The 72,089-nt window shown below is 35.5% G+C and overlaps 4 protein-coding genes across 4 annotated transcripts; all 4 read left to right on the top strand.

Moving 5' to 3' along the window:
* The first annotated feature begins 39,426 nt into the window (after positions 1-39,426).
* Positions 39,427-40,053, top strand: LOC132270552 (late embryogenesis abundant protein At1g64065-like). Its single transcript, XM_059771731.1, has one exon. It carries the CDS (start codon positions 39,427-39,429, stop codon positions 40,051-40,053), a length of 627 nt encoding a protein of 208 aa, XP_059627714.1.
* Positions 40,054-46,097: 6,044 nt separating this feature from the next.
* Positions 46,098-51,220, top strand: LOC132270551 (uncharacterized). Its single transcript, XM_059771730.1, has 5 exons — positions 46,098-46,160; positions 46,259-46,346; positions 46,437-46,567; positions 48,093-50,841; positions 50,892-51,220. The coding sequence occupies exons 1-5, from the start codon at positions 46,098-46,100 to the stop codon at positions 51,218-51,220; spliced, it is 3,360 nt and encodes a 1,119-aa protein (XP_059627713.1).
* A 3,760-nt stretch (positions 51,221-54,980) lies between these two features.
* On the top strand, positions 54,981-60,496 carry LOC132268244 (G-type lectin S-receptor-like serine/threonine-protein kinase At5g24080). The gene is made up of 5 exons (XM_059769068.1): positions 54,981-55,318; positions 57,224-58,590; positions 58,697-58,877; positions 59,343-59,796; positions 59,865-60,496. The coding sequence occupies exons 1-5, from the start codon at positions 55,065-55,067 to the stop codon at positions 60,201-60,203; spliced, it is 2,595 nt and encodes an 864-aa protein (XP_059625051.1). The 5' UTR covers positions 54,981-55,064; the 3' UTR covers positions 60,204-60,496.
* On the top strand, positions 60,469-61,035 carry LOC132270550 (receptor-like protein EIX2). The gene has a single exon (XM_059771729.1). The coding sequence runs from the start codon at positions 60,469-60,471 to the stop codon at positions 61,033-61,035; it is 567 nt and encodes a 188-aa protein (XP_059627712.1).
* The last annotated feature ends 11,054 nt before the right edge of the window (positions 61,036-72,089 follow it).

Genomic DNA, 72,089 nt, shown 5'->3' with positions numbered 1-72,089 from the left:
TTTGGCAGCAAGAAGTGAAGTTTCTGGGTCACATGGTGTGAGAGAATGGGATAGCGATAGATCCAGCAAAGGTCTCAGCAATATTAGAGTGGGGTCATCCTACTTCACCTTTGGAGATTTAGAGTTTTCTGGGATTAGCAGGATATTATCGTAGATTCATTCAAGAGTTCTCGAAGATAGAAGGACCACTCACTCATCTGACTAAGAAGGGTGTACCGTTCGTATGGGATGAACACTATCAGGAAGCTTTTGATAAGCTAAAGAACAAGTTGACCACTACATCTGTTCTGTTTACTCCACAGAGCAGGATAAAGTTTCTTGTTTACACATATGCTTCTTTGCAAGGTCTTGGGTGTGTTTTGATGCAGGATGAGCGACCAGTTTCGTATGGATCTCGCAAGCTTAAGCCACATGAGCTTAATTATTTAACACACGATTTGGAGTTAGTTGCTGTAGTCTTTGCCTTACGCATTTGGAGACATTATCTGTTAGGAGAGTCCTTCAGATTATTTAGTGATCACAAGAGTCTGCAGTATTTGTTCACTCAGAGGGAGCTGAATATGAGATAACATAGATGGTTAGAGTTTGTGAAAGACTACCATTTCTCTATATAGTACCATCCAGGGAAAGCTAATGTGGTGGAAGATGCACTCAGTCGTCGACCTTATGCGAGTCTTTCTGCATTATTTGCTACTTAGTGGGATGCTTTGAAGATAATTGATGAGTTGTTCGATGCTTTTATGGCGTGTATGGTAGTTACACCCTCTATCATTCACAAGGTACTCAAGGCACAACTCACAGATCAACAGTACATTGATAAAGTTGCAGAGTTAGCTTCTGGGGATGTTTCATTCTATTATGTTAGGACTGATGGAGGCTTGAGGTATAAGGGGCGTTTAGTGGTACCTTTTGCTGATGAATTGAGAAAGGATGTGATGAATGAGACTCACAAATCTGAGTTTTCTATCTATCCAGGAGGAGATAAGATGTATCAGGATATGAAGCGGCAGTTTTGGTGGGTAGGTATAAAGAAGGACATTGCTATCTTTGTCTCGAAGTGTAATACTTGCCAGATGGTCAAGATCGATCATTAGAGACCACCAGGTTCTTTATAGCCACTACCTAGACTAAAGTGGAAATGGGAGAGCATTTTTATAGATTTTGTGGAGGGTTTGCCAAATTCAATTAAGGATCACAATTCAATTTGGGTCATCGTTAATAGGTTGACTAAATCAGTTCATTTTTTGCCTATTCGCACTAATTTCACTTCAAAACGGTTGGGGAGACTTTACATTACAGAGATTGTGAAGTTAAATGGCATACTGTTATCTATTATATCGGATAGGGATTCGAGCTTTGTGTCCGGATTTTGGAAGAGTTTTCAGCAAGCTTTGGGTACAAAGTTGCATCTTACCACTGCTTATCATCCTTAGATTAATGGATAGACTATTATACCCATATACTTTAAGGGAATTATTTATTGAGATTTATTTATTTTTATTTTTAATTAAAATGATTTGTTTGATTTAATTGGAATTAATTGCGTTTATTTTATTTTAAATGATTTATTTTATTTAATTAAGTTTTTTTGATTAATTGTTTGATTTTAATTAAATTATATTTTCGTGATTATATTTGTTGAATTTATATGGTGTTTTGCTTTGTGGAATGGTAGATTGAATTGTTTATTTGATTTGTGTGTATTTAAGGTTGTGTGATTTTATTGTTAATTATTTGTAATTAAATGATTTAATTTAATTATTTTATTTTAATTGGATTGGGCTTAAGAAGAGTGGGACCAATGGATGTGGTCTTGGGCTTGAATGAAGCCTTGTTGGGTTAATTAATAAATGTCTATGATTATGAGATTATTTAAATGATTATTTTTGTATAATTATAAATATATATAATTATATATATATATATAAATATAATTAATTAATAATTATTATGGAAGGAAATATATATATATATATATATATACTTATTGATATATATATGTATATATGATTTAATTAATTAATGATTATTTATGGAGGGTATATATATATATATGTGTGTGTGTGTGTGTGTGTATAAAGATAATTATTATTTGTTTTATTTTGTAGTCATAATAGGAATAGGATTTGTGTATCAATGTGGTTTTATATACACATAAGATTACTTTATTAAAAAGGTTTTCACGTTCAAAAAATAAGAGAGGCTGAGAGAGAGAAAATGAGAAGGTTCACAAAGAGGATGCCGAATTAGAGAAAGAGGATGCCAGAATTGGAAGAGACAATCAAAGCTTAGGACGTCGGTTTCGTTTCGAAACCTTCACGCGAGTTCTTCTATATCTTTCCTCTTAGAACTCATAAGTATTTCACCTTGAGTATCAAGGCTTTAAATTAAATTTATTAATTAAATCAAGGTTAGATCTGAGGAATTAAAAAGAATGAAATATTATATTTTCTTCTTTTGGAATTTTGGTTTTTAATTATTATATATATGTGTTGCATATATTTAAAAAATCAATTTATTGGGCGATCTATCACCCAAGATGGTTAATTAGGGTTTCTAGAATTTCTAGGATTTTTTTGGAATTTTTTGGGATTTTTTGGAATTTTTCTAGAATTATTTTATATTTTCTAAATATTGATTTGGAATTGTTTTCTATATCTTTTAGGCAAAATATATTCTGTTATATATATATATATATATATATATATATATATATATATATCATAAGCTCTTATTTGATGCACCGATTACATTACAGAAGCCTCGTGTATATATATATATATACACGAGGCTTCTGTAATGTAATCGGTGCATCAAATAAGAGCTTATGATTCAGTGAGTCGCGGTGCATAACACTTTGCTACACATTAAATCAGGACCATAGGATGGTCCTGATGATATGCGGATGATCCAGTATGGTCATGTGCATGGAAAGTTAGTACACACGCTGATCTGGGCCATTAGATTAAGTTGATCTAAGTGGATTGATCTGGTGTGGCGGAGGTCCATGGACAATAGGTGCACAATAGATCTGGACCATAGATGCGGTCCAGTCAATGAAAAAGTAAACCTGGAAACCCAGCCAACCAGAGGAATCTACATCAGTCAGAAAGAAGTACTAGGCGCATGGCAACATGTGAGGCCACCTATTAGCTTGTGGAGGCGCGTGGAAGTGCGTGTAGTGGGTGTGAGAGTGTGTGGCGACGCGTGAGGGCGCGTGAGGTAGTGTTTGAGGTTCTAGGAAGTTGCTGTGGAGTTCGGTGATGTCCCATAATTGATTTCATGCTTGTTAATGTTGGAATCAATCATTAGAGGATGTATTTTAGGTGTTTGAGGGCTATAGGATGTCACTATGATATTTTAGTTGCGTTAGAAAACGCGACTACGAATTAAATTGTGTAACTGGGAGTTCATTACCTTGGATTAACAAGGGTAATGGTTAGATTGAGTATGCGGCTTATGAAATTAATTAATAAGTTTTAAATTAACTGTTAAATCATGTAATGTGGTATATCATGATTTCTAGTTAGTATAGTTGATTAAATCATAATAGATTGGTTGTTTAAATTAATTATATGCGTATAATATGCATGAGATGTCTATGTATGATTTAGGTCATCGTTAAGTTTAAAGTTGATACATGGTCAAATTGTAGGCATGGATGAGTTGCCAAAAGCTTATATATATTGCCTAAATATTTGTATGAATAAAATACATACATAGGAAGCAGGGATGAGTTGCTAATTTAAAAGTATAAATATATATACTTGAGGAGGTATGATTGAATTGCTAATATATAAATAAATCTATTTATAATGGCATGGTTGATTTGCCAAAGCATAATTAAATTGCTATATATATTAGATGATTAAGATTTCATCTATGGTTATTGTATGTATAAGTTGGAATATAATCAGATATTCGTATATTAAAATAATCTAGTGCTTAAAGGTTAGTTTATTATTTTATATATAGTAATAGAATAATATTGGCGGAGACATGAATGATTTGTCAAAGCATGTTATGAACCATGTGATTTAAATAATTACAATTATTATTAGGTATTAGATTGAATGTAATATTTCTTTAATTATATTTTATTATTTAAATGATTAATTAACTGTCTAGGACGGAATTAAGGTTAATGAACTTTTCTTTAAAAGAAATGGTAGATTGGTCTAGGTATGATTATTATTTCATCATTGTTAATGGTTCTAGAATTAATGAACCTAGTAATAGACGTGACTGTTGTATATTATATATAATTATTTATATATATGTGTATCATTGTATATTAAAGATAAAATTTTATTAGGATTTGTTTTGATCGGAGATGATTTATTTATTGGTTTTCAGAGGCTTGGTAAAGAGAGCTTGCTCGTGGGTTTGACCCACTTATTTTTTTATTTTTCAGGTTATTAGAGGTTCAAGTCTCAAAGTTGAGGATTCACAGTTAGAGGACTTATCCATTCTTTCTATTTTATTTCAAAGTAGGATATTATTACTCCATTTGAATGTAGTATTTGTTTTTGAATTTTGTAACGACCCAGACCCGAACCCAGGGGTCCGAGTCGTTTACCGGCTCCTTACCCGAACCCGAGATCATCTAAGGCATTACCATCCTTTCCTATAGTACATCATATCACTAACATTACAGAAAACTCACAAATACAGGTAGAATGGCAGAGACGTCTAAGTCCACGGATACAAGTCATACATCCATACTCCTTCAGTTTCCTGAAAATGTTAAGATAAGGGGTGAGCTCAACAGCTCAGTAGGTAATGCCTAAAACCCCAGTTTTGGACTCCCTTGAGCCAACAACCAAAGAATGGGAAAAAGATGTAGGGATCATACAAGGGAAATTATCAAAATCACAATCCACGTCATTCAATTTAAAATATTATCATTACATAATCAGTTATAATCATAGGTGTCAAAATGCCATGAAATGCAATGCATTGCGTAACTGTCCCGAGCTTGGTCTCAAACCAACCCCAAATCCCCACCTATGTTAATTGACTTTATCGAGTCGGGATTGACACTCTTAGTGTCAACTTTTTCACGCCCTATATCGGGCCGCACCCACTTTAGGTCACGTTAGCCGCTAACTGACTTTACCGAGCTGGGATTGACACTCTTAGTGTCAACTTTTTCACGCCTTACACCGGGCCCCGCCCACTCTATGTCAAGTTAGCCCCGTGCTCGCGATACCCAGTTCGTTTCTAAATCCTTTCTAACAATTCCCTTTCAATCACATTTCTTTACAAGAATCATTTCAACCTCACTTTTCCCAAACCATGCCCATGCCATGAATGGAATCATGCATGAATGAAATTGACAATATACATGCTTGCATTTTATTAACTTAATCATACATACTTATCATCGTCATCATGTATATATATATATAACCTCAAGAGAACAATTCAATGTAAGGTATGCTCATTAAACAACTTTGCAACTAAGTACATATATATACATAATTAACATCATTTAGATCATGTTTCGCTATATAACATGTAAACACATAATCAACAATTCAATCCCGATATACGTCATTTTAAGTACACTTAGCAAGAAATCAAATAATGAACTCAACTAAAGTCAAAACGTGATGGTTTAGACATCCCTACCTCAAAGTAGCCAAAATGCATCCCTGGCCGGAATCATACATACTCATCATCGTCATCATGTATATATATAACCTCAAGAGAACAATTCAATGTAAGGCATGCTCATTAAACAACTTTGCAACTAAGTACACATATATACACAATTAACATCATTTAGATCATGTTTCGCTATATAACATGTAAACACATAATCAAAAAATTCAATCCCGATATACGTCATTTTAAGTATGCTTAGCAAGAAATCAAATAATGAACTCAACTAAATTCAAAACATGATGGTTTAGACATCCCTACCTCAAAAGTAACCAAAATGCATCCCTGGCCAAAAAAGTCAACGCCGGTCAATGCGGTCAATGTCGGTCAACAAAAGTCAATGCCGGTCAACGCGGTCAATGCCGGTCAACAAAAGTCAACGCCGGTTAACGGCAGCGGAATGAAAAACTGTTACTTGGGAACGTAGCCAACGACGAGGAGATTCTACTGTTCCAAAGGATCGACTTCGAAATCCGACTCTAAGTGGCCCAAAACCCCCTTTGAATCCTTAAATCCAAAAACTTCAAAAATTCATAAAATTATCACCGCTCCTCAGAAAATTAAATTCTTTGACTATGTGATAAAAAACGACGAGAAGAACATTTTCTGTCAAGGAACTAAGATCAGAAACTGTGATACCCCTCGGATCCGAGACACGGGTTGATCAGGCCTAAGCCCAAACCCGAGGGAATATCAAACAATTAATATTTTAAAACGAACACATATGACAAAATGAAATAAGAATAAATATTAAAAGCTGAAAGAAACTAAAATAAAATCCTTTAAAGATAAATCTTTAAATCCCAATAATCCAAAACCTCCAATAGATTAAACAACTTAGGAATCCATCTCTAGTGGACCCCTAATAAAAATCTAAACTGAAATAAAACAACTGAAAGAACATCCTGATATAAGCTATGGAGAGAAGTCCTACGTCGTCGGTAGAATTAGTAAAAATCTCTACTCGGCACGAATACGTCTAAGTTTGGAATTGTCGTGTACTTGAAAAATAGAAGTGGGTCAGGCCCACGCGCAAGTTCTATACTACTACAATCCAAACAGAGGCCCGATACGCATGTACATCCTAAACAATTCAACAATAGCTAATAGTCCGTAAATATATATATAGTCACACTAAAAAACTCTCATTGGATTACAGGCCGGTCTCAACCTGAATAGAGGTAATATGCTAAAACGCACACGAAGTGGGCATGTGTACCTAAGCCTAAACAGGGTACACCTCCAACCATCGTATCCAGCTATGCATCCCGATGCATATACGCTCCCTAACTGTTGATCCTAAGACTCAAGCTCATATCGAGGTATCATAACAATATATTTAAAATCCATCCTGTATCCTAGTAGTGCCGCTCAACTAGTCGTTGCCATGACACTACGATCAATAGGACTTAACTTTTAGTTAATCCAATTCTTAATCCCGAGTAGGTAGGTCTTGGTATTTTGAAACCAAACCGTCCCTAGTATACCACCGTCCCATACCGGTGTATACTACCCAACCATCTAGCAGTTGATAACACAGACACTTAAAGTAAATATCAACTAAATCCTTACATCCGTCACTATCACTAACAGTCATCAGGTAAGCATCAATAAGCATAGTCAAACTATATACGTAAACATGCTTAGTTTAGGTTGTTCCATAAGATCTAAAATAATGATAAGATTAATTCAAAATATCATTCAACACTCAGCAGTTGATATTACAGACATTTAGAGTAAACATCAATGAAGTCCATACCTCCAACAGTTGATACTAATAGTAATAGTGCAAGTATCAAAACAGAATTACAGTATGTATATAGACATGCTTAATTTAGGTTGTTTCACAAAATCCAGTTAATGTTAAGTTTAAAACTTAATATCATTCAACACTAACACATCCTACACATGTATAATTCAGATACATGACCATAATATATGGTGAAACATGTTCTAATTCTATTGTTCATCTCAGAAAAATTACTAATGCAGAGAACTAAACACTGCAAGTATTTTAACGCTAAACAAAGTATAATTATCTGATCAAGTCCTCTACTGTCCAAGCTATTCTAAGTGAATAAATTAATGACCACTCCTTCTGGAACCTTAACCCAAACATGAACCTCTTCTAAACCTTCCACATTCAGTCCTAAACTCATCTAAAAAATTCCAAAACCATCCATTGCATGAAAAACTGACCGGAAAACATAATGAAAAGAAAAATTGGAGCAAGAGCCTGCTCCAACAAGTGTGGAGCTGGATCCTTTGCCCTTGGAGCCAACTCCCACACCTTAGGAGCCGCCTCCCAATCAAAGGGAGCCGGCTCTCTCCAAGGGAGAGCAGGCTCTCTCCCTCTCTGCTTCGTCTCCTCTTCTTCCGACGTCTTCTACACCTTCTGTACCCTACTGCTAGGGTTCCAGACACTGTAACCAAACCCCAGTGTGTTCCCAGTTCATGTTTAAGTTCAGTTTACATTACATACATAGCTTTAAACAGAGATTAATGCAAGCAAACATCATGTTTTAACAGTTTTACAAAGCATAAAAAATACTGTTATCTTTCAAGTTTCGCACAACAGAAAACATTTTTAATTGATTCAATCAATCCTAGAACTGTTTAAGAATGCAAAGAACATGAAACCGAAAGGAGAGAGTAAGGATAGAACTTGCCTTACACCGACGTCCGTCTCAATTCTCCAGCGAATCCATTGTTTGTTCTCTGTTCTCTCCCAGCTATCTCCAAAACTTCCTCAACCTTACTATGTCGTAATTGTATTCTAAAACCCTAGGTAGACAACTTAGGTGAATATTTATAGGCCACACTAATCCTAGGCTCTCTTAAACCCTAACTGGATTTACTCGGCCCATAGAGAAATCTAGGTTAATACCAATGTTGGCTCTAAACCTAATGTACAACTACATAACAGTCACGTTGAAAACATAATTACATTTAAGTAAAACAAATCCATTTAAACAATTCAATTAAATAGTTAAACCATTAAATTTAAGTAAATTAATTTAATTAAAACAACCAAATAATTAACTATAGTTAAATCAATTAAATTAGAACAATTAAATAAGTAAATTCAATTAAATCACAACCATGAAAACAATTAACTAATTAACCATAATTAAATTAAATCACAACCATGAAAATAATTAACTAATTAACCACAATTAAATCAATAAAATTAACACATATGCATGTCAACAATTAAAAATGCAACTCAAACAATAAAATAAATACCAGGACTATTCTTTTTAAAATTAAGGGTATTACAGAAACCCGACCAATTGGCCAAAAAATGGAGGAGAAAAATTGAAGCTCGAAGAAAAAGAAAAAGAATAAAAGAAAAAAAATAGAAGGAGAAAGTGAGCCTGATGAGAGAGAAAAAGAATGAGAACTTCATTATGCCAAAATGGCCTTGAGGCCATTAAGAGGAATGGTAAGGTGGGTCCCACAATGAAAGAAAAATCTTCTTTTAATAATATTATATATATACACACCAATCACTTACCAGCACACAATAATTATACATTTAAATAAATATGCACAATAAAATAATGTCTGAAATGCAATGGATCCGTGACACAACTCCTGTACACAACAACCCCGGTAGTGGGTCCCACCTAGGACCTCCCGATCCGAAAAACAGAAAAATGCCGGAATGACAACCAATACATTTCCAAGAGTTCTGGACTCAAGGAAATATCCCAATCAACACTTTGACATACCCAGCACACCCACGGTGTCTAGCACACAAAACAAGAAAAAATGAAAATACCCTCAAAAAATCAAAAAATTCCAAAAAAAAAATAGAAAATGACAAAAATTGGAAACATTACAAATTTTCCAGATGATAACTTTTGGTTAAGGGGTCCTTGAATTAAGGAATTCCCGAGTTATAACAGTTGGAGGATTATTAATTAATGAAATTATTATTTATTAATTTTCTTCAGCGTATTATTTATTATTTTATTTCATTTTGTAATCTGTACTTGTTTGAAATACTTTAATTATTTTAATAACCCCTGATTTTATACACGGAATTGATTAACCCGTGTTCCGAAATTAGGGGTATCACATAGATCAGGAGAGTTAATCAGATCGTGGAAGATATGCTTCGTCCTTGTGTCTTTGACTTTAAGGGCCATTGGGAGGATTATTTGCCACTTGTGGAGTTTGCATATAACAACAGCTTTCAGAAGACTATTGGTATGGCACCATTTGAAGCATTATATGGCCGCCCATGTCGATCTCTTGTTTGTTGGATAGAGGTTGGAGAGAGTAGATTTTTGGATCCTGAATTTATCATGGATACCTTTGAGAAGATCGTTCTTATTAAGGATCGTATGCACACTGCCCAGAGTAGACAAAAGAGTAATGTAGAACGTTGTACTTGTGCATTGGAGTTTCAGATTGGAGATCAGGTTTTGCTCAAAGTGTCTCCTATGAAGGGAGTAATGCACTTTAGAAAGAAAGGGAAATTATCGCCACATTTTGTCGGTCCTTTTATGATTACGGTTTGAGTTGGAGCTGTAACTTATCGATTAACACTTTCGGGCCATTTACATCATGTCCACAATGTGTTTCATGTTTCCATGTTGCGAAAATTCCTGTGAGATGAGGATCATTATCAGCATATTGATGTTGGTGAGATTGAGTTACAGCCAGATGCAACATATATGGAGCCACCGTGTCGTATTATAGATCATAAGGATTAGGTTCTTCACAAAAAGGTCATACCTTATGTGCATGTTAGTGGAATCATTATAATGAGGCTGAGTCTACTTGGGAACGGGAAGATGAAATCCATTCAAAGTTTCCAGACATTATGGAATAAGGTAAGGGCGAATTTCAAGGACGGAATTCCTTTTGTTAGGGGGGAAGAATGTAATACCCCTAATTTTTAAACGATTTAATTGGATTTATTTATTTATTTTTGTTGCATTTATTTGATTATGTGGCTAATTGTCTGTGTGTATTTTGATTTAAATGAGTATGTGTTTTAATTTTTTGTTTTTATTAAATTTAATTGTGTAAAATGGTTTGTTATTTTATGTGTAATTATTTGGAATTAATTGACAGGTTTAAACGTTGTATTTTATTTTTATTTATTTTATTTTATTTAAAATGATAGATTTGGATAGTAGTAATGAACCAACCAAATGGGTCACATGGACTACTTAGATATTAAGCCTAAATGGGTATGGATATGACCCATGGGTATTAATATATATATATATATATATATATATATATATATATATATATATATTAAATGTTTATATATATTTATGTATATACGTATATAGTTACTAGTATAATTACATTAATTATTATATTTTTCCTTTTATTTCTTTAAGTTAGAATTAGAATTGGGATATATTAGTATATATATATGTATGTATTGGGTCTGCCAAAAGGGTTACACCCTTGTTCATGCAGAGTAATGCAGAGAGAGTTTTAGAGAGAGAGAAAGGCGACGTAGAGAGGGAAAAAGTGAGATTTGGCCAAGAAAGTTAGGCCGAACCAAGGAGAAGGAAGGAGAGGTTGTGTATAGGGTTAAAACCAGACCTATAGAGGAGGACAACAGTAACTAGAGAGTGCTAGCATTGAGGTTTTGGCCAGGGAAGAAAATGTTTCAAGGTTTTCAATCCAAAATCTTAAGGCAAGTCTTTATTCTATCTCTTTCCCTTTGAATCTATAGTCTCTACATCTTATGCTAAATTTTAGGGACTAAAACAGAGAATTAAACGGATTTAATTTGAGGTTTTATGAATTGGGTAAACTGTTATACATATTATATATATATATATATATATGTTTATACTTGCTTGATTTCTGAAATTAATGCATGATTCTTTGTTTTAATTGTTGGGGCTTATGTATCTTTGTAATATATGACATTGATAATAATATGGGACTTAGATACAACGATTTCGGACTCTAACGGAGGAGTTGCAAGTCTGAAATAGAAGTTGCGAAGTAGCAGGCAGTAGGTTTTGGTCGACCAATATAGTGTATCAGCCGACTAACGTGGGTGTTTTAGCTGACCGAATAAGGGTATCGGTCGACCGAAACTTCCTGTTAAGGCAGCATATTTTTGTTTTCTGAATTTAATTGTTTATGATTTGTTTTAACATTGTAAGTGGTATTGACTTTTGTTTAAGTGGGTATTGGCTACTTGGATAACGTTGCATAGGTTACGTATTGGTAAAATTATATCATACATTATATTAATTTGTTGATATATATTTTAACCTAAAATTGATATAACCAATAGGATAATGATGTATTGGTTAGATGTTGGCTATATTTATATAACGTGTAATATGTTATTTGGATAATTAATATAACTACTTTTGGACACTAGGTTAGTGGTTAGTCGATTTTTCCACTTTAGTGGAGAATGGAGATAATGTTTAAATTGGTATATTAATAAATAAATAATTTAATTATTAAGTTGCAAATCATTTTGGGATAATGTTATATCTGTTTAATTAATTTCATATTATTAATTATTATTTAATTATATGAATTGATGTCCTTGTGATCAATAAACATGATCTATGGTTGTGGTATTTATTATATCACTGATTTATATATTGTGGATGAGATTAATGTTTGTATGGGATGTGATCATTGACATAGCTAATATGCTAGGCTTCTTGATATTGTAGCCATTGTTAGATATGGATTTGATATTGGATGAATAGGTGGGCTGACTTATAAGTCAAGACACACCATTGCTTAAAAGATCCACCTTATTATAAACTTCAAAAGTTAGTTTCTCAAGCAAAGGTTGAATGACCAATAACCCATTAAGATTATTACATGAGCACTCCACCTTAGCATTGGAGAATGAGAGATGTTGTAAAGAAATTGAAGTCAAACATATTCCTTTTTTAAAAAAATGCAATCACTAGATTTTGGATTGCCAACAATTTCCATAGCATCAATAACTACTACTACATATTGTACAACATCATCATTGACATGACGTGTTGTAGCAGTAAGATGAGAGACCAGATCATCCGTTTAGACTTTGGATGGAGTTTCCTCATTGTAAGGTAAAAGAAATTTGGATTTCAAAAGATGTTTTATCTCCAACCAAGATAATACCGGTGTTTTTCTTTGTTGTGCACAAGAAACTCGCAATTATTCCCACCAATTAAAAGTTATTCCTTCCAATTTGTATGCAACCAATGCCACCTTATTTTCCTCTTTAATATCCATGTAATCAAAGAACCTTTCAAAATCTTCTAGTCAATCCAGAAAACCTTCAACATGAAAAAGACCATCAAAATTTGGAGGAAAATTCCTAGGATTATAATCCACATGATTATAATATATTTGTGTGTCTTTATGGCCCCAAACACGTTTTCAGTGTAATGTTCATCATCATCATCACTGAATTCATCCTCGTAGGCTGGTTGCCTAAGTGGTGGGATGGGGTTGCGATTCTGAACAGGATGAACGCGATCTTCGTTAATGTTACGAAATCTGTTGTTATCGCGGTTATGCTCCAACTCAAACCTAAAAAGAATAACTTGAATAGAAGGAAATTCTTTAGATTTTCTAAAACATAACTGTGAAATAAAAATAAAAAATAGTTGTGATTCTAATAGTAAACTACTGGAAAAATGATTATACGACGATTGGTTGAAAATACAAATATACTGTAAATAATATTTAATAGTATACAGTATATATAATATTATAATGTGTGTGTGTATATTATATATCATGGGTAAATAAAAGACGTTGAGTAAGAAGAAGAGTACTAGATGCTATCATGGTGGAGGATATGCAGTTAAGAATGACAATGGAATATATATCATACGCGAGGAATGTATAAAATAGGTACATGTGCATTTTTGTCTCAAATATATATGGGAAAACTCAATGTTTAAATAACTGATTTTCATCTAACGTCCATCTGTTAAGTCACCCCCCTCGGATAGTTGAGGGTGGTTTTTTGGTAAAAAAATTTGAAAAGAGGGATTTAGTGCAAAATCCAAATAGAAAAGGGGGGCTTAATGCCGTTCACCCTTATTTTTATATCACCAAATAGAAAGCAAAGATTTTAATAATAGAAGCCGCATAAAAGGGTATGCTTACAAGGAAACATTGAAAATCAAAATAAATGACACTATGGACATAATCAACTTTACTTTTTTTCTAGAAGTTAAAGCAAACACACAATTAATCATACCAACAAAGTGTCCCTATTAGAACTCAAACTCACCTATTCTCCTTTGTAAAGGAGAGATCATACCATTTGGTCATGAGGCCTAGTGGTAATTTAGAATCAACTTGGTAAAGCAAGATAGATTATATCATTTTTCCTTTTCAGTGTAGATTAATAACCAATATAGTTTTTATTTTGAGGCCTTGTTAGGAAAAATAAATCCCTTCAACCCATTCAATGGTTAGCCGTTGTTGAAAGTTAAATTTTTCTTTCATCACACCCAACGAAAGTAGCATTATCATATTATCACAATCATATATGGATGAGATATTTCACTATTACGTATCAAATAAGTGAATATACAACCAAATATCAATACCCCATTCCTCACTCATCATCTCTTTTGAGGCTAAATCTCTACATTCAAAAATTACATATACTCTCCTCTTTCCTTACAAAACTCACTCTGAAGCCCCTTACATCTTTCCTATCTTCTCTCTTTCTAAACCTAGCTTATACACCCGGCCATTTCTATTTATAGAGTTTTCAAACTCAGTTCCTTGTTGAACAAAATTCCACAACTTGTCACAATGAGTTACCGTATCAATTACAACTCTACAATAGCAGGTACAACTTATTTTTCAAGTCTTCTTCTAACTTCCAAAAAAAAAAAAAAAAAAACTTTCTCCCTCACATATCACGTAAGTTCAACGGGTTCTAGTTTAAAGTTTAACCGATTGCACTTTAAAGTTCAACCAATTCCATTAAACTTTTTTAGAATGGTGTTCTTCATCCGGATTTGAGCCATAACTTTAACAATCTCCATGATGGCTTAAAATTCGGTCTTTACGTGTTCTTCCATTGCTCCACATTAAACAAAGATCTCTTCAAGCTCTACCTTAACTAAAGATTTCTCTATCTCAAACAAAACATCATGATGAGATTGAGAAACACTCTAACTGACCTATCCACTAAAAATAATAAATAAATTAATAAAATAAAAGACTGTCATTTTATTTGTTTGCCTAGTTAACATGGTCCATCTCTATTTTTATTTATTTATTTTTTTAATTTATGGTGTGTTTTTCTCGGTTCCCAGTCTTCACATATATATCCCATACACATTTGTAAGCCCAATAATTCAAAGATAATTCTGTGAAGAGTACATTAACGTAAAATAAGTCAAACTAAGAAAGGTCATAAAATATTGATGTTCATATCAACAGGTATAAGTGGAGACCATTTGATTTTTTATTTTTTTTTTGGGTAAATAAGTGGAGTCAGTATGGTTCCACTCCAAAAGAAAGGTAATAAAATATTGTTGTTCCTTTGCTTCAACTTTTGATAAAATAAAAAAATAATAATAAATGAATAAAATAGTGATGTTCGTTTATTAGACATCCACGCAATTCTAAAATACTACTCCTTTAAGAGAATGAGTTTTAATATTTTTTTATTGTATTGGTAATGAATGAATTATTAAATATGTCTATAATGAGTCTACTGAATGACTTATTTTTTTATAAGTTAAATAAAACAATGTTAAACTACCAATGGGTCAATGGCATAGCAGTATAAGCCTTTTACCTCCCAAAGGGAGGTCAGGGTTCACGTCTTAAAAGAGACAAGTGTGTGTGAGTACCAATTAGGAAAAAAAAAATAATGTTAAATTAATAATATTACAAAAAAAAAATAAAATAAATAAATAAATAAAAAATAGTACTTTAACTTTTTAAATAAGACATTTATTTTGAGACACCAAAAATAAAAAGTAAATATTTAATTGAGATAGAGGGAGTAATGTCTAGGCTGATAAGTGGGAAATTTAGAGGCGGTTAGACCCTTAGGCTGTTGGGAAACGTGCTAGTTTTAAAAACTTTTCGAGAAATTTTCATTCACAGATCTTGATTCATCACATAGAGACAAGTTTTATGCAAAAATAAAACATGATGTATCATTCAATTAATAGATTGAATACTTACATCAAATATTTAAGTAAACCTTAAATCTCTCCTCTAAAGTGAATGTTCTCACTTATTGGAGATCTCTTTGCTAGATGCCTTTTCCTTAGATCTCCATCTTCTTGGTAATGGTTTTGCCTTTAGGAATCACTCATAAGCCTCCATGAATGACCTTGGAAAAAAATTAGGCTTGTGGGAGCCTCCATTAGATGAGAAAGCAAACCCTAAAATCTAGAGAGAGAACAATATATTCCTTTTTCTTTTCTTCTAAAAATCACTCCTAAAATATACATGAACCCATGTATATATAGGCAACATAAAAATAAGAAAAGGAAATAATAAATCCTTCTCCATCTATAATTCACATATCTCAAATCTAATAGAATTCCAATATCAAGTTGGGTTATGAGTGAGAATCCAATTGGGCTTATTATTTTCTTGGCTACAATGAATTAATAATCGGCTCGGTCTATGGACCCAATTCAATTAATTCATTAATTAATTTCTACTCCATTAAAAGAAATTAATTGAACTCCAATTAAATAATAAATAATTTCTAAGTCAATGTTGCACTTTGACCCCTCTATGCATAATTAGTTATCGGATAAATAAAGCCATCAATCCGACTACTTAATTAATATATTTATTTTGGTACCATTGATTATTTCTGGCTCGATCATAATAAAACATTTGTTTGACAAAAATAATAATTTAAATAATTAAATATATAATAAATCATTTTGTCTAAAACCACAGGAAGGCCTTCGAATTTAATTTGTGATCAACCATAATCAATACAAAATAAATACAAGTAGCATTGATGCAAATATTGAAAATATAACCCTCTTACTATTAATTACATAATTACCCAAAGTGTCGGTCTAAGGATTTAGAAGATTCCGCCGAACAAATCAAAGTAATTATTAATTGAAAAAAGAGTCTATATTTCTCTCATGCTTAAGAGTCAAATGTCATGACGGTGATAGGGAGCAATTGCATACGACGGCTCTCGCAATATATCTCAACCTAACGTGGATCAAGTTCAAGTCTTAATTAATTATGAGTCCATCCATAATTACCGACTATGAACAATTTATGATTACTATTTATATTCATGTATTGATCGCCATCACATACATATATAAATATCTCTTGTAATCAAGTGGACACTATCAATTCCATAATAAATCAAACCATAATACATTGAATTCACCAATTGTATAAAGCATAAATATTTCAGATACATCAGCAACATATGTCACTTTAATCCAAATAAGAATTTGCTATGTCAGGGCATATAAATCCCAACAGCTCCCACTTGCCATCATAGCCAATTCGGATTGCATCTAACTCCAATGTTATTCAGGTGACGATCAAAACTATGAATCATAACACCTTTGTTTATGGATCAACAAAGTTGTGTTCCAACGCAATGTTATAGTTACGAGTGCATTTTCTTACCGGACAATATCATGTAGGACATGATATTTTCCTCTTAGTGTACCTTGTTCCTCTATGGAACCTTGGGTTATTGGTTTGGACTACTTCTACACTATTGTCGCAATATAACTCGATAGGCAGGCTAGTATGCTCCACAACCTCTAAACCAGTGAGATCAAACCAAAAGGCTTTCTTTGCTGCCTTTAAAGCTGCAATGTACTCCACCTTCAGGTTTAAGTTAGTAGTTGAAAACAGCTTAACAATCTACCAACTGATTTCCCTTTCATTGAGTAAATATACACTAAGTTATGAACCTTATAGTATCTACATCTTATTTAAAATCAGAATCAGCAAACCTGATTAGGACCATATCTTCACATCCGTAAATGAATATGAGATCATTGGTTCTCCTAAGGTACTTAATGATATTTTTCACAACAGACCAGTTATCAAGTCCGAGTTCGAACTGATATCTTCTGACTATCCCTACCATGTAGCGGATATCCTATTTGGTATAGGCCATGGCATATATGAGACTCCCATACGCCAAAGCATATAGTTCCAGTCTCAGTTACTTAATCTCCTCTGCTAGTCTTGGAAAACTACTTACTAGAGAGAGCAATCCATATCAATAAAGTGAGAACTTATTCTCTGAGTTTTTGCATACCAAACCTGGTCAAAACTTTATCAATGTAGGATTATTAATATAAGCATATTTTCCTTTTAACCTGATCTTGCATAAGCTTGATCCTAGGAATATAGTTTACATCTTGAAAATTATTCATTTCAAAATAATTGAACAACTACCTCTTTATTAATGACGAAGGTTCTACTTCATTATAAATGAGTAGGATGTCATCAATATATATATATATATAGAATTAGAAAAAATAATGACATTACCCTGTACACGCATGGTTCATTCACTAAGAAATCTTCTGGTATCCTTTTGTAGATTAATTTGCCTTCCATAGGTATCACCCTCCTAGAAAGTTCTACAAGATCCCAGATTTTATTAGAATATATAGATTCCAACTCTGATTTCATAGCAACTTGCCAAAATAATCTATATCCATATTGGTTTACACTTCCGTGTAGCTTACTGGGTCCAACTCATGTTTAATAGGGATGTCCGTAAAGGTCTTACCTAAAAACATGATTATGTCAGATTGGATGATAATCCTCCCACTATAATAATATACCAATGCAGGAATCTGTGTACTATATTATTCTTAATTTCTATAATAAGTGTGTTCACATGTGGTACATCTGCTACTCATACCATATTCTCTAACATTATGTTATTCGTAATATGATCCTCTTATAGATAAGCAGTGAGTGTAAGCAATCGACTTTTATCATTGAGATCATAAAATAATCTATCCTAGTGCCTTTAGAGCAACCATCAAATCAAGCATGCCTATGATCTACTTCCAACTTACTTGTCCAAATCAAGCGCACATGTGCAAGACTACCCCATATGTGCATGTGATTTAAACTAAGATTTAATCCAAAACACAGCTCAAACGATATCCTTGAGACAAACTAAAATGGAATGCAGTTCATAATGTGCATCGATATCGTTAAGGCTAAAGCCTAAAATGAAAGAGATAATAAAGCATAACTGATCATAGATCTAACCATGTTAAGTAGAATTCTGTTATTCCTATTTGTCACCCCAATTCATTGAGCGTCAATTGCGGAAAAACTGGTACACAACACCCTCATTGACCATATAGTCTTTGCAATATCCCAAGAAATACTTATATCCACGATCAGATCGAAGTGTTTTGATAAGTTTACCTAATCTGTGCTCCACATCAGTCTTGACACTTTCAGAATATACCAAAAGTTTAAGACTCATGTCGCATTAGGTAAATTTATCCAAAACATAAGTAATCTTGCTTGGATGTTCATAAGACCACACGTGTCTGTGTGTACCGACTCTAAGTGTTCTTTATGTCTATTTCATTTGGCTAATTAAAGCCCTTAGGGTTATCTATCATTCAATACATGATTCATAATTTGGTTTAGGCTCCCCTGCCTCACTACGTAATAAACCTTCTTTGACCAATCTTTGAAACTCATTTTGATTGATTACAACTCAAAAATAGACACTAAAAATACAATGAGTCAAGAATAACAAATTTTCTCTTAACATTCAATCTAGAAGATGCAATATTAGTTTCTACATCCTGCAAATATTAAGAGCTTGTGGTTATAGTATATTGACCATCTTTCAATGCACCAGAAGCAGTCGCACATCTAATCAATTTTATAAACCAGTTTTACAAAATAATAATGAAACAAGAATAAGATTGCGTCTAACATTTGTGCATAAAGATAGTTCTCTAATACTAATATTCTCACTGTCTAATTTCAGATGTAATACTCCCACTGACTTAACTACAACCTTGGTATCAGGTCAAAAGATAAATATATATCCATATCATCGAGGCTTCTATATTCCTGAAATCCTTGTAACGAATTACACACATGATTAGTGGCTCCAGAATCTATCCATCAGGAATTAATAGATACAACCACATAACAATGCTCAATGATTAAATATACATTTTCCTATACCACGCCATTGCTTAGATAGTTTGTCCTTTAGTGTCTTAGTTAGCCGTAAAAGAAACAGTTTCCTTCGCCCTTAACATACACTGCCTTATTCCCTTTAACCTTTTGGATACCCATGTTTTATGCTAGCCTAGTCCTATTATCATCCTTCTTATTTCCTTTGCCCTTCCACTTGGGCCTAGAATGTAACGACCCGAGTTTAGATTCAACCTGGTACTACAATGATGAACCGAAGATTGACCCGATAACGAGTCCAGATGCGGAAGCAAGAAACAAAATGATGTTTTTCTAAGGCACAAAACACCTTTAAGACCCTGGGATGACCCTCCATGAGGTCATGGAACTCAAAGAAACAAGGTGCGGAAGCAAATGACCGAAAGAATGACAATTTAAGCCCCCAGGGGCAAGGTAGTCATTTCTGAAAGTATGAATTCAGGTGTCACTGATCACACCACTAAAAGGGCAATGAAAAACTAATCAAGATGGACTCAAGAATCACATGATTCAGAGTCCAGACGAAGGAGAAACAACAAGATGAAGAGAAATGAACGAAACCCGTTAATCAAGGGCAAAGTAGTCAATTTGCAATTAAAAAGGGAGATTTGCCTCTAAACAAGTCAAATGAGGTCCACACAACCTAATCCAATCGTTTCACAACATTCTAAAAGGTTCTAAGAACTTTGGACAAGAATCCCACGAAATGCCCCTTCTCGGTTGAGGTAAAAACTGACACCCTCTCACTAAAACTTGACTAACTCTCACCACAATTGAATTTTGAATGCATGGTTGTGTCATTGGGAAGCTGACTTCAAGCTCATGAATTTAGGCTCAAGAATCACCCAATTTGGGTTAGAAACGAAGAAGTTATGGCCATTCGAAGTTGGAAGTTCAGTGCTGAAACTCAACAGAGGCTAGTTTCGGGATCTAGCCATTTCGGTTGACCGAAATAACCCATTGAACGATCGAAATGAAGAAAAATCATGCTGAAAATAAGTTTTTAAGGCTTGGTCGGTTCGGTAGACCGAAATGGACCATTAGTAGACCGAAATAGGTCCAAATAGCGAAGAAGGCTACTATAAATGATGGTTTTGAAGCTCAAATGAAAACCAAAAGGGCTTCGGCATTTTGGTCGACCGAAATGACTCGAGAAAGTGCAAATGAACCTGTTATGCACAAAAAGCTGAAAGCCTACTTGGAATTCCCATGACAAGTGCGTGATGATGTGAACATGTACGCAAGTGTAATATGGATATTTAAATATGTTACAATGGCCTATGGCCTCATTACACTCCGTTTACAAAATTTCACACGTCAAACCTCAAGGTTGGAAAAGTCTACATTTCAAAACAAAATTTGAAGTTGAAATACATACACTTGAACTTAAAGGTTTGTGGCCCTTGGCCTCATGTCATACATGTCAAATACATTAAAAAGAGTGTACTTATGTACACTTTACATACATAGAATAAAGAATACAAGTTTTGTCATCTGAAGCCACAAATCACCCAAGCAATGAAATCTTCAAGTCTTGAGTCCTGTACCTGAAATATGCCCCAGTAACGTAGGGGTGAGCAACATAAAGCTACTCGTAGGAGATGAGCATGCATCGACCTAGCATTTTACAATTTATATCACCTTAAGGTGATACATGTTAAAGGGCTCATACCACCTTGCGTCTATGTCAAGATGTGATTTAGGGAGCATCCTAAGCTACCTTAGAGTATAAACAACAAGAATCATGATATATACACACATATATGAAACCAGTCAAGGTTGGAATAATCCAAAGAACATGACAAAAGGACACTAGAATACAAGGATCACATTATGAATGCAATTTACATGGTTGGAACATACCAATTTACACAATGGGGATAATACACTAAATCTTGAACATGACATACTATCTATGCAGTAAAACAAGATTGGAGCATTTCATAAAACATGAAAGGATTCTTAAATCTTTAAGGTATGCAACACTTGACATTTAAGGAATGAAATCATAGATGAAGCATAAAATCTATGTAATGGACAAGAATGGGATATTCCATAAAACACGAATAGGAGAATACATGAAATCAAGAATGTAACGACCCGGTCATTCGCCTTCCTATCCTTTTTCCTGAAATTTTACAAATGAATTTTTTTCGTTTAATTTTCCTTTCTGAGCTCTGTTTCGTGTCGCTTAGTGTCATCTCGAGTGCTCGAAATTGGTTTCTGAGACTCTTTCATGTGAATTGACAACTTCCTTTGAGGACCGAGTCATTTTCGCATTTTTCGTTTTTGGACACTATGCGCTATTTCATCTTTTCCCTATTCTGTCATTTTCCCTATTCTGTCTTATCTCCGTTTGTCAGTTTTTGGCACAACCTCACTTCTCATGCTCGGAGTTGGTTTTTGACTTCACGTGCCTTCATCTTGAGTGGTTTCCACGAAATATGTATCTTTACTTTTGCAAGAAAGTACTCTAGTTGCTACTGGTGTCCATAGGGGCATGGATGCAAAGTTGTTTGAAATTATTTTCTTTTCTTGGGGTGTTTTTCGTAAATATCTTTTAAAAATATTTTATTTTAGGGGTTTTTAAAAAAATATTTTTGGAAGATATTTTCATTCTGGGCCATAAGTGCAGTTTTCACTTTTTAGAGGGGCCATTGTGCAATTAATGAAAGTTATTGCAAAATGTCTTGTTTTGAGCCTGGATCCTCATACGGGATTCATTTTCACATTTCGTCGAGTTTTGTACTCTTGGAATTTCCTCCTGGTCGATGTTTTCCAGTTCTAGGGTTTTTGGTCCTAGTTTTCGCCAAACTTGTTTTGGGTATAACTTTTTGTTCGGGACTCGGTTTTTGACGCTGTTTCTTCCGTTGTTCATATTTTATCATTTTGAATCTTTTTTGTTCACAAAGTTTTGCCATTTGAGCGCGTCTGCTCAAATTTTACTTTTTCGGACCCGGCGGGGCCCATTCGGGGCACTTTTTGAGATTTCTATAAAAGGGGGGTGACATATTTCATTTTTCATCTTCTCCCCTCGTCATGCATGACCTGGAGCTCCCATGGCAACCCAAGGGGTGCTGCCATCTTCTCTCTCCTCTTTTGGTTCACTTTTCCTTGATGGAAAGTCTTCGGCCTTAACGTTTGTTATTCCCCTCGCCATGCTCTACCTTTCCCCCTTATTAGAATTCAGTTTTAACCATTTCTTGAGTTTGGTTTTGAGGTCAAGTTATGATTTTGATGGGGCTTTCATGGGGGTTATGTTCACGACGTTGTCCCCGACAAAACCTAGTAGTTTCGTCGGATTCGGAGCCGTTCCATTTTGATGACATTTGAGATTTTCATCTCAAATTAAGGTAGGGGATGTTTTAGGTTTAAATTCTTGTTATATAGCATGCTTGTGATACTTATACTACTTGTTTGCATGATTAAATATAAAATCTAGAGATTTTATTATTTATTTTTCTTGTACGGGATCTAATTTTCCCGGTTGCTCATGACTTGGTTTAAATATGTAGCATGATTTTATATTGCCCCTTGATATGCTCATTGTCGTGTATTAAAATTGGAACATTTGAATAAGTATTAAAGATTTTATTTAATATTTATCTTAGGTGAAAGATTAATTTACACGGCCTTAACTAGCTTAAAATCAATATGTGTTAGCATATTAAATTAGGCCTTAGCATGCTCTCCAACATAGTTGAATTTGAAAGTGATTGGAGGTGTTTTGAAAATTAGTAATTATTAATTAGTTTGATTAATTAATTTGCCCCGAGTGCACTATTCACTCTATTTAAATTCCGACTTGATATTCTTGATTTACATGCCATATAGCTTCACATATATTTGATTTGGAATATTCGGTTAGGTTTTGAAACCTTTTATTTAATTAAATTCCATGTTTAAGATTTAATCCTCATGGTGATATACAACTTGGAATTGTATTGTGGCATGCTAGACAATTAAGCTTTGGTGTAGTTGTTCACATATATTAAATTGGGGTTAATTGCATAAGAATTGCAACTTTTAATTTATATTTAACTTTAGTGAAAGGTTAAGTCACATGGTCTTAAATTGAATGAAATAAACTTGTAATATGATATTACATTAGTCCTTGGCATATTCTCTAAGATATGTTAAATTGAGAGCATTTGGTTAAGTTTGAAAATCTAGAGATTTTAATTAAAAGAATTAATTAAAATCTATTTTGTGGTCCCAATAGCTTAATTAAGGTTTTAACTTGATATTTGTATTGGCCATGACTTGTTTACTAGTATATATTAAATTGGGACTATCTGAAATTGTTTTAGAACCTTGGGATTTAAATTAGCATGATTTAATTAAAGTTCTAGTTTGTTGTTCTAACAACCTAATTGAGTTTTAGAATGGATATAGGTGATGACCTTGCCATGCCCTTTAACATGTATTAAATTGAGGTTAATTGAAATTGAATCGGAATTTAGAGAATTTAATTGTGTTTATCTATTTAAATTCTATCAATTTGCTCCATGATCTAGTTGTGTTTTAGAAGTGTTTTCTATATTCAAATCATGGACTTGGACTTGTTGTATATTCATTTGGTTATGTTTTGAACATTGGATAACATAGTTGCTATGTTTGTATTCATGAGAATATTTTTTCCTTATTGAATATATTGTTGCCTTGTGTAATGATTTGCACACTTCATGTTTAACATCTTTCATGTATAGCGTGTAACGAATCGCACACTGAAGATTCGACATTCATCATATCATATTAGTTGTGGATTTAGAGCATGTATTGTATAGGTTTCCAAATTTGGTTGTGCTTAGTAGATAGTTGATTATCTTGCATATTCCCGTTGATATATGCGTTGTTGCACAACTTGTTGATTTTGGAAACTTGGGGATGTCGTTGTTTGACTATGGCTAGGACGTGGTTCTAGTACGGGGGATAGTCCCTCTATATATAGTCTAGTGCGCACGTAGGGAGGTTACCCATGGGCTAGTAACCCTAAAGTAACTATGTTGTCGGTCTGATCCGGCGTGACGTCCGAGTATCCACTTTGTTTGATTTCGCATTTCATTTTCAAGTTGATAACTAGATGATGTTGTAACTTGTTGTTTCTTATTTGTTGTTCCATTTTAAGTTACAGGATGTTAACTTTGCGAAATTATGCTTTATGCGTTGTGTTGGAAGTTCCAATGTTGGTTAAGTTGCATCGATATTGAAAATCGAGTTTTGACGTTCTAATAAAGCTTAGGATTGATCCTATTGATTCATTTATAACATAGACGTTAGGTGGCATGAACCACTACTGTTATTTTGTGCTTTAGATTCTAAGTTGATGGCTTTGAGAACTTAAACCTTGTTGCATTGTATAACATGCTCTTTTGTTGTTGAATTGCATGGATAATGTGATTTTTGTTAACTTGTATTCAAATATGCTTTTGTTATGTTGTATGAATTACTCTAGACCTAGTTCAATTGTATTGAAAATACAATTCATGTTAATATATGCTCAAGCATTATTCTTGTCGTGTTCTTTAGATTATCCCAACCATGATTCATTTCATACACGTATGTATATCATGATTCTTGTTGCTTAAACTCTAAGGTAGCTTAGGATGCTCCCCGAGTCTCACTTGGACATAGACGTTAGGTGGCATGAGCCCCTTTAACATGTTTCACCTTAAGGTGATAAATTTGTAAAATGCTAGGTCGATGCATGCTCGTCTCCTAGGAGTAGCTTTATGTTACTCACCCCTACGATACTGGGGCATATTTCAGGTACGAAGACTTGGTTCGTGAAGCCTAGCATTCCTTGGATGTCGAGTAGCTTTCAAGTTTCCATTTCACGCAAATGTTAGCATGAAATGTCATTTTGTAGACTTATATGTCAAAATTTGTATGTTTGATTCCATGTATGTAATGTGTACTTAAGTACACTCATTTCAATGTATTTGATATGTATGAGATGAGGTCGGAGGCCAATGATATGTATATTGTATTCTATGCAACTTTTTAACTTCATGAAATGTTATGAAAAACTTGAAAAATCGCAAGTCATTGCTTCACCACGGTTGCATCGGGTGTGGGAATTCCATTTTCATTCTTTTATAGGGTCTTATTAATCTTGTATGAAGTGTGGCCAAGGGCCAAACGGTCATTTGATCCCGTTTTGCATTTTTGGATTCCATGTTTTCCACTCCAAGTCCATTTTTGCCTTTTTGCCCGTTGGGGGGTCGAATTTTGTATCGGCTATATTTTTAAGTCATGGACCATTGTAGCACATCTAAATAGGTAAGTTATGTTTGCGTGCATGGTCGTTTCCGGGCAAAACCTTATCGTTTGTGTTTTGAGCCTCTTGTGAATTCATTTCGCATTTTTTTTTGCATATTCTGATCTAGGGGCATTATGGACCTTTCATATCAGTTTTATTTTCTTCTTTTGACATGGTTGAATAGAAAACATGATTTTAGGGGGGGTTTCTTCTTCGTGTTTTTCCAGAAAATGTCGTCTTGGTACTGGAAATCCCTTATGAAGTTTCAGCTTCCAGTTTTCGTTTAGCAGCTTTATGACCCTCTTGTTCAGTTCTGATCTAGGGGCATTTTCAGGATTTCACAGTGAGTTTTTTTTTATTCCGTCTGCTATATCGGGTAGAAAACTTGATTTAAGGGGGGGTTTCTTCTTCGTGTTTTTCCAGAAAAACTAGTCTTGACCTCCGTTTCAAGCCTCACTTCTGGGCAGATAAAAAAAAAAAAAAAAATGTAGCAGCAGCCAAGGGCTGCCACCAGCCATGTCCTTGGGCGCTGGCGTGCATGCCGGTGGGCTCACGCATGGGCGCCGTGTGCGCCATGGCCCCTCATCTGGCCGCCACGACGTCAATTATTCTTTTAGGCTTTTCTCCTTCGCCCGGATTCCGATTCAAGTGAATTTTTTTTTGAACTTGACTAATTTTTCGCTGTCTTTCCAACGGTGTGCTCGGTTGCACCCAATTCTTCCTGGATAATTACCAGTTTACCTTTTTTACTTTAAGTGCTCGTTTTTCTTCGTCATGCCGTTTCTCCTTCGTTCAGACTCCGAATCATGCGATTCTTGAGTCCATCTTGATTAGTTTTTTGTTGTCCTTCCAGCGGTGTTCTCGGTGGCACCCGAATCTATAGTTTTCAGAAATGACTATTTTGCCCCTGGGGCTTATTTGTCATATTTTCGATATTTTGTTTCCGCATCAGTTCTTATTGAGTTCCACGACCTCATGGAAGGTCACTTTGACTTCTTAGAGTCTTGTTTTCTGTTTTCGCTTCCGCATTCGGATCCGTTATCGGATCATCCTTACGGTTCATCACAGGATACGCTGGCCTAAAAACCAGGGTCGTCACAAAGAACAGGGCATAATATCTATGCAATTAAACAAGATTGGTGCATTCACAAAACACGACCAAGACAAGATGTGAAATCAACCAATGTGGAAACTCGGATATCGCCCGGATTAAAACCGTACTCTTAAGATCACTATAAGGCTACTAACCCATGGGTACCTTTCCCCTAGTGCGCACTATAGTGTAGGAGGACATTGCCCCGTACTAGGACCGAGTCCTAGTCATGTCAATTCTTGATTGATATCTCCAAGTCCCAAAATCAACAAGTTGAGCAAACCAAGATAGTATCAAAATACAAGAAATGCATTAACCACGTTTCATACACAACCAAGATTTTAGAACACATAAGTCATGCCCTAAGTACTCAACTACGATGGCATGTGAAATGTCAAAATGTCATGGTATGTATCTACATAGACTACACTAGGATTTAAGCACAGAGAATCCATTGATGAAGGTATACCACAAGTATAAGATACATGATTTAATTATTTCCTAAGCAACACGTGTAATTAAACCATTCCAAAACAAATGAGCATGTTCATTAAGTACATTAATAAAACCTAGATACAAGTGTTCATGATGCTTGAATAAAAGATTGAAGTTCATGAAATTCAAGTCAAATTCACAAGTTTAACAAGAATTCTATAACAAAGCAAGATGAACTCGATGGAAGCATAGAAAGGAATTTAATCTACTCAAGGGATTAAATTATTCATATTACAAGGCAAGTCAAGGGTCATGTCATGGACAAGTTCAATATCAAGTTACAAGTTCTTTTCATGCAAAACACAACCATGTGAGTTAAGTTCCATACAAAGGAATTGATTTGATATAAGTTTCAAAACTTATCCGTTTATTCTCGAATTGATACACGTGAAAGAACTTGTTAAGAAATCATGAATACAAGGTTAGAAACTTAATCTAGCTCATGGAACCATTGATTGGATTTTAATTAAAATCTCTAGATTTTAAAAGTCATCCAAGTGACCTCAATTAAATGTATGTTATACAACATGTCAAGACTTGTTTTAAAAACACGATAAAAGTGAATTACATGCAAGATACAACCATGAGTATTAAACTTTAATACTAGAAAAATAATAAATGATAGATTTCAAAACCTAATCAAATATTCTAGATCAAATATATGTGAAACTACATAGCATGCACATCATGAATACGAAGTCAGAATTTCAATGAAGTGAATAGTACATTCGGAATAAATTAATTAATCAATTAATTAAATATTCTCTAGATTTTAAAACATCTCCGATTACTTTCAAATTCACCTATGTTGAAGAGTATAATAAAACCTAACATAATATGCTAACACACATTGATTTCAAGCTAGTTAAGGCCATGTGAATTAATCTTTCATTCAAGATAAATATTAAATAAAATCTTTATTAATTGTTCAAATACCCTTAATTTAATATATTTCAATGACCATATTATGGAGTAATATAATACCATGCTACATGTTCAAAACAAGTATGAGCAACCGGGAAAATCAAATCCAATACAAGAAAATTAAATAATAAAATCTCTAGATTTCATATTTAAGCATGTAATCAAGTTGTATAAGCATCAATAACAAGAATTAAACTTAGAACATCCCCTACCTCAATTTGAGATGAAAACCTTAAAGGCCCACCGAAAAAAAAGTACTCCGAACCCGACGATACCGAAGGGTTTTGTCGGGGACAACACGATGAACAAGAAGCCGCAAGAAGCCCCATGAAAATCTCAACTTGACCTCAAACCCGAACTCAAGAAATCGTCAGAAATGAGTTCTAATAAGGGCATAAGGTAGAACACGTCGAGGGGAACAATAAACGTTAAGGCCGAATGATTTCTACCAACGAAAAGTGGACCAAAAGAAGAGAGAGAAGGTGGCAGCCATGGCTGCCATGGATTCCGGCCAGAAGAGAGGAGAGAGAGAGAGAGAAAAATCTGACTTTTTCTCTTAAGGCCTCTTATTTATAGAAAATCTCAAAAAGTGCCCCGAAAGGGTCCCGCCGGGTCTAGAAAAGTGGATTTTGAGCAGACGCGCTCAAACGGCAAAACTCCATGAACAAAAAATATTCCAAATGAGAAAATATGAATAACGGAAGAAACAGCGTCAAAAATTGAGTCCCGAGCAGAGAGATATGGCCCGAACAAGTTCGGCGCTAACTGGGGCCAGAAATCCCGAAACTGGGGAAAAACGATCAGAATGGAATTCTATGAGTACATGACTCAATGAAATATGAAAATGAATCCTGTATGAGGATCCAGGCACCAGACAAGGTATTTTGCAGTAACTTTCGTTAATTGCATAATGACCCTTACAAAAAAGGTTAATTGCAAAACTGCCCCTGAATGAAAATATCTTCCAAAAGATATTTTCTTAGATACCTCTGAAATAAAATATCAAAAGATATTTATGAAAAACACCCCAAGAAAAGAAAAGAATTCCAAAGAATTGTGCATCCATGCCCCTATGGACACTGGAGCAACTAGAGTACTTTCTTGAAAAAGTAAAGATACGTATTTCGTGGTAACCACGCAAGATCAAGATACATGAAGTTAAAAACTAACTCTGAGCATGGAAAGTGAGGTTGTGCCAAAAACTGACAAACGGGAATAAGACAGAATAGGGAAAAGGACGAAATAGTGCATAGTGTCGAAAAAACGAAAAATGTAGAAATGACTCGATCCTCAAAGGAAGTTGTCAATCCATGAAAAAGAGTCTCGGAAATCATTTTCAAGCACTCGAGATGACACTAAGCGACAAGAAACAGAGTTCAGAAAGGAAAATTAAACCTAAAAAAATTATCCGTAAAATTTTAGGAAAAAGAAAAGGAAAGGAAATTTCTGGGTCATTACATAGAAGAAGATGGTATAGACTAGGTTATATTGATAGGAACGCCCATACTTTTGATTATCTGTTAATCTGTTACCAATTTTATAAGAATATCAGCGAGTGTGAACTCAAACTTGTTCTTTATTTAGTTCACTCTAAAAGAGTCAAATGAGTTTGGTAATAAGCCAATAATCATGTAAACTTAAAACTTACCATCCAAGTTAGCCCTATTGACCTCCAGTTATTTTTTAAATAATAAACAATCATTTTTCAAAATTCGATCTTTTACTGGAGATTCTTAGGCTTTCTTAATAGTTTTTAAATCTGACATAGTACTTAGACATATGCTCTATCTAATCTCACCAAAATATCTCATTAACATATAATAAGATGCTTAAAGAAAATAAAATAATGTAAATGTTAGCTTTAGAGCGTATTCGAAATAAACTCTAGAATATTGCGCAAAGTCAAATCATTTGACTTATTTCACTTATTAAAAGCAGTAATGTTCTCTTGGGTATCTTAAAGTAAAATGATTAGGTTTAGGAGTAGAAAATACATTTTGTACCCTTACGTTATGAGTAAAATATCTAAGTTCCTTTTCCTGTCCGTATAAATGAGGTCCAAATACATTGAATATGTTAGCAAACAGATAAAATGGATTAGACATAATTAATCTGAATATAAATGCATTCATACAATATGTAAGGTGAATTATTAATATTATCATGCATATTTAAAATTAAAATGAGTTTGTTAACCACATAATATAATAAATCTCAAATAGAATAAGAGATTATTATCATTATTGGTGAACAATCCCTTTTAATTAATGCGGGTCCCTCAATTTCGTAGCATAATAAATCACACAATCAATACGTCAATAAATTATTCTGATAGAGGAGTTCATTATTATTATTGCTGAGATTCATTTGCTATTAGGCGAGCACTTCCATTAAAATAATATGTGGGTCCCTTAACCACTGAATGAAAAATCGAATAACCAATACGCCAATAACTTATTCGGTTGGTGAAGTTCATTATTGCTATTGGCGGGCAAATCCCATCATTTCTATATCTCTTAAGACAATGTCTTGTTTATTTATGAAATGATTTCCGATTATGTTTAGCCTTTCTAAAATCACCTAGTGTAGCTCACTCCGTTGGGGAGCTAACACTATTGATTTTAGATTGAGTGTATAACATTATTAATGCTCCAACGAAATATAAAACATTAAATATCTTGTCATTATAATCTAGACTCTTTAAATCATGCGTAGGACCTTATTTTTAAAGATCTAATTACAATGAACATTTAATATTTTTATTTTCATGAGGCAACTATTCTTGTAATATTAAGACTCTTTAAATCATTCGTAGGGCCTTATTTAAAAAAATCTAATTACAATGGTTTTAATAACGAAGGCCATGGGGTAATGTATAAAAATCCCCACTCCCACTCAATTTTTTAATCATTTATAATTAGGTTTTTTTTTTTTTTTTTTTTGCATATCCATGATATTATGCATGCAAAACGTCTTGATTTTAATCCAATTAAATTTAGAAAATAACTGGACTTTTAAATGATTCACTAATATTTAATTTGAGGCAAACTTTTAAATATAATTTTCAAAAATAATTTTTCGTTTCCCAATAAGTGCCCTCTAATTAATTAGTAATCAAATCCAATTAATTTTCATAATTCAATTAATATAAATCAAGTCATTTAGATAAAAATCATAGATCCAATGCATGAACAATAATAATTAGCAATTAATTATTCCATGCATCACATAAATAAATAAAAAACAGACAAAAGCAAATTAAATGGCTAATGGAATCAACTTTTAACATTTAAATACTATTCTAGTTGTACTGGTGACCACTAACGACTTGTATACACCTGTAGGGAGCTTGAACGCACTCGGAGAAGCAAAATAGCTCTTAGGATGCGACCGGAGGACCCTACACGCACTGGCACGCGCCTGGGGGGTGCAGCAGCGCATGGGCAAGTGCCCCTACGTGCCTCCATACGCTCGCACGAGCCTGGAAGGCCCTGCAGCGCATGGCACGCGCATGGATGCGCTTCCACGCACCTGCACGAGCGCGTGGAAGATTTTGGCTTGGCCTGGCGCGTGCTCCTCATGCACCAGCAGTAGCTGACCTGGCGCGTGAGGATCAAGCGCCAGTTGCATGAAACGGTGCGCTGCACCTGATTCCTCCCCCTGATCCAACCGTTGTGGATCCGTGTGCACGGTACTAAGGTGTACCGCACTGCACTGGATCCTCCTTGATCCCTCTGCCGCTGCAGTCGTTGCCGGCGGCGCTCCGGTTGCCAGAAAGTAGCCGAAAAATCGCCGAAAATAATAAAAATCCCAAAAAAATTAAATTTAGTCCCTAAAAATTCCAAAAAAAAATTCTGGAAAATTTCTAAAAAATCCGAAAAAATTGTTAAAGCCTAATTTAACCCTCTTGGACCTTCTTGAAGCTTCATAGCATCTTTTGATGAAGATTACATGACTTTAAATAAATTTACAATTTGAAATACAATGAAAAAAATTAAATTACATCATTGAACTTTCAAACGGCTAAATCAAAGCCTTAATTACATTCATCCAAAGATAAAATTACATTTATTTAATCAATAAGCTTCATCTATGGCCCAACCATACATCATCATTCATTCACAATTATACATATAACATCATGTATCAATATATATCAACATATTAAATCATATATCTACATACATCAATAAAAATATATATGAATATAATTTTGGATCCATGAATGATAATTTTCATAAAATCATGATCTCTAGTAATGAATCAAACCTGGCTCTGATACCACTGTTGGGAAACATCCTAGTTTTAAAAACTTTTCGAGGGATTTTCATTCACAGATCTTGATTCATCACATAGAGACAAGTGTTATGCAAAAAGAAAACATGATGTATCATTCAATTAATAGATTGAATACTCACATCAAATGTTTGAGTAAACCTTAAATCTCTCCTCTAAAGTGAATATTCTCACTTATTGTAAATCCCTTTGCTAGATGCCTTCTCCTTAGATCTCCATCTTCTTGGTAATGGTTTTGCCTTTAGGAATCATTCATAAGCCTCCATAAATGACCTTGGAAAAAACTAGGCTTGTGGGAGCCTCCATTAGATGAGAAAACAAACCCTAAAATCTAGAGAGAGAAAAATATATTCATTTATCTTTTCTTCTAAAAATCACTTCTAAATTATAGATGAACCCATGTATATATAGGCAACATAAAAATAAGAAAAGGAAACAATAAATCCTTCTCCGTCTTTAATTCACATATCTCAAATCTAATAAAATTCCAATATCAAGTTAGGCTACGAGTGAGAATCCAATTGTGCTTATTATTTTCTTGACTACAATGAATTAATAATCGGCCCAGTCTATGGACCCAATTTTATTAATTCATTAATTAATTTATGCTCCACTAAAAGAAATTAATTGAACTCCAATTAAATAATAAATAACCTCTAAGTCAATGTTGCACTTTGACCCCTCTATGCATAATTAGTTATCAGATAAATAAAGCCATCAATCCGACTACTTAATTAATATATTTATTTTGGTACCATTGATTATTTCTGGCTCGATCACAATAAAACATTTTTTTGACAAAAATAATAATTTAAATAAATAAATATATAATAAATCATTTTGTCTAAAACCACACGAAGGCCTTCGAATTTAATTTGTGATCAACCATAATCAATACAAAATAAATACAAGTAGCATTGATGCAAATATTAAAAATATAACCCTCTAACTATTAATTACATAATTAACCAAAATGCCGGTCTAAGGATTCCGAAGATTACGCTGAACAAATCAAAGTAATTACTAATTAATAAAAGAGTTTATATTTCTCTCATGCTTAAGAGTCAAATGCCTTGACGGTAATAGGGAGCAATTGCATACGACGACTTTCACAATATATCTCAACCTAACGCGGATCCAGTTCAAGTTTTAATTAATTATGAGTCCATCCATAATTACCGACTATGAACAATTTATGATTACTATTTATATTCATGTATTGATCGTTATCACATACATATATAAATATCTCTTGTAATTAAATGGACACTATCAATTCCATAATGAATCGAAACATAATACATTGAATTCATCAATTGTATAAAACATAAATATTTCAGATACGTCAGGAACATATGTCACTTTAATCCAAACATGAATTTGCGATGTCAGGGCATATAAATCCCAACAGCGACTTAGGCGGTTGCTAAGACCTCAATAGGAAGGCCTAATTTTATTTTATTTTTTTTTTATTTCTTCATATTATATCATTCCTATAATTTTAATTTCCTTCCTATTATCACTCCAGCCAATATAAAAGCCTAAAAATTTGTATTTCCTTATATTATAACTTTCAAAATTTTCTAGTTGTTCCTTCCTAAAAAAGTTATTTCTTTTCTTATTATTAAACTTTACCCAATAGAAAGGTGACTATATATATATATATATTAAAAGACCACTTTTATATTTTTCGGTAAAGGCTTTAAATTATAATGAACCATCCCGGCAAGAATGAATGGAAATAGAGTGCTTTAGTTTTAATCCCCAAAGTGAATTCTCCCACTTCGGTTTCTCATTTCGCCCCATCTCTCTCTGTAATGTGGCCTATCGGATAATAGCAAAAGTACTTGCCAACTGTTTAAAAAAGGTGCTCCATTTGGTTATTAGTGAGACGCATAGTGCATTTGTGTTGGGTAGACATATAATGGATAATATTTTGGTGGCCATGAATTATTGCATTACTTAAAAAATAAACGCAAGAGGGAAAAGGCTTTCTTAGCTTTGAAGTTAGACATCTCCAAAGCTTATGATCGGTTAGAATGGTCTTTTCTTTTTACTTGACTTACTCGTATGGGGCTCAATCCACATTGGGTAACTTTACTTTTAGCATGTGTAACTACCGTGTCATATTCTCTTGTTATTAATGGGAAACCTGTGGGTTTCTTTAAGCCATCACGTGGTTTACGACAGGATGACCCTTTGTCCCCTTACTTATTTATCTTGTGTGTAGAAAGTTTGTCGCGGGTGATTCAGAGAGAGTTAGAATTTCTCCTAGAGCACCATCTATTTCACATCTGTTTTTGTAGATGATTCTCTTATTTTCTGTCAAGCGTAATCTTCAGAAGTCCGATCACTCTCGCGAATCTTGCAGGCTTATAAAAGGGCCTCGGCCAGTTGATTAATTTCTCTAAGTCATCTATATTTTTTTCTCGGAATGCGCCTTGTTTGTTGAGGCAACAACTATGTCACCTGCTGGGTCTCACGGAAGAAGGAATATAAGCAAGGTATTTGGGTATGCCAACACTCATTGGTCGTTCAAAAAGTGAGGTTTTCCACTTTGTTGTTGAAAAGGTGCAGGATCGTTTGGCCTCTTGGAAATCTTCTATACTCTCTAAGGGAGGAAATGAGGTTCTTTTAAAGGCCGTTTTAAGTGCAATTCCGACTTATGTCAAGGCTTGTTTCCGGTTGCCTAAACTCCTCTATGATGAACTCATGAAACACTTTCGATCTTTTTGGTAGAGGAAGAAAAACCAGGGGAGGTCTATCCACTGGTCCAATTGGGATGACTTGTGCAAGAGTAAGAAAGAGGGAGGGCTGGGTTTTCGTGATATGGAAGCTTACAACCTCGCTTTGCTATCAAAGCACGCATGGAATTTTCAAGTTTTAAGACAAGGCTTAGCTTTTCAGATATATAAGGCCAAATATTTTCATAATTGCTCTTTTTTGGAAGCTGCCTTTGGTTGAAACCCGTCTTGGGCATGGCGTAGCATTTGGTTTACCCAACCAATTCTTAAGAAAGGTCTGAGATGGATTGTGGGTAATGGAAAATCTATTGATATCTGGACTGATTATTGGGTGCCAACCGTTGAGTCTCTGCCATCACTGGCGGAACGTTTCCCAGTTGAAAAGGTGTCGGATCTTATTGATGCTGAAAATCATTCTTGGAGGTCCTCATTCTTGTCCCAAATGTTTCCGAGTGAGATTGTTGCAGCTATTCAAAGTATTCCGATCAGCTTGTGGGGCAAGAAGGATAGGCAATGTTGGGGTTTTACGAAATCCACAGTTTTTTTGGTTAAGTCAGCTTACCATGTGACTTTCCAGTATTGTCAAAATCCGACACAAGTCCTCTACAGATCATCTTCTCCGATTCCACACAGTTGCTGGGGAAAAGTTTGGGGTTGTTTTGCCCCACCTAAGATTAAACATTTTTTGTTGCAGTGTGTTCATGGTGACCTTCCTACCAAAGTGGCAATAAAGAAACGATGTCTAAGTCTTGATGATGGATGCCCTTGCTGTAATGAGGCGTCTGAATCTGTCGAGCATCGTATTTTGGTATGTCCTTTCTCTTTGCAAGTATGGAAACTTTCTACTTTACGTTTTGATTTTGCATCCTAGCCAATATCAAATTTTGCGGCTTGGTAGGTATCAGTGAGTAAGAAAGGGGAGGATGTGGCATGCTTGGTGGCTTTTTATGCATGGACTATTTGGAAAGCCCGGAATAGTTTTGTGTTTGACAAGGTTATGCTTTGTCCAAATAAGGGTAGTAAGATGGTGAATGCAGCTTTTTGGGACTTTAAAGATGCTCATTCCGACATCCTGGATCAGCTTTTTTCTTCCTCTGCACGGAATGTGTCAAATTGTCGTTCCTAGAATCCCCCTCTTATGGGTATTATAAAGTGTAATATGGATGCCGCCTTCAGGAAAAACGAATGTTTAGCTGGTGGTGGGGTGGTTTTCCGTGACCATCATGGTGTAGTGAAGGAGGTAGTGGTTCTTAAAAACTTTCAGGCTTGCTCAACCCTCATAGCAGAGGCGTTTGTAGTACGGGCTGCTATTATTTGGGCTATGCGATTTCAATTTTGTAACCTTCTTTTTGAGAGTGATTCTGCAGTATTGTGTGCTGCAGTGCTCGGGGGTCAACTTTGTCCAGTTGAAATTGATGCCATTGCGTATGACATACATACTGCTTTGAAAGGTTTCCCTTTTGCTCATCTTGCTCATGTTCGTCAAGAAGCAAATGTTTTAGCTCATGAGGCTGCCAAGCTCTCCAAACCTCATTGATAAGCGCTGAATATTGCATATTCAAGCGCCCTTATTTGCATTAGTTAAATCCAATCGTTGATCATATTATACATATTAGCTTCATTTGCGTGTTTTTGTTCATTTTCAGGTTGGTGCCCCAAAGATAGTTAAAAGCGTTGCTTTGTTGAGTTTTTGAAGAATCAAAGCATGCCGTTGCCAGGGACCTTCACTTTGGCCAAGCCAGTGACCCATTAATCTCATGTTTTCCCTACAAAAAGCACTAAGGAGGATGCCTGCCAAAGCGGACCGAGCCCAAAAATAACCTAGCAGCAGTGAAGTTCGACTTTGTTCTTCATTTTTAACCAACCACACTTGAGAATTAGACTCCCATTAAAACATGACGTACTTAGATCTTTGAGTTAGCTTTCCAAATCATCAAACGGTTTGTCATTTGGAATTTGGAGCAGGGAGTTATGGCCTTTTACCAAAGGTACGCAGAGCTAAGAAACAACCGCAGGCGCCCGCAAGGAACCTGCGGGCGCCCGCCATTTTAGGCAGAATCTTCGAGCTTCCACGGGCGCTTGCCCTGCGCATGCAAGCACTCGCCACTTCGTAAACATGTGAGCATGGTCTGCATTGTTTCCTTTAAGGCTGTCCCTTTGACCCATTTTGTGTGGTGCTGCACTCTCCTAAGGATTATGGACCACAAAATTGGAGTGGTTAGGAGTCTATGGTGGCATATAGAAAGGCTAGGAGGGTCGTATTTTTGATATCTCATATTTTTGCAAGTTCTAGAGAGAAAAATATTGTGAGTTTTGAGGGCTAGGTGTCTTGTGGCCTTGAGGTGCAAAAATGGTGGGGATGATGATCTCTTTTCCTTCCTCCATTGCTCCTATGGGTAACTAACTCCCTTTCTAGGGATGTGATGAAGCCCTCCGTTGTAAGCATACCTTAGTTTCATTTAATTTTGGGAATGATTCATGTATATGGTAGTTTCATGATCTAGAGCACTTCATATTTTGTAATGGATCTTAATTTCTATAAATGATCATGTTGATTTTATTATCTTGTCTTAGATTTTATTGCCTTATGATTATATTGCTTTCATTTTCATAGTGACAATGGAAATGAGATTGTGAAAAGGTTATTGTTGGCATGTAGATGAGAAGCTTGTTAGTCTATGGCTTAGGGCTCTCCTTTGATGGACTTTTCTTGATTCTTATCTCCATGTGTACTACCATAGTGATTGAGGAGTTTGATAGTCCCCCCTAGCTTAGTGAGCATGTCATGGCTACACCCTAATTTAGGTAGTTCAAGCATGTGGAACTTTGAGGGATTATACTTAAGTCTTAATCCTATGAACTTCTTGAAGAAATGTAGCAATCTCATATTGCTACATATCATTGCCATGTACCGAAATTGTTTCCCAAGTTAATAACAAGTTAGCATCTTAATAGGGTAGGTAGTGGATTCATTTCCTTAGTCTTCTTTACATTATTTTCATCTCCTTGCAATTATTGTTTATGCACAATTCAATTCTAGTTTCAAGTGACAAACCAAACAAAACTCTATACACCTTTCATCAAACTAAAAGTGATTTTACAATGATTTGTGCTATTGCAAATGGTTGATTTATTATAGTTCGAATCTTAACCGATCACTCGTATGTTTGAGGATCAAGTTCTTCAGTTCTATCCATTCCAATTATTGGAGTGTGCTTTTCGAGATAGGTTATCTTTGTCTATATAGTTGGGTTGCTTGTTTGTAGTGTTTGCCTTAAAAAAAAATAAAAATAAAAAATAAAAAAGGAATTAACAGAATATATTGGCAGCATAGGGTCATGTACGGCACCGTGAAGCCTTGTTTTTCCTATGTGTCCTTATACAAGCAAGCATCTGATATATATTATTTAAACAGACATTTTATTTAAGAGTGTTTCGTACCAAAGAAAGTCAAACCATTTAGGCGCGTTTCTAGAAAGTCTACCCTTTAGCCATTGTTTATGAAGCTTCAAGGAATGTGTTCCATAATTTATTAACATCCATCACAAGCACATATATTTTCATTATAAATACAGATTGCCACAAGCCCTTTAATATTCACCAACAGATCTTAAAATTTGCAGCAAAGGTGTGTTCCATTTCACTGTCTCTTTTATTCATAGAGCCTGTGCTCATATTTCACTCTTGAATTATCCTTTTCTAGACAAGCCAATCTCTCTCTCTCTCTCTCTCTCAGGTCTCAACCAGCTTGTCAACCTTTATCAACAAGATTAATGGCAGAGAAGGAGCAGCAACCAGGGCATAACTCGGTAGCACCATATAGTTATGGCCGAGCAGACGAAGAGGCACAAACCAAAGAACTTAAACGCCAGAAACGCAAGAAACTTATTCTGTATATTGCTGCGTTCGCTGTATTCCAAACCATTGTTATAGTCATCTTTTCACTCACTGTCATGAAGGTCAAAACTCCCAAGTTCCGCATACGTGCTGCCTCATTTGAGACGTTTAGTGTCACGGCATCATCATTTGACATGAGAATGAATGCTCGACTTGGTGTCAAGAACACCAACTTCGGTCCCTACAAATTCGACAATGGTACCATTACCTTCTACTACAGGGGTGCAGAAATAGGGAATGCTTTTGTTCCTAAGTCAACCGCTAAATTTCAATCAACCAAGAGGTTCAATGTTACAATAAACCTATCATCAACCAATTTACCAACCAGTTCAGAATTAGGAAGTGATTTCAATTCTGGGATTTTGCCACTGAGCAGCACATCAAGATTGACCGGAAAGGTGGAGCTAATGCTGGTGATGAAGAAGAAGAAAGCTACCAATATGAATTGCACCATGGAAGTTAATATCGCGAGCCAGCAAATCCAGAATTTGAAATGCAAATGATACATATTTGTGTTAATCTGTTTAGTGTTTAATTCCTGAAAATTCTTTTGATTCTCTCATTCTTTTTCCTTTTTTTTTCGTCAATATATTTGAGTGTGCACTTAATATATATTTTTCTGTGTCATCCTTTTCTGCCTTTGTTTTTTTTGGTTGGTTCATAAGGTGTGTTTTTGGATACAAAATAATATAACAAGCACAAATGGCAATTCCATAACATCTTCTAGATGAAAGAGTTCCTAAATGGCCGCATATTACTTTCTTTAATGGTAGTTGAAATCTAGGAGGCAGGGACCCAAACAAATTTTTTTTTTTCCTAACCACATTTTTTTTCATAATAGCTTGCATATCATTAATTAATTAATCTTAATATAGAATTCGTCAAAGGTTTTGTTTTTATCCACCTCAACGTGGACGGAGCCAGCACCGGCCTCGGGCATGCTGGTCCATTAATTTTTTCTTTTAAATGTATAAAATTTATAAAACACGTGCCTCCTTGGGCCATGCTTACTCATTAAATTTTTTTATTTTCAATGTATATAATTTTCTTCAATTTTTTTTTTAATTCTCCTAAAAAAAATTGCATTTCCTTTCTTGAATTTATTTTATCACCATATTCATAACTCCGTCCCCGGATCCTAAGATTTTCGAACTTAGTAGTTGATCAATATTTGAATTTTGGAGATTTTGATTGGGTTGTACTGTACATTCTTTAAAAAATTGAAATACTTTCTTGCAAAAAAGATTTTCATCAAAGACCTTGGGCGACTGAAATATTTTCTTGGAATTGAGGTTGCACGTTCCCAGCGAGGCATTTTTTGTCCTAACGCAAATATACCCTGCAAAAAGAATTTTCCCATTTAACTGTCACCTTAACCTCTACAAAAATCTGCCCATACCTGCAACAAGAATTTCCTCATTTAACTGTCACCTTAACCTCTATAAAAATCTACCCATACCTGCAACAAGAATTTCTCCATTTAACTGTCACCTGAACTCTTTGAAATATTACTACTTCACCACATATATGCAATTCAACAAACTTGGAACTCCACTTCCATTTCATTAACACACATCTAACAACCTCTGTAAACCAAAAAGGCAATCTTGTCATTGTTGAATGTTGGCAAGCTTGTAGAAATCATCTGGTCTTGCGTTCCTGGGATCGTCCAACACATCCAAAATGAACTTCGAACGCAGGGGCTTAGGTTCTTCCTGTATCATATAAAAATATACAGGACCACAATAAATCTAGTACTATGTTATGTACTTTACACAGAATGGACCATGCAAAAAAAATAAATAAATTACCCAACTTACATTAAAGGTACTTGATAATTCACTGCCATTCCACAACTCCATGTACTTCATGATGAAGAATTTGCAAGCATGTCCAACATCCAATGTACCTCATGATGAAGAATCCGTAACTCCACAACTCCATGTAACTTATGTACCTTATGATAAAGAATCCGCAAGCATGTCTAACATTCAATGAATAAATTACACATATATTTAGTGGGTTATGTCTAACATCCAATGATAAAGAATCCACAAATTTTAAAATTTTTTGTCACATATTTCATTCAATAATTAAATTTAAATTTAAACTATACATACGCATCATTAATAAAGAAAAGAGAATATATAGAAGTGACTGTGAGGACAAGAAGAAGACGAAAGAAAAGAGACCAGATTTGTGATGAGTGATACACCACTGGTTTATTCTCTCTCTCTTCTTCTCCAAACTCATCCGGTAACTAGTTTATTCTCTCTCTCTCTTACTTTCTAATTGACATTAATATTTTTAGATTTGTGATGAGTGATACACCACTTCTTTTTTTCTTTTTTTTTAATTTTACTTATATTTATTATCATCATCATCTCAATGTGTATTTGTATTATAATTATTTTTTCAATAAATAAGATACACCACTTTTTGTGGACTGTTCAGCCTAAGGTGCAGGATTCTTCCATTTGGAAGCAAATTTTGGACACCAGAGAGTTTATTGAAGAAAATGCAGAATTTAGGGTTGGGAATAGGACCTCTTTTAACATGTTATATGATTCTTGGTGTGCAGGGTTGTCACTTGTTCAGAGATTTGGGATTGGTCTTTTTAAAAATTATGATAAGTTGGCTATGTTAAATACTATAATTGTGGATGGACAATGGTCCTTCCCTCCTTTCTTTCCAGTTGCTGCTGTAAATTTTATGGCCAATATAGTGGTGAAGTCTAGTAAAGATGATATTGTATGGACTCATGGCAGGTTTAGTTTGAAGAATGTTTAGAGAGTTTGTAGAGCTAGAGGGCAGACAATTATCTGGAAGGAGATTTGTTGGAAATTTTGCCGACCTAGAGTTGTTGTCTTGGTTGTTATTATTTTGCATAATAAGAACTTGTCCTATGTTAATTTACAAAGAAGAGGGTTTTCTGGGCGGCTATTTGTCACAATTGTTTTAAGGAGGAAGACTCAAATGACCATCTGTTTTGCAATTGTTCCTATGCTATAGAGGTATGGCAGCAAGTGCTAGATACGTTTCACATACCAGTTGTGAGGTTTCAAGGTACAAACCAGTCTGTGGAGTGGCTGCTACTACAGGTTCAGACTGACTGGCTTAAGTCCAAAATTCTAAAAGGGGTTTTTTGTGTGTTCATTTGGAAGATGTGGATGGAAAGAAATGTGTCTTTGCATGGTGGAATCAAGGAGCAGGCTTCATGTAACGACCCACTCCAGCACATGGTATGATATTGTTCGCTTTAGCCTGAGCCCACACGGTTTTGTTCTTGGGCTTTACCCCAAAAGGCTTTATACCAATTGGAGTGACACACCTACATATTATGAAATTCCTGAAATGTTGTACCTACATCACTCTTACTTCGAAGAAGAGATATCCAAGTCGTTCGAGTACATTCATCAATAAACGTAACAAAATAATGAGCATTAGAAAGTGAAGGAATTTTTTCAGGACCTAAACATCCAAGTGAATAACCGCAAAAGGTTCTGAGCTTTTATGCAAACTTGGTAAATAAGAATTACGATGGCTCTTTGCCAGTTCACAAATTTCATAATGAAAGTCTAAATCACTTAAACACGAAAACAAATGCGGTTGTAACTTCTTAAGATAACCAAAAGAATGATGCCCTAGCCTTCAGTGCCATAACCATACAATTACTCAAGCTTTATCTTCACTACCTGTTTGATTCGCTTGACTAAACTTTGACGCCCCCACCCCCTTTTCCATCAACTCCAAATAATAAAGTTTGCCCCGTCTAATACCATAACCAAGAATTTTTCGGGTTAGAATGTCCTAAAAAACACAAAAGGAATACCAAAAAGTTACAGTGCACTCAAGGGTAGAGGTAATTTCGGTAACAGAAACAAGGTTGTATTTAAGGGATGGAACAATACGAACAGTATCTAAAGTGAGAGAATCGGACAAAGTATCAAACCCTTCTCCAGTAATAGGAGAGGTACTACCATTAGCTGTGGAAATAATTGACTGAGAAGGAGTGTTAAGAGATTTTAACTAACCAGAGTCCCTCGTCATATGATCCGATGCACCTGTATCAATAATCCAAGCACTATTCTTAGAAGTCATAGAGAGTACAGAAGTTTTACCAAGTATACCTAAGTGAACAACATTTGCCATTAGTTACACCTGCTCATCTTCCGTAGAAGTCACCATGGCTTTTCCTCCAATATTCTTCCGAGGCTTCTTCATAAAATCCCACCAGTTAGGATAGCCAATAATCTCGATCGTAGCATCGTTGTTTCGAATGGCTCGAGCCACATTGAGTACATACTCGCCCTCCAGATTTTTTAGTTGCCTGATTACTCCAATTTTTCAAAGGGCCCGATAGTGGTCCTTGTTGAGTTTGGTTGGTTATCATCGCCAAGCTCTCAGAGATTGGATGAGATCCTCCCATCGTCTACTTCTGCTGATACTCTCTCCGGACATATGCATACGTATTCTCAAGGTCAAGCTTTAGATCTTTTTGTAAGATTTCTCCACGAACCTATTCAAACTCAGAGTCAAGTCCACTTAGAAAAATATGAACTCGAAGCCTCGCCATGGTTGAGTGCAATTGAACCACTCCTTCAACTGTTACTACCTGTGACATAGTCATGTGATCAATCTCCTAAAAAATAGCAACAAGTTCATTATAGTATGTTGGCAAAGGGCGACCATTCTGCTTGGTAGAAAAAGACCACTGATTCAATTCAAAAATACACGTTTCATCCGATCCGTTATAGAAGGTTTTAAACAAATATCTTCTTAGCCATGGGAAGACGAATAAATCACTACATCAATGATGTGCTCATTGAGTCAATGAGCCAACTCTTCACTTGATGATTTTCGGTTATCCATAACTATAATTTCGGATCTCCAGGTGCAGGTTTTGTCGCTTCTCCGGTGAGATACACAGCTTTGTTACAAGCACCAATCCGCATCTCCATGAGTTGAGGCCATAATGAGTAATTAGTCTCATCCAGTATAATTCCAGTTGGAAATGCATAATTGTCTTGGTGGACTATGATTTGCGGTGCTGAAGTCGGGGTTGGTACAGTAGTTGCACCTGAAGTAATTGCCATTTAAACTAACAATAGGAATAAAATTCGAAATACGATATTCGAAATACGGAATACGAAGAAGAAGAAAAAATTCTTAACTTGGCTCTGATGTCATGTTAAAAATATAAAAGAGAGAAACTGTGTATTGTATTGATATGATGATATGACATACACAGGGGTTTATATAGGTGACAAGATGTGTGGAGTGTAAGAAACCTAAACCCTATGTGGTCAACCTATATATGGTTAGAACATATTACACTAATAATATATTTTACAGTCAACTATCTTAATTATAACCATTAATTACCAAATCAATTTAGGAGAATTTACATAAATACATTAGAAAATACAGCTTATGCTGACAAAAACATTACACATCTAACCAGCCGTTTGATTAGTCAATTCCTTGTTTCTGGAGATTCCAGGTAACTCAAAAACGTAAAGATGGTTGTAGAAGGTTTACATATAGTGATGAAATTCGAAAAATTGAGAATAAAAAACAAAACTGTTAGATGAATTTTGAAGAATCCAAGAAACCAAGATAAAAAGGAATGTTTACATAGGGCCGCGAACTAACAGTTTATGAGTGGCATATTGTGTTTTCTTATTGGGTTTGATTAAGAGCTCAAGTGGATTTCAGCCTATTCTTCCAATTTCTCTCTCTAAAGCCTCTCTCAGTCTCTAAGAAAATTAAACCCATGTTGATGTAACAACTTTCTTTCTCTATAATTCAAGCAAACCAAGTATTTATTTATAGATTTCGTCCTCTCGTTTCCGTAGGGGTTTTCTTTCTCTCTTTCCTATGAGTGTTCTTTTTCCTCTTTTATGTCAGTTGAGGCTTTTTCTTTTTTTTTCTTTTCTCTAATTGTTCTCTTTTCTTTGTCTCCTTGTTCTTTCTCTATTTATAGATCACTAACTACTCCATCAGCTGGGAGGATTTACTCTCACCGAAGATGAAGACATCACCATTACTATTATTGCCGAAGACCTTATAGAAGGCATTAAATAGTGCAAACACAGCCTTATAGGAAAATTGCTGAAAGAGACCGGTGTTAATATGGGGGGTCTACGAGATACCCTTGGAAAATTATGGGTCTGTTTATCTCTTAAAGTCCTGAAACTCTAAGAAAATATCTACCAATTCTTATTTCAAGAGGAGACAGTCTGACAACGGGTTCTTCTTACCAGGCCATGGTATTTCGAAAATCGCCTTCTCATCCTAATTTCCTAGCGCCCAAATTTAGTCATTTCAAATGATCTTTTCAAAACAGTGGACTTTTGGGTCCATCCATCCAACCTCTTTTTGGAAGGCATAAATGAATGTGTTAGTAGAAAGATTGTGGCCTCTTTCCTCCAGACCCATGAAGTAGAAATCAGAGAGAATGTGAAAGGTGGCGGACGATTCTTACGACTCCGGGTCACGGTGGACATCACATGACCTTTGCGACGAGGTCTCCGGATGATATTTAATGGCGAACCCAGGTGGATTTCGTTCCAATACAAACGGTTGTCCATTTTTTGCTATCTATGTGGTTGCTTGGGGCCTACAGTGAAATAATGCAAGCTGCCAGTAACCCATCACCTCCCCTTTGGCCCATATCTTAGGTATGACTGTCCTTCTGGTATACAGATACCTCTGGAAGTTCCTCAATCCTCTCCTTCTCAGCCTCTGATTTTTGAGTTGAGTTGCCCGGCCATCAGTGACTCCAAAAGCACCGGTGAACAATCTTTATCTTGTCATGACGTCGACCATGACGAAGGTTTTACTTTGCTTTTTGTCTTTCAACTGACTACGTTAGTCTTTCCAGTCACATCAACCGTCCACTTACCACCACAAGATCTTGCACCTGGATACGCTTCCTCGAGTAGTGTTTCAACTTCTCACTTAACGGTTCCTGATAGCGGGCAATGGGCTACTGTTGAGGCCCAATATCCAATTGTACCTCAGTGGGCGTCTCAGCTTTTTCCCCTAACTCAATGGGCCGAGGGCCTTGTCCAAGCCCAACTTAATCTAATGGATTTTGTTGGCTTATTTCACCCCATGAGATCTATTATCCTCCAAAGTTTTGACCTAGGTGTATGTGCTTCCCCACCCTAGTCTATTTTCGAGGCCAAAGCCTATGACAGTTTGGTGAATTCTCCTCTTGACATTCTTGTTGAGCCGCAAATTTCTATACCATCCTCTACCTCGATGCCCTCGCAATAGTTGAGTCATCTCTTTTCTTCAAAAGGGTTTTCAGTCCAAAGTTACTGGAAGCGAAAGGCTCATCCTGCCTCTACTTTGTCAAAACCTATTTCTGGTTTCTCGCATGCTAAATGCAAACTTGACAGTGTATACACGACTTCAACTCCTGATTTTTTCGTTGGAAAAAATCTTTCTCTGCTTTGGAGGAGGTTACTTCTGATGATGTGGGCGTGCATTTGTTAGATGAGTCTATTGGTGTTCGGGTGGAGGCGACTAGCCCCAATTGGTCCCAAAGGTCTCCATGAAGATTATGGTGTGGAATTGTAAGGGTGTGGGGAAACCCCTAACAATTTCCCAGTTGAGGAGGTTTATTCACCTCCATTCTCCACATATTTTTTGTCTTTTGGAAACTAAGAATCAAAATGAAAAAATCGACCATATCCGCCATTTGTTGGGTAACTATGAAGTGTTTATTATTTCTCCGCGTCGTACAGCGGGAAGCCTTGCCCTTTTCTATGTTGGAGACCTGAATATTACAGTGGCTGATTTTATCGATTTTCAAGTATAGTGTGTGATCGATGCTGGTCCTTCTGCTGGGTCTTAGGCTTTCACGGCAGTTTATGCTTCTTGTGATGATCGAATAAGAGCTAGTCAATGGCGGTACCTTCAAAACATTCAATCTCGCCTTTGTTCCTGGTGGTTGCTAATTGGGGACTTTAACGCTATGCTTCACCCGCATGAAAAGAGGGGAGGTTCTTTTTCACAGGCAGGCATGGACCCTTAAAGATTTTTGGCAATTTTTGACCAATTTTAATCTCTCGGATATAGGTTTCAAAGGCTTTCCCTATACTTGGTGTAATAATAGGAATCCACCTCATACTATTTAGACTCGCATCGATCGAGGTTTGTGCTCTCAAGACTGGCTGCGAGCTTACCCTCATTATTCTTTGATGCATCTCCAAGTTTCTGGATCTGATCATGCGGCCTTGCTTCTGATTCAAATACAAAAGCTCCCAGAGGATCACGTTAGTTCAAGTTTGATGCTCGTTGGTTGAAGTACCCAGACTGCTCTACTATTATTACAGACTCATGGGATTTACCAGTCCAAGGATCCACGTTATTTCGTCTCAAAGAAAAAATCAAGCACTGTAAGGCAAACCTTAAGTCTTGGAACCATGGGTGTAAGCTAAACTCTCAGAAAACAATTCACAATTTACAGGATCAGCTAGCTACTCTGAAATCTAATTACAGTTAGTATAATCGGTCCACCATCTTTTAGCTCAAAAAGGAGTTGGCTAAAGCTTGGGGCAATGAGGAAATATTTTGGAAGCAGAAGTCGAGACTCTCTTGGTTAAATCTTGGGGATAAAAACACAGCATTCTTCCATCGAAAAACGATGATCAGACGTCGGAAGAATGAGATTTCTGGTATTGAAGATGATCAAGGTATTTGGCATGATGTTGCTAATGTTATGCGGGGCACTGCAGAACAGTACTTTCGAAGCTTGTTCACGTCTGAATCCTTGAACCCAATTTCAGATTTTTGGAGTCTTGTCCCGAACCTCATTTCGGATGAGATGAATGGTGATTTGCTTCGGCGTGGGACTGAAGCAGAATTAAAATTACCATTATCTACTATGGGTCCTTTTAAGGATCCAAGGCCAGACGGCTTCACTCCTTTATTCTTCCAAAATAATTGGGCGGTTGTAAAGGACGACCTTCTGAATGGTTTTAATTCCTTTCTTGATTCTGGGCACATGCTTTGGAGCATTAATCATAACAATCTTGTGCTTATTCCGAAAGTAAAGCATCCAACGAGAATGTCTCACTTCCGGCCAATCAGCCTTTGTAATGTCATCTACAGAATCTTCTCAAAAATCCTGGCAAATCGTCTTCGGCCGCTCATGAATATCCTTGTGTCTAACCACCAGCCAGCTTTTGTGCCCAACCAACTCATTCATGAAAATATTCTTCTTGTGCATGAGTTCATGCATTACCTTAAATCTAAGTCAAGTGGCAAACGAGGTTTCCTCGCTTTCAAGCTCGATATGGAAAAAGCATATAATCAGATCGAATGGAGCTTCCTTGAAGGTATGCGAAAAGGTTTCAGTTTCCACTCCAAATGGGTTTCAGTGATTATGTCCTGTGTTACTTCTGTTTCTTTCTCTATTACTATTAATGCGGTTTCTGGTAGCTGTTTTCAACCTTCCCGGGATCTCCGACAAGGAGATCCCTTGTCTCCATTTCTTTTTCTTTTATGCGTAGAAGGTTTGAGCTTCTTATTGAAACAAGCTGAATGCAATCACTCTATCCATGGAGTTAAAATTGGTCCGTCGGTCCCATCAGTTAGCCACATGCTCTTTGCGGATGATTTTATCCTTTTTTGTCGAGCTGAAGACCCTGAAGTTTCAAATCTCATGGGCATTCTGGATCTATACTCTGCTCTTTCTGGACAGAGGGTGAATTTTTCAAAGTCAGGAGTCTTTTTCAGTAAAAATACTGACCCAAGTTTTTGCCTCTCCTTGAGCCGAATCCTGAGAATAGAACCTTCGAATTGGGTAAATAAATACTTAGGTCTCCCATCGCTTATACATCGGTCCAAAGCTGAGGCGTTCAAATTCTTGAAGGAGAGAATTGAAGCAAAGGTTCGAACGATGAAAGGTGATATGCTCTCTAGGGCTGGCAGAAAAACAATGCTTAAATCCTTTATGGCTGCTCTACCTACCTACACTCTTCAATGTTATAAGATCCCTTCTTCTGTAGCAAAGGCAATCACTAGTAAATTCCGTGTGTTTTGGTGGTCAGGAAAAGCTGATGGGAATCCTATTAATTGGTTAATATGGAACTCTTTATGTGGGGGCTTGGGATTTAGAGACTTGGAAGATTTCAACTTGGCTCTTTTGTCTAAGTTTGGGTGTAGGATGGAGATGGGTTCAGACTTTAACGACCAGTCTTTGTTCTTTACAGTTTTCAAGCAAAAATATTTTCGTGATAAATCCTTCCTGGAGTCGCGATGCCCGGCTAATGCTTCTTGGGGTTGGCGTAGCATTTCAGCTTCTAAAAACCTTATTAAAAAAGGTATTTCATGGGTTGTGGGAGATGGCTCTTCAATCTGCATACGGGAAGACAATTGGTTGCTGGATCCCGGGAAGCCTTTTATTTCATCTCCATCGCTTAATCCCTCTTTTCAGATGGTCGAAGAGCTCATTGATCATAATACTCGATCTTGGAATAGTGCTTTGATCCATCAGCTCTTCAACTTCAGAGATTCAAATCTTATTCTTCAGATTCCTCTTGGCCTATCTAGTGGATCCTATTGCCGTGTTTGGTCTCCCTCTTCGGATGGAAAATTTTCTGTCAGGTCGGCTTATAGATTGGCCCGGTCGCTTCGCGAGTTAGATTGCTCTTGTATTCCATCATATAGTCACTCTCAAATGCGGTTATCCCTTTGGCAGTCCATTTGGAAGATTCAGGCCACACGAAAAATTCTTTGCTTCCTTTGGCAATGCTATCACGAGCGTATTCCAGACCTTACTAAGCTCCAGTCTAGACGCATTTCAGTGGATAACACTTGTTTCAAGTGTGGCCTGCATGATGAATCTATTGGACATTCAATTTTTTCCTGCCCCTTCTCACGAGTGGTTTGGAAAGCATTACCGTTAAGGGTCGAATTCTGCGATGCCGAAAATGGGTCTTGGCCTCAAATTTGGTCTTCTCTTTTATCCGTTTGGTCTCAAAGTCCTTTATTCAAAGATTTTTGCAGTTTGGGGGCGTCCATTTGCTGGAATATTTGGAAGGCGAGAAATGCCCTCCTTTTCAAAAAATCTGGCATTGAAGTTTTGGAGGTGGTAACTAAGGCCGTTTCAGATTTTCATGAATTTTCTGAGATCGTGGCTCAACACGCTTTGTTTGCTTTGCCTCGGGTGGAGGCTCCTCCTCCTCCCTCTCGCTGGTTTCCCCCAACTGTGGGTAGAGTAAAGCTGAATTTTGATGCGTCTTTCTCTGTTGGTTGCCAGGAATGTGGTGGTGGTATCATTCCTAGAGGGCCTCTATTTTTTTGTAGTTTGTTTGTTCGGCAGAGATGGCTGAGGCTCTAATCCTTCGTCGATGCCTCGCTCTTATCCGAGACTGGGGCTATTCTAATGTGGACGTGGAAGGAGACTGTTTGTCAATCATGACTTTATCTCCTCTTTCTTCAGCTCTTTCATCTATGATTGATTTTATCAAACTTCTGATGATTTCTTTTATGGGATGCAATCTAATTTGGTCCCCTCATTCATGTAATAACGTGGCGCATGCTATTAGTCGATTCTCCCTTCGACATCGCTCGACAGAGCTGTGTTGGGATGTTTGGCCGAAATGGCTGCTAGATGTTTGTTATAGGGATTTTTCACCTCTTCCTCCTTGAGGTGGTTGGTGTTTTTACGGTCCTGCTTTGTATCTCTTTGCCTTGTTAAAAAAAAAAAAAAAAAAAAAAAAAAAAGGTATTTATTTATAAGAAAACAAATTCAATAACATGAAGCCCTTGAAGAAGCAAGAACATTAAGGGCCAAATATAAACCTACTGAATTACGTTAGGATTAAAAATTAAAAATTAAAATTAAAAATACAAATCTGCACTATATTACAAAACTGGTGAGAGAAAAATTGAGAGGGAACGCGCGATTTTGTAAAAGAGAGGAGAGAAAACTTTGAATCTGATTTTAGTACTTGAGGTGAGAGAGAGAAAATTGACAGCCCAAAAATTATTAGATGGTCTTAGACCATTAAAATTTGGTGGAGTAATTCAATTCAGATTACTGGATTGAAAAAATGGCTCCACATAAGTGTATTATTATATTTTAAAAAATATGAATAATGGTCTCGATTGAATTGGTCTACTCAAGTGTCAAATGGTTCAAGCTTATCTATTAATTTCTTATCCCATAGGCTGATGTGGAAAGTATTATAGGAAAACCTTAACATGTCTACTTCATAAATAAAGTGGCGGGTAGTGGACTAATAAAAATTCCAACCAGCTAAAATTTATAATTTTTATGTTGTGAATTCATAAATGGGGTTTGCTTTGGATATCTTTCTGTTGGAGAAGATATTAGACGTGTCTCATGCGTTGGGTACATTACAACCATTCGTATTATACACATGTAAACTCATAAATGGGGTTTGCTTTCGATATCTTTCTGTTGGAGAAGATATTAGATGTGTTTCGTGCACTGGGTACATTACAACTGTTCGTATTGTACACATACAAACTCATGCATATTCGTTCGTGTTGTGCACATACTCACGTGCGCACAACATGAATAGTTATGATGTGCCGGTGCACCGAGCACAAGCACTGTCTCTCTCCTTGTAGTTGAGTTTTCATTAAGTGGCTTAAATCTAATACTAATAATGAATGCTAAAATTGATCAATATATTATTAAACATTATTTTCCTTTTGTCGCTTGCTGAATTCTATGATTAGAGGAGACAGAAGATTGAAGATTTCCATGCAGTGATGTCAAATGGTTGACATTTGTTTGAGACTAGCAATGACGAGCCAAGCTCTATCAATGTGCTTTAAATTTTTGGTCCCCAAATTTCATAATCAAGTACTCAAATTTCTACAGGTGATTTACTACGCTAAGCCTGGTCCTTCCACCGTGACCATATATATATATATATATATATATATATATATATATATATATATGGCCTTATAAGACTTTAATATGTTGAAAATGGTTGTAAATAATAAGCTCTGACTTTTTATTTTCAATAATTGCAAAAAAATATCAATGCAATTGTTTCTTATAATTTCTGAAAGTGAATGATTGGATTTAGATATCTGATATAGTTGTGATGCAAAAAAATGTAAAAGGCGAAAATGATCTTTGTTCCTCAATCCAAATTGGTTGAATTTATGCCCCCACTCGCCACTGGTCCTCTATATGGATAACAAGATGGCAAAGGAAATCCAATGTCGTGTGTGTGTGTTTGTGTGTGTGTGTATATATATATATATATATATATATATATATATATTATACTGCAATTATTGGTGGCTTTGAAACACTTAATATTTATATGTTCTGCATAATTGCACCCTAATCCACATTATTCAACTTCTTGGATGAATCATTTTATATCATTTTCAAAGTGATTTTTGAACACAAATCATGTTGTGAATTTGTTCTTAAACCTTTTTCTTACAGCAATTTTTTTTTTGACATCTGAACATTGTTGAAAATAATAAAATAAATATAATAAATTCCCCACCGCAACTTGAAAGTGGTTGGACACATAAAACAAGGGTTGAAATAAAAATCATTCTCAAAATGCAAAGATTTACATTTTGTTCTATTTTTTTTTTTTTTGGGTTAAAAGTTGGATAATCATTATGAGAAATAACATTAATTGTATTCAACGATAAGAAATAATCAAAATAGTAGAAAATTGAATGACAAAACGAACAAAATACGTTCTCTAAAGTTATGGAGAAGAGTGGTAAAAAAAAAAAAAAAACCCTTGAAATTTGTGTATACTTTTAACATAGAGTTCAGCTTCCATATCTACAATGTGAAAGATTACTTTTTAAAATGGTTATATTTTTTACTAGACATAAACATTCTAGTAAAGTTAATAATTTTTTTCAAAAAAATATATTTGTTAACAAAAATGTAGTCTGTTCAGGGTACATTTTGAGAGGTTGTATCCATGATTTACATATACGTACTTTTTCAAATTTAAACACAAACATATTTCAAAAGCTATATAATCATTTAAAATTAATTTTAATTTATATTTTATATATTTTTTTCATATTTTGTATGAAATGCGAACTGGTGTGCAGCATTATTGAATATGATTTTTAATACTTCTTTTTTTTTTTTTGACAGTTTTCATTGACAATTTATATATGGTACCATATTATGCCGCACTGAACTACTGTAATAGTTCATATGTGTAAGCAAACACAACCGTTCCTAAACATGAATAATTGGATATCGTTCGAAGTCTAATGGAGGTGATCTTGTTCATTAATCCAAGTTGGTTGAATTTACTTCTCATAGCTTCTCAATGTAATAAAACTAAATCATTTACCTAAGAAAAAAAAAGTTATCAAACAAAATACCCATATATCTATGTCCATATTCCTATATAGTGTGTGTGCTTATATATATATATATATATATATATATATATGCACACACACTATATAGGAATATGGACATAGAGAGAGAGGGAGAGGAGGTGCGGTGGGACTTGTGGCATCGTATCAATACTTTGTGGTTGATTGCTTTATATTTTCTTTTTTTCTTTTTTATTATAATTAAAAAAATTCAAGTCCAACTCGAGTTTGATATCTTGAATTCCAAGCAATGAAATCAAAACTTATGTTCTGAGGCATGAGCTCAAATCAAATCATCAATTGAATCTTGTTACTTGTGAAAGTAACCTTAGTTCAACTTATTCGTTTAAAAAATATATACTTGAACTCCAACTCCACCTTAAACCATTGATTAAGATAAATTATAAATTATAATATTCATAAATTCCAAATTTGAATTCATACCCTCATTTCGAGTTTTTTCTTCTTCCAAACCTCTCATATAACTTTTTGATAAATTATTAACTTGAGTTTGAAATAATGTTCGAGGCTCAATTTATTTAGTAACTAAATTTTCAGAAAAAAAAAAAAAAAAAAAAAAAAAAAAAAAAAAAAAAAAAAACTTATTAAATAACTAGACAGACATGAATAATTCATAAATCAAGTAATAAAACTGTAATTGTTATTCGATTGTATTGTAGATCAACAACAATATTAGTTTTTTAATGTTTTCAAAAGTGACTCAAAATGATTATAATACAAGCTTTTACTCATCAGGTATGAATATGAGACTTGAGAACAATGATAAGTATGTACTCTCGCATGCAGTTCAAGCTCGTTTATTATGAGGCTTAGGCCTCGTTTGGACACAGACCCATTGAAGCCCACAAAGGAATTGACACGTGGCACTATATCCAATATTCTCTCAGAGCCAACCACTCTATGGGGATTTAAATTTTCAACTTATAGCTCAACTACCACGGTACACGTGTTATATATATATATATATATGATATGATCTTCAGTTTTTCTTCCCCACACACAACCCATACTGTCTATCAGTCTCTCTCATAAATAAGCCCATAAAGAAAGCTTCTCTGGCTAACACAATATAGGTCTTGGTTGGTTTACTAAGCTCACGTAAAAACACACACACACAATGGCTTCTTGTTCTTCTTCTTCTTGGGGTTTATTGTTCTTGATTATGGCTGAGCTCGTCGGTTTCGTGTCTGGTCGAATCGGGTTGGGTTCAAGATTGTTAGCCCGTGATCATGAGGACCAAGCATGGGTTTCTGAAAATGGAACGTTTGCATTCGGGTTTACGCCTTATACGGATTCAAGAGATCAATTTTGGTTGGCAATTTGGTTTGCACAACTTCCTGGAGATAGAACTATAGTTTGGTCAGCTGACATGTAAGTTCATTAAACGTTACTATGTTTTCCTTTACAAACTTGAAAATTTAATTGGTTCATGTATTAAATAATTATATATGAGCATAATTCTATTTTCTTTTTTGAGTGGTTGGTTTTTTTTTTTTTTATGCATTGAGAATTCTTATTAGTGCACCATTTTTTTGGGTAAAGATTGTAATAACGGCAGTACAATGCATGAACATGATTGAATATTAATGATATATCACCACCTACTTTGGTTTTTTGTGATATACTTAGCTGGGCTTCATTTGTATAAAGATAATATTTAGCTGCTCAACCCTCATGTATTTCAATAACAATATACCATATCAGTTTTAATAACCAAATAATCCACGTTCTCTGTATTATCTCAGATTAACCATTGAATAACTTTTTTATTAAAGTTGATGTGGAATGTAGTTATTGAAACACATGAGGGGTGAGTAAGGTGAAGCTACTCACCGGTGAGTAGCTAAGCATTATCCTTTATATAATAGGGTTTTGAAATGAATAAGCATTATCCTTTATATAATAGGGTTTTGAAATGAATAAATTCTTGTATGATTATTTTAGTAGTATAACTTCAATTTAAATATAATATTCAACTTACAACTCTTTATTTTAAGTATATTTATTTATCCACTTACTTATCTTATCCAAAAAAAAAAAATTATTTGTTCAAATAGAACATGAAGTCTTGTAATTTGGTAAGTTACTCGTCTAAGCTCTATTGTCATTACATGGTGTATATATAGTGAAAAACCTTTAATTATTAAGTTTCTTTAATTTAAATTTATTATATTTACTTTGGCAAGAAATGGATGATACATTCACTTTGGCTTCATGGGATTTGAATCGCTCAAACGTTTTATTTTATAAGCCGAGAAAGTACAATTAAATTAACTTGCATGAAATATACATATATATATATATATATATATGGGATTTGAATCTCCCAACTTTTTACTTTATAAATTAAGAAAGTGCAATTAAATTAACTTTCATGAAAAAAAAAATAGTATATATTATTTCGAGGTAGAGTTTAGTACACTATCAAACATCATCTTTACCAAGACCTCTCGTACTCTCATATGAAAAAAAAAAAAAAAAAAAAAAAAAAAAAAAAAAAAGTTGAAATTCTGGTTGGAAGTTGGAGCAATACAAGATGTGTGTATCTTATGGTCTTACTATCTTACCCATAAAAAAAAATAATAACAATTCCACCGTCGCAACCATTTCACACACAGCCACTACACAAAAGTCAAACCATATATCTACACACTACACCTAATAAATGATGATTGTATGTCTTTTTTGCTTCTTTTTTTTTGGGATTATTTGATCGACCTTATTAGATATATATTTAAGAAGGTGAGTACCAGTATTGAATTTATTTTTTTTAATTTTTTTTTTATTGTTTACTATTAATGTAGTTGAAAATTTCTGTTTCAAGTTTAAATTACTTTTTTAAAAAATTTGCCTTAAACAGTGCAATTTATTGTACAGCATGACCCGCTTATAATTAACTGAGGGTCTTAATCCTTATTATTATTAATAATTTTTTCTTCCGTTAAATTAGGAACAATCGAATATCTTGTAACTTATCCTAATGATAATGCTTTCAAGTACTCTCAATTGAACTTTGAACCTGGCTAAAATAAATAAATTCAACTTGCAACCAAAAACTCAAATTTCTCTAGTGCTAATTTGTTATATATTAGAAAGTATATGAGAAAATCTATAGATAATTAGATGGTTACTGGTTTTTGACTTGAAAGAAAAGCACAAACCATTTCTCCATCTCTAGTCTTTACAAAAGCATTTGCAGGTATATGCATATACCTACCATCCCAAAGTCAAAATGACTTAGCCAACCATTTCATTTTCTCTCAATCATCTGAATAGAAACTCTCCGGTCACCAAAGATGCAATCCTGGAGCTCGACGCCACCGGAAACCTCCTCGTCGTCGATGGAGCCACCACTGCCTGGACCTCAAACACCTCCGGTGCAGACGTCGACACGGCCACCATGTCAGAAAACGGCAACTTCATACTCCACACCACCAACCAACGCATTGCATGGCAAAGCTTTTCACACCCATCTGACACACTCCTACCTGGCCAACCCTTAACGGTCTCACTGGAGCTGACATCAACAAAGTCACCATCACATGGTGGTTACTACACGCTAAAAATGTTACAACAGCCCACTTCACTAAGCCTTGCACTGTCCTACAACCTGCCGGAATCTGACGACAGCTCGCCGGAATCTTACACCAACTACTCGTACTGGTCCGGACCGGACATTTCCAACGTGACAGGCGAAGTGGTCGCGGTCCTGGATGAAGCAGGGAGCTTTGGGATAGTGTATGGCTCGTCCTCAGATGGTGCAGTGTATGTGTACAAAAATGATAATGACTATGTTGGACTACCATCAGCTGCAAACCAGTCTATGATCAAACCATCAGTTTTTCGACGATTAATTCTCGAGACAAATGGAAATCTACGGTTGTATAGATGGGACAATGATGTTAATGGTTCGCGCCAATGGGTGCCGGAATGGGCTGCAGTGTCGAACCCTTGTGACATTGCTGGTATTTGTGGGAATGGGATATGTAACTTGGACAGAAGCAAGACAAATGCTACTTGTACATGCCTGCCGGGGACTTTTGAGGCCGGGAACGATGCCCGGTGCTCAGGGAATTCATGGTTGGCCGGAAAATGTGACGCCCAACATCGGAATTCGACATCTCAGTTCAAGATTGCCACAGTGCAACTAACCAATTACTACTACACTGAATCATCAGTGATAGCAAATTACAGTGACATAACAAGTGTTTCGAAGTGTGGTGATGCGTGTTTGTCAGATTGTGAGTGTGTGGCCTCTGTTTATGGGCTTGATGATGAGAAGACTTATTGTTGGATTCTGAAGAGCTTGGAGTTTGGTGGATTCGAAGACACGGGCTCGACGTTGTTTGTGAAGGTTGAGTCCAATGTTTCATTGACACCAGAAGCGAACAACACAAGAAGGTCTGGGGATTCTTCGGACGGGTCAGGAAGTAGCCGAGAGAAAGTTTTGGTGCTTCCCATTGTTTTGAGCATGACTGTTCTTGTTGCGCTTCTGTGTTGCTTATTGTATATCAGTGTTCATAGAAGGAGATCATTAAAGAGGGCTCTTGAAAGCTCATTGATTGTGGCTGGCGCTCCAATGAATTTCAGTTTCCGCGATTTACAATGCAGGACTAATAATTTTTCCCACTTGCTTGGAACAGGTAAATGTATACTATATAGTGTATACTATGTTGATCTAGTCAAAAACAGAGCAGTTCAAAACAGAGGACATTGTTAGATTTTCAAGTAATGTTGGGTGTTTTGCAGGTGGATTTGGAAGTGTATACAAAGGAAGCTTAGGAGATGGGACTTTGGTGGCTGTGAAGAAGCTTGATAGGGTTTTGCCTCATGGGGAGAAGGAATTTATAACAGAAGTGAACACTATTGGCTCCATGCATCACATGAACTTGGTTCGTTTATGTGGGTACTGCTCGGAAGGGTCACAAAGGTATGCAATTTTTTTTATTTTTTTTATTTTTTTCCTCGAAAGTTTAAGCAAACGTACACTCACTCACAATATATATTGCCTATAACACGGCTTGAACACTCAACCTCCAAAGTTAAATGAGACTTATTTTGAGATATCAATATAACTAGAATTTAATCCCACTGATTTTGTAATTCTTTCTGAAAATGTTATCCTTGAAAGGCTTATTCTTGTTTCTGAGTTCAATGAAATTGTCATTTGATGGTTTCCTGCAAAGAATGTGGTTATGTTAAGAACTTTTCATGTCATTTCAAATTTTCATAGGCAATGCAATGTCAAATGTGAGCTTGTGATCATTAAATTGAGCTATATATATTGGATATTTAAGATGTGATCGAAATTAACTTTTTCTTACTGTAAGAACACGAAAACTCGAATTTTGATTAGTGTATTTTGAAGTTTCTTAAAATATGATATTTTTGACAGGCTTCTAGTTTATGAGTTCATGAAAAATGGATCCTTGGACAAATGGATTTTCCCTTCGCATGGTTGCCGAGACAGACTTCTAGATTGGTCAACTCGCTTCCACATAGCTATTGGTACTGCACAAGGGATTGCCTATTTTCATGAGCAATGCCGGGACAGAATCATACACTGCGACATCAAGCCGGAAAATATTCTGTTGGACGAGAACTTCTGTCCAAAAGTATCGGATTTTGGACTAGCTAAGTTGATGGGAAGAGAACACTCACATGTTGTCACTATGATCAGAGGAACCAGAGGTTACTTGGCTCCCGAGTGGGTTAGCAATCGTCCTATAACTGTAAAAGCCGATTGTTACAGTTACGGAATGCTTCTCTTAGAGATTGTTGGTGGCCGGAGAAACCTTGACATGTCATTTGATGCAGAGGACTTCTTCTTTCCCGGATGGGCTTTTAAGGTACTTTCGAAGCCATAGCTTAATTTTTGAAATTGAATGCTTTGAACATATGAGTTACGATTTTGCAGGAGTTGACAAATGGGACACCGATAAAAGTTGCTGACAGACGATTAGGAGGAGCAGTTGAAGAAGAAGAGCTGGTGAGAGCTTTGAAAACCGCGCTTTGGTGCATCCAAGATGAGGTTTACATGAGGCCTTCAATGGGGGATGTGGTGAAGATGTTGGAAGGATCAGTTGACATCAATGAACCACCAATGCCACAGACAGTTTTGGAACTAATTGAAGAGGGCTTGGATCATGTATACATAGCCATGAAAAGAGAGTTGAATCAGTCCAGCTCTTTCACCATCAATACTCATCCCTCGTCTCGCGCTACATGTAGCTATTCCACAATGTCACCTAGATGATCAAACTTCATAGTAACATGGGGATACAATTTTGTTGGAATTTTGTAATTGTGGCGATTTATATATTATTTTGGTGCTGCAAACTAAGAAATGGTCAATGCTGTTGTGACCATTTATATATTATTTTCATCAAAAGTATTAAACATTTTTCAGGACTTTTTTTGGGGGGATTTTCTGTTCTTGTACAAGTCCTCGGCTAACTGCCTAAAAGTGGAAGTGATGAGAACCAGTGTTAACACTTAGAATAGTTATGCCTCTAGCAACTATGTGTGCAATGCATTGGTGCAATGGAAAGGACGAGAGTTTGAGTATAAAAATACTCTGGTACTTGTTAGAAGCATTGATCTTTCTAGCAATAAAAATCTCCAAGTCTTGCAGAGCTTGTTTCTTTGAACTTATCATGAGAAATAATGTGACAGGAAATATTATTCAACAAATTGGTCAATTGAAAATTTTAGATGCTCTCGACTTGTCAAGAAACCATCTTGCTGGTGGAATTCCTATGGGCCTTGCTCGGTTAAATTATATCAGTGTCTTGGACTTGTCAAGTAATGACTTGTCTGGTAAAATTCCGTCAAGTACTCAACTGCAGAGTTTTGATGCCTCAGCATTTGCAGGGAATCCCAAACGTTGTGGGTTTCCACTTCCAAATAAGTGCCTAGGAGACGAGACAAATCTGGATCCTTCCATTACCAATTGCTGCAAGGACGATAGCATTGAAGACAATTTTATGACGCGAGAATTTTATATCAGCATGGTGGTGGATTTGGTGGAGTTCTTGCCACTTTGCTTCTTAAACGCTCATGGGAATATGCCTATTTCAAGTTCTTGAACATAAAAGATTGGCTCTGTGTGAATACAGTAGTGAATATAGCCAGATTACAAAGAAGGCTCCAAAGCTGATTGGTAAGTATATTTTTTATTTTCCTTATTTTATTAATTTTTAGTTGGTTTTACAGAAATGTCAAGGGAACTCTTTTAGATTTTACTTTGGATCAGAAAGTGCATAATTTGGTCAAGTTGTGCTTTTCTTTAGTTGTTTAATATTCTTTTGTATAAAAATACTCACACCATTTGAATTCATTTTCGTATTGGTGTAACATTCAGTACTTAAAAGTTTGCTCTATATCACTTCAAGCCTACTAGCGGCATGCCACTCCCCCGAATACACACAAAAGTTCCCTGTTTTTTAATGAAGTAATAGGCTAATCAATTTTGCTTAAACTGATTGCTAACATTGTTCTACATGTTCTTTTTTTTCTTTATCTTCTTTTTGGAAGCAGCTAAACCATAGGCATGATCTATTGTTCCTCTCAAGTCTTAACCACCAGTTCCTACCAAACAAAGTGGATTTCGAATACCTGTTGCATGTAGCTTCTCTCTTTAGAGTACAATTTTATAGAAGCTCGCGATGTGTAATCTGTTATGGAACTAATTAGTTCGCCTTAAAGGAATGTATGCCATGTTTTATTTTGGACTGTTTGTATGGTGACCAGTAGTACTGTTGTAGCATGCCGGCAATAAAATATACGGATCTTACATAGTTTTACTGCCAATGTGCTGGTAATTTCTTATATACTACATTAAGTGATGAATTATTGACCATGATTATGCACAAGGCCGATTTCCCATATTGTTAAGTTGTTTAATATTCCAAAGGTTAATCAAAACTCACACAAGCATACATTCTTTTTACTAGGGTTTGAACAAGTATATAATTAAAAACTAAAAACAAAAAGTATTTCTACAGTCCACCTGATAAAAGGACAATAAAACCAAAATTATCAACCAAGAAAATGTCATTGATTGTGAAGACCTTAACTTCAGATTGTTCCTACCTTAAATTTGGTGGAAATATAATCCAGAAGACTACGAAATGATTGAAGAGATATATTATTAATGCTAAAATATAATAGGTTTAAGTCATACATTGAAGCTGGAAACCAAATGTTTACACATAATTGCATAGGCACCAATGAAAGTTTCCAATGGAGCTGTTGAAGAAGAAGAGTTCACGAGTGCCCTGCAGACTGCCTTTGGTGAAGATCTTCGAAGGATCGGTTGATGTCAATGTACCAATAACGCCCCATCTGGCTTTGGAATTGTTCGAGGAAAGATCATGTATTCAAAGCTATGGGAGAGTTTAATCCATTCAGGTATTTCACAATCAATAGTCATATACAGTATCTCATGCTACCTGTAGTTATTTGACAATCTCAACTAGAGAATTAAGGTAACATGGAATAAAATTTTGCTGGGATTTTGTAATCATAATTTTTTGATGCTGAAAATTACTGCCTTAAGAATTGGTCAATGTTGTTCTAACCATATATATATATATATATATATATATATATATATATATATCCTGATTTCATCAAACCTTCTTAGCAACTGATGTATTGCAGTTCCAAGGATGGGATAGAAGGTGGAAAAAACCAACATGCAGAAGATTGTATACACTAAATATAATGAGATTTCTGTAAATAGGCTAGGTACATAATTGATAGGAAGTGAAGAACCCCACTGTTTCCAATCATCTTCAAGATTTCTCCAATTTACAGCATCAATTAAGTGGTGTTATCAATTACCTAATGACAAAACATGACTTCTATATACACACACACACACAAACACGCACACACATAAATATGTCCATGTAAGGCATGAACAATTTATGCTTCCCATCAATATGGAGCTTGACAAGTTAAGCATCAATTATTTACAGGATCAATTTTTTTTTTTTTGAACTTTAAGCCCAGTTTTTATTAATTTACCTTTCCAATATAAATTTACTTTTTTTTTTTTTTTTTAACCTTTTCTATTCTATTCTAATCATTTCTATTTTTATATGTAGTCGGAGACAAGTTTTTTAGTTTTTTCAAAGTAGAAACAATACTAGTGTAACTTTTTAAAGTTGCATGAATGATTACGGATCAATATTATTATTAATAAAATTTGTTAAAATAAATTCAGTTATGTATTTATTTTATTTTCATTTTAATCCAGTTTCATTATTATTATTATTATTATGAAGTTCTAGTTCAGTTTAGCTTTGAAAGGTTAATTTATAATTTTATTTTAAATTATATATATATTTTTAAATTTCAAATTAGATTATATTTTTATTTTTATCTTGCCCCATTATACTAATGTGTGTGTGTGTGTGTGTATATATAGCTTTATGTTCATACAAATCCTAAAGTTAGCATAGACTTTATTATTAAAATTTAAAACAAAAACAAAAACAAAATCACAATGTTGGTACATGGATATGGTGATCATTTATTTATTTATTTATTATTATTATTATTGTAATAAAGAATCAACTCAAATGTTAATTATGGACTTTTGAATGATTTACAAATCCCGAATATTGCATGTGCAATCATTCACAAACCATACATATCATTTAACCTTCATTATTTTTATATCTTGTAAAAATCGAACCCAAAACTTTTTTTTTTTGGTTACAACATGGACTATTTTAAGAGGTATTTTTTGACAATCAATAAAGAGTAGAATTACCCTATATAAATCATAATTAAGTGGAACATTGAAGACATTGTAATGTCTGTGTATATACGTACATATGTGGATATAATTGTGTGTGTGTGGTGTAATTAAAAAAAAAAAAATAGAAAAAGAAAAAATACAGTGGGACCCACACCCCATTTAAGTGGATTGTGAGACCACATTTGGCCTCTGCTTCGTCACTCTCTCTGCCCTCTCTGTCTGCTCTCGGCTTCTCTTTCCATTTTTTTTTTCTTTTTTTTCCCTTCAAGCTTTCATTACTGATTTCTCCATAAAGGGTACCCGTTCTTTGGCATATCAATGTTTTTTAAATATTTTATTGTCCTGTATGAACGGCCGTTGTTCCCTTTTATAACTACTACTATGTTGGGTTTTGCAGACAATAGACCTGACAAAAGGATTGAAGAGTTGGGGATCAAAATGGTTAGACACTGTGGAGGTCTACCATTAGCTGTTGTTGTGCTTGGAGGTATTTTGGTAACCAAACATACAGAGGAGGAGTGGGAGAAGGTGCATAGGAATATTAATTCACACATAAGTAAGGGCACAAGTACTGTGCGGCAAGAAGACGGAGGAAAATATTATGAAAAGTATTTTCCGATTTTTAAGAGGTATTTTTTTGACAATCAATAAAGAATAGAATTACCCTATATAAATCATAATTAAGTGGAACATTGAAGACATTGTAATCTCTGTGTATATATGTACATGTGTGTATATAATTGTGTGTGTGTGTCTGGTGTAATTTAAAAAAAATAAAAATATATATATATAAAAAAGGAAGTAAAAGAAAAAAGTGGGACCCACACCCCATTTTAGTGGATTGTGAGACCACATTTGGTCTCTGCTTCCTCACTCTCTCTGCCGTCTCTGTCTGTTCTCGGCTTCTCTTTCTGTTTTTTTTTTCTTTTTTTTTCACTTCAAGCTTTCATTTCTGATTTTTCCCTCATCTCTTAATGTTTTTAAGTGTCATTTGAGGCAAAACGAACCCCACGACGAGCTCTACGCGGTTGTACCAACAATTTCAGTTTTGGTGCTCATTTGTGCATTCGAGTTTAGAGACCTACTTTCAAGGGTTTTGTTCAATTTAGAGGTAGGGACTCTTAATCCATGTTTTTCTTGCTCCATTGTAAATTATATCTCTCTTGTTGTGACAAGCATGTTTAATTTGGAAGTTAATTGTTTCAATGATTATATAAAATGATGTTTAGGAAAATTCATGATTATGAATATGAGTAGAAAAGCATGCTTAGAGATTATCTTGTTGTATTTAATGTGTTGATAATTCATTTGGAGATGTTGAACATGATGTATGCTTAATTTTGTGGTGTAAAATTATGTGTTGTCTTGTTATGTTTAATTTGTTGATAATTCATTTCAAGATGTTAAATATGATGTATGCTTAATTGTGTGGTGCTAAATGTCATAATATTGAAAGCATGGGACATATATACATGTACATACCATTGGGTTTGCATGAAATGGAAGAATTTGCTTGAAATAAAAAGGAAAATTTTGGGAAAAGAGTTTTTACGAAATGGTTTTATGAAAACTCGGTAGCCGCGGGGGTACCAAAGGGCCGAAATGTTAATATAGCCTAGAGGGGATTAGGGAATCGCCCTAGCGTGGTTGAGCTAGCTGGGTCCATAATGACGCCGCGGGGGTACCAAGGGTTAGGGACACTAGCCAATAATCCTCTCGTGCCACTGCGGGGTCACTAAAGGGTGGGTTGTATTAACAGTTTGAAAGTGATGGTTTTGAAATGTGAAAATAGGGAGCGATATCGGCATGCATTTGCATTCCATGGCATTGCATTGTTTCCAATTGAGTTTGGTTAAAATGTTGTATTATCCTGACATTGTATGATCCCCATTCCTTTTAATCTATTCTTTGTATGGATTCATAAGGACACAAGATGCGTGTCTTAAGTGCTACCTATTGAGCTTTATGTTCACCCTATTATTTAATAATTTTTTCAGGAAACGGGAAAGAAGTGGTGGATGACTTTCCACCACAGGCCTAATTTAGATTAGAAGACTTCTTTTTGCTATTTTTGTATTAAGTCCCATATTTTTGTAAAATCTTAGTTTGTTATATTTGGTATAGAGATTTGTGAACTCTTGTTATTGTAACTATATGTTGGGACTATAATTATGATAATTTGGATTAAACGGTATGTAAATGTTCCACCATGAGATGAGCTATGTCGAGGTATAATGAACAGATGGATAAGATGTTAGAGTATGTTAATTGTATTATGTGTTAGGATAGGTTGGAGGTGTTTTGAAAGGCCAGGGCCATTGCGTTTTTATTATTATTAGTATTATTATTATTATTATTTGAGCAGGTGGGTGTAGTACCCTTTTTAGGGAAGGTCATGCCAAAAATTTTTTTTTAAAAATGGTATCAGTTTAGGGTCGTTACAAATTTAGTATCAGAGCCTTGGTTCGAAAACCATTAGAACGGCAGGTAGGGCCTACATAGGGGTTGCATGGGAAGTCATTCGTATAGTTTATGTGATTAATTGGTAAAATATTTTGCTATGTACAAAAGCATGCTTAACTGTTTACTTGTTTACATGCTTACGTGCTTATATGCTTATATTAATGTGTGCATTGCCTAGTCTTGCATGCTAAGTGTTAGTATAGCATCCTTTTATGTTGAGATGTTCACGGTTAGAACTTAGTGTTATCGTTATTGAATCGTTTTATTTGTTTTTTTAGCACGATGTCACGGCGTGAGGAAACCAGGGAAGTTGGCCCTGAACCGACTAGGGGTGATGTTAGCGAGAGCTCCAGCTCCAATCTGGAGGAGCTAAATGATGAGGACATACTTCTTAGGGACTTGATTCCCCCGAGAGTTGTCCCCACAAGGAGGGATAATGTTGAAGCACCCGTAGAAGTGGGTGAAGGTTCTGTGGCACTGGAGTTGAACTGTTTGTTGCAAAATGCCGTGAGGGAAACGATTACTGCTCAGTTGCAGTCGGCACCACAACCTATAGTTTAAGTTGAGGAGACGCCAGCTCAGAAGTGTCTCAAGATCATTAAGGGGTTTTCCCAGTTGATGCCAGTTATGTTTGAAGGCAGTGCAGATCCAATGGTAGCAAATGACTACCTGGATCAAGTTGAGACTCAACTAATTTCAATGGATGTGACGGAGGATCATTTAAAGAGCATCCTAGCTACTTATAAGTTTGCTAAGGATGCCAAACTATGGTGGAAGTCAGTTACGAGCCGGTACAAGGTGGAGGAGATGAGTTGGGATAAGTTCAAGGAATTGTTTTATGAAAAGTATTTTCCAATTTCTAAAAGATGGGAGCTAAAGGACCAGTTTCATAACCATATCCAGGGCAATATGTCGGTGGCGGAATACGAGAACAAGTTTACTTCACTTTCTCGCTTTGCTCCAGAAATGGTGAGAGATGAAGTTGACAAGACTCGGAAGTTTGTTTCCGGTCTTAATGATCGAATGAGACCGTTGATCACAGCACAGTTCATTAAGGTTTATTCTGAAGCAGTGGAAATGGCTTTAATGCTGAAGGCTGACATTAAAGATAAGGATGCTAAAAGAGAGTAGTGGAAGCAAAAGAGGGGTGCAGGGCCATCTTCTGAAGGATCTTTTTGGAAAAAGGAATAGGGGCGGTCCATCTCAGTTTCAGGGGCAGCAGTCTGCACGATCCGCTCCAACCACTCCTTTGCCAGCTAGGTTTGATAGGAGTGGAGTCGTTTGTTTTTAGTGCCAGCAGCCTGGACATTACAAGTCCAGATGTCCTATGAACTCGACCACAGTTTCTACGCCATCGAGAGCTTGTTATGGGTGTGGCCAGCAGGGCCATCTAATCCGGGATTGTCCTACTCGAGAAGCAGGCACCGGTAGTAGCAGAGGGTCACAGCAGAGGCAGTCACAATCGGCTACAGTTCAGTCAGGTTTTAGACCGCCACCACCACAGCTTGCCATGTCTTCTCAGGGTTCACGGCCAGTTAGGAGGGATACTCCTACTATGTCAGTGCAGTAGTCAGGTGTTCAGGTTGGCAGTCCTTAGGCTTAGGCACCACAGGGACCTGTTTTTGCACTTACTCAGGCCGATGCATCTTCTGGTCCATCAGTTCTTCGAGGATTATTTCCAGTGTTTGGTTGTTGGGCCCGTGTTTTGTTTGACTCTGGTGAATCTCATTCCTTTATATCATCATCATTTGCACTTACATCGGGGTTAAAGGTCAGTTTCATGGATCGGGCATTGTATGTTGATACACCAGTTGGAGTTTCAGTGTCTTTGAGCCGAGTTGTGAGAGATTGTTCCATTGTGATAGCTAGACGAACTTTTGTGTTTGACCATATCCTCCTGGAGATAACTAGCTTTGATGTCATTCTCGGAATGGATTGGTTAGCTTCCTTTCGTGCCACGATCGACTGTTTTAAAGGTAGAGTCACAGTTTGCACTTCTGAGGGAGACTGTTTCTTTTTCGTGGGAGATCGGAGTGATTCCCACATTTCATTATTTTATGGAGTTCGTGGACGAAGTTGTGGTGATTATTTCTTGGCTAGTCTTCTAACCGAAGAAGATGATGTTGTGAAAGAGGGTTACCCTATAGTTGTTCGCGATTTTCTGGATGTGTTTTCGGAGGATTTGACAGAGTTACCTCCACACTGAGAGGTGGAGTTTACTATTAATTTGATGCCTAGTACCGCGCCGATTTCTATGGCACCGTATCGTATGGCACCAGTTGAATTAGAAGAATTGAAGAGGCAGCTTGATGATTTGAGGATGAAAGGTTTTATCAGACTGAGTGTGTCGCCGTGGGGAGCACCGGTCTTGTTTGCTAAGAAGAAAGATGGTTCTTTGAGGTTGTGCATCGATTATCAGAAGTTGAATCATGCCACCGTCAAGAACAAGTATCATTTTGCCAAGGATAGATGATTTATTTGATCAGTTGAGTGGAGCCAGTTGTTTCTCGAAGATTGACTTGAGGTCTGGCTATTATCAGTTGCTGGTTAGGGATGAGGATATCCCGAAGACAGCATTCCGTACATGGTATGGACACTATAAGTTCCTTGTTATGCCTTTTGGCTTGACTAATGCGCCAGCGGCATTTATGGACTTAATAAACCGCGTCTTTCATGATTACTTGGACCAGTTTGTAGTAGCTTTCATGGATGACATTCTTGTGTACTCACGGACTCGGGAGGAGCACGAGGTCCATTTAAGTATTGTTTTACAGATTTTGCGGGAGCACCGATTGTATGCCAAATATGAGAAATGTGAGTTTTGGTTACATGAGGTGAAATTTTTGGGGTATGTTGTTTCAGAAGGTGGAGTGTCAGTGGATCTATCAAAGGTTGAAGTAGTTTTGAATTGAGAGCAACCCAAGAATGTGTTTGAGATCCGCAGTTTTCTTGGTTTAGCGAGTTACTATCAGAGATTTGTAAAGGATTTCTCCCGTTTGGCAGCTCCTATGACCCGCTTGACCCGGAAAGGGATCAAGTTTGTCAGGAATGAAGCTTGTGAGTTATCTTTTCAGGAGTTAAAGACAAGATTGACTGCAGCTCCAGTGTTGGTGATACTTGAGCGTGGCTTGGGTTATGTGATTTATTGTGATGCGTCACGTGATGGTTTGGGATGTGTGTTAATGCAAGATGGTAGAGTAGTAGCTTATGGGTCTCGACAGTTGAAGACTCATGAGCTTAACTACCATACTCATAATTTGGAGTTAGCGGCAGTTGAATTTGCCTTGAAGTGTTGGAGACATTACTTGTATGGTGAGAGATTCGAGGTGTACTCAGATCATAAAAGTCTCAAGTACCTTTTCTCCCAAAAGGACTTGAACAACAGACAAAGGCGATGGGTTGAATTCTTAGAAGACTACAACTTTGACTTGCAGTATCATCCGGGCAAGGCAAATGTGGTAGCAGATGCCTTAAGCTGGAAATCTCGTGGAACTGTGGCTAGTTTGGCCATCCGAAAATGGAAGATGCTTGAAAATCTGGCAGAGATGGGATTACAGTGTTTTGATGGTAATGTTTACAGTGAGTCGGCATTCTTATTTAGTCTTGTGACTCAGCCCACTCTTGTCAGACGAGTGATTGAGTCGCAGAAATAGGATCCGGATTTGGATGCTATTCACGCTTTGATCTCCAGTGGTAAGACAGTGAAAGATGTTAAATATGATGTATGCTTAATTGTGTGGTGTAAAATTCTAAATGCCATAATATTGAAAGCATGGGACATATATACATGTATATACCATTGGATTTGCATAAAATGGGAGAATTTGCTTGAAACAAAAAGGGAAATTTTGGGAAAACAGTTTTTACGAAATGGTTTTATGAAAACCCGGTCGCCGCGGGGGTACCAAAGAGCCGAAGTGTTAATATAGCCTAGAGGGGATTAGGGAGTCGCCCTAACGTGGTTGAGCTAGCTGGGGCCCATAATGATGCCGCGGGGGTACCAAGGGTCAGGGACACTAGCCAATCCTCCTCTCGTGCCGCTACAGGATCACCAAAGGGCGGGTTATATTAACAGTTTGAAAGTGATGGTTTTGAAATGTGAAAATGGGGAGCGACATCAACATGCATTTGCATTCCATGGCATTGCATTGTTTGCAATTGAGTTTGGTTGATGATAAGTGCACAAAACTTGTTATTTTATACTATATAATAAATGATTAATTAATATTTTTTATTAGATAACTATTCATATCCCTGTTTTTCATGTTTTATAGGGGCTGATTTTGGAATAAAAAGAAAAGAAACAAAAATAGCAGAAATGTGGAATTATACGATCCATTAAAGTCAACTTAAGAAATTGCCTTTTTCATTAAATCAGCAAAGATCAAGCCAAATTGGAAAATATATCAAGACAGATTGGAAAGCATGTTAAGTCAAAGATCAGACCAAATTGGAAAGCAGCAAGATTTTAGGAAGATTTTATTTTATTTTTATTTTCACTTCTATAATTAGAATTTTCTCCTCCCAATCGTTCCATTCTAAACTCTATAAATAGAGACATATGTAGAGGAGGTTGATGTACATTGTTAGTGGGATAAAATAATAAAAGTTAGAGAGAATTTTTGTCTTCAGTTTATTTCTTATAATTTTTGTTATGAAAATTATATTTATTTCTTTATTTTGTTTTCATATTATGCTAGCTTAAACACCCCCTTCTCAAGGGAATGATGAAGCCACCATGGCTGAAATATAAGTAAAAATTAGTTTAATTCTTTTATGAAATTTTTTTCTTGCATTATTTTACTCTTCTATTCTGTGTTCTTATTTTGATAAAAAAATTAGGAAAAGGATTCTTCGTGCTTGCCAATTAATGGTAATTCGGATAATGCCTATTTCTATTTATCAAAAATATATCAGATTAAGTAAAATATGTTCTCAAGCAATTGTTATTTCACGCTATTATTTTCCTTTATCTTTCCAAGTTGTAATTGGACTGGTGAAGTGATTTGCTTATAATAGGAAAATTTACATAAAAGAAATATACATAGTAAGCTGTGGTGGTGGATTCTTTCCTTGAGACTTTTCTTATTATTTGATCATAATTTATTTGTCTTAATTATTTATTTTATTTTTAGTTCATTAGAAAAAATTATTAAATTGTTTTAAAGTTATTCTTCTTTAAGTTTTGGTTTTAATTTTGATTAACGAGTTTAAATCTTGTATGGTTCGACCCTGCTTATTCTATACTATCTTTAATTTAGTTTTTGCAGGTTTTTCTTATTTTTGCACGAAGTGTAGAAAAACAACGACATAATCCATAAAAATACATTCGTCAAATGGCGTCGTTGCCATCCTGTTAATTCTTTTTACGATTAGATTTAAAAATTATCACCCTTGAATTTAAGCTCAAGATAAAAAAGCAAAAAAAAATTTTTTGTGTGGTTTGTGTGTTCTGTCCCGTGTCTAGCCCTCTTTTAGGATCTAACTTCTCATTCTATTAAAAAAAAAAAAAAAAAAAAAAAAAAAAAAAAAAAAAAAAAAAAAAAAACTGAATTGTCTTGTGTGTTTATGCCCAAGTGGCTGCGGGTTAACAAACGTTTAATCCGTTGTTCTAGTGATCCTTCACTCTTTGAGTTAGAAAAACCCCTCCTGCTCTCTTCAACCACCCATCAATTTCCAATGGCTGAATCTAAGACTTTGAATGATTACTTTGCACCCATCACAGCCAACCCACCCAATTGCATAGTTCTCCCTGCAACTATAGGCAACCCCAGAGGAGACTAAATCCTAACTTGAAGGAAGTTGTCCGTATAGAAGTTATCAAAATCCTTTATACTGGTATCATATATCCAATCTTTGATAGCCAGTGGATAAGTCCAGTCCAAGTGGTTCCTAAGAAGTCCGGCA

The sequence above is a fragment of the Cornus florida genome, unplaced genomic scaffold (assembly GCF_030987335.1).
Source record: "Cornus florida cultivar Cherokee Brave unplaced genomic scaffold, ASM3098733v1 CherokeeBrave_3.0.0_Hap2_Chr08, whole genome shotgun sequence".
Taxonomy (NCBI): Eukaryota; Viridiplantae; Streptophyta; class Magnoliopsida; order Cornales; family Cornaceae; genus Cornus; species Cornus florida.
Note: the sequence above shows the minus strand (reverse complement) of the source record. Positions and strands in the feature narration are given on the sequence as shown.

What these genes read in the sequence shown, in the direction of transcription:
- LOC132270552 (XM_059771731.1), top strand. Translation starts at nt 39,427, where the DNA reads ATGGCAGAGAAGGAGCAGCAACCAGGGCATAACTCGGTAGCACCATAT.
- LOC132270551 (XM_059771730.1), top strand. Translation starts at nt 46,098, where the DNA reads ATGGCGAACCCAGGTGGATTTCGTTCCAATACAAACGGTTGTCCATTT. An exon ending in CAGTGACTCCAAAAGCACCG is followed by an intron (nt 46,347 to 46,436) that starts GTGAACAATCTT and finishes TAGTCTTTCCAG; the next exon opens with TCACATCAACCGTCCACTTA. An exon ending in TTGCCAGGAATGTGGTGGTG is followed by an intron (nt 50,842 to 50,891) that starts GTATCATTCCTA and finishes TTTGTTCGGCAG; the next exon opens with AGATGGCTGAGGCTCTAATC.
- LOC132268244 (XM_059769068.1), top strand. Translation starts at nt 55,065, where the DNA reads ATGGCTTCTTGTTCTTCTTCTTCTTGGGGTTTATTGTTCTTGATTATG. An exon ending in TTCCCACTTGCTTGGAACAG is followed by an intron (nt 58,591 to 58,696) that starts GTAAATGTATAC and finishes GGTGTTTTGCAG; the next exon opens with GTGGATTTGGAAGTGTATAC. An exon ending in TGCTCGGAAGGGTCACAAAG is followed by an intron (nt 58,878 to 59,342) that starts GTATGCAATTTT and finishes TATTTTTGACAG; the next exon opens with GCTTCTAGTTTATGAGTTCA.
- LOC132270550 (XM_059771729.1), top strand. Translation starts at nt 60,469, where the DNA reads ATGTGTGCAATGCATTGGTGCAATGGAAAGGACGAGAGTTTGAGTATA.